Below are 72,089 nucleotides of genomic sequence, written 5' to 3' on the forward strand. Positions count from 1 at the left end.
AGACGAGGTGCTTGCAGCTCATCTTTCTGTCATGTGCTGAAAATTCAAAGGCCAACATTAACAAGCAAAAGCTAGAGTAAGGGAGTGACACTAATCCCTTTGATGAACTGAGTGTGAAATAAAACTTCAGATAAACTGCTCTGTTTAAGCGGTAAGGTCATTGCCCCGTCTTAACAGAGTGCCGATTTCTTCTAGAATGTGGGCCAAACTGTTAGGCTAAGTAACTAATGGATGAATATGTAAGAGATGAATGCGTTCTGTTCCTGGGGCCTTTTTCCCTTTGTTTGCTTTTATTTTGTCTAAAGCTTTGACTCTACTTCCTATAACACTTCAAACAGAAGAGGATGGGCAGACCTTCCTCCATGGGGGGCTACCTGAGGACAACCCACTCTCCCACCTCCACGAACAGGAGCAAGAGAAAGAAACCCAGTGATTTAGGAATAAGAGCTTCCTCTCGGGCAGATTTAATTAAATACTGAAATGTTAATACGACACTTGTCGGTGCACTCTTTAATTACCTCGAAAGCAATACACTCCCCCATGTTCATTTTCCAGATGACAAAATTGAAAAAAAAAATCAAGATTTATGAAATAATCCCCAGGACAATTAGGACAAGGTCCTCTACAATCTCTAGTCTGGAAAAAAGAAAATCATTTCCTCATCCCCTAGATCTTCTCAGGCCAATGCTCATCATGTGACATTTCCTGTGGTCCATCCTGGACTCAATGACCTCCCCAAGCTCCTGGAATAAAATCATTGTTTTTCTAAAACTTCCTGTAAAAAATGGACTCTAAATAAAACAACCACACATTGCTTCTCCACATTTGATTCCTGTGCATTTACATCAGAAGTGAATTTTAAATTAAGAAACACAGCAACTTACATTTTAAGAACAACTTGGCCTCAGCAGCTGACACAAAAGGCGGCTCCTCCAGCTGCCGTTCTGAGGTTTCTCTTTAAATTGCATTGATCCTGTCTGTGCCGCCGGAAGCTAGTCTTCCAGTTGAAGGGTAGCCATCCACAGGGATACTTTTGCAGATTTCAAGAGTACCAAAAGTAAGGAAGAGCTCAGCTATCTGAGGAAACCCGCTTGGCGGGGAAACATTAAAAGCACGCTTCAAAGGACACCTCTGTGAGGAACTGTGTAGAGAAGCCAGGCTCCTGGAGGACTTCTGGGGTTTCGAGAGATGAGCAATTTCATTTCACTATTCAGTGACGAAGGGTCACGGCCAACGCCAATCGCCAATCGAAAGACTTTGGTATGAAAAGCATGAGACAGTGCATCCTTAGTTTACAGCCACTGAGCCTCCTTTCACGCCCTAAGAAGACTCTTTAGTCAGGTGCATATCACCGTCCCAATCTCAGGAAGGGTTCCTTCTGGTCAATTTTAGTCTTCCGTTTTTATGAAAGTTACACTTAAATCATAAATACTCATAATTTTTATGGGAGGGTTTGGAGTGTTGTGTTATATTTTAGGTGTTTAAATTTATCATCACATGGTGATTGCATATAATAATGGGTTTTGTGGCCATTTCCTTACCTGAATCCAACGAATTCTGATCATATTACCTCCATCTTCCTCCTTTATCTCCAGCTCCATCATCAAAGGAAGTCAGGACAGGAACTCAAGCAAGGCAGGAACCGAGAGGCAGGAGCTGATGCAGAGGCACGGAGGGGTGCTGCTTACTGGCTTGCTCCCCATGGCTTCCTAGGACTGCTTTCTTATAGAAGGCAGAACCACCAGCCCACAGGTGTCCCTGCCCACAATAGACTGAGCCCTCCCCATCCGTCACTAATTAAGAAAATGCCCCACAGGTTTGCCTACACGTCAATCTTATGGAAGTGTTTTCTCAGTTAAGGCTCTCTCCCCTCTGATGACTCCAGCTTGTGACCAGTTGACATAAAACTAGCCAGCGCATCAGTGTTACCTATAGAAGCACAGGGATTATTTACAGGAGTATGGGAACTTTACCAGAAAATGTCTCTCCTTCCCCCAGCGTGGACTGCTTATGGATCATAAGAGGTAAGCAGGCCCTCAAGAGTCCCATGCCCTGCGAAGGAGACAACATTCTACCCTTTCCGCTGGCTCTTCCATTCTGTCTTACTCCCTCTTCTGCGATGTTCCCTGAGCCAAAGAGGGGGTGATACAGATGTTGCATTGAGCCTAAGTATGCAGCAGTCAGTTAGTCACAGTATTTCAACCAGTTGTGAGCCTCTGTGGTAACCACCGCCCACTTCCGAGAAGCTTTCCTGACAAAAGCCGACACCATTATTTATGAGCATAAACGTGCATATTCAGAAGGCATATTCAACATACAGGTCTCATCCATTTGGCCTAACAGCAACAGTTGCCTGCCCAGTAGGGGCCACTGACCTTCCCAGACACAAGTTTTTGACCGGGTTTATAGTGCCAGACATGAATTTCCTCCTAAGAGAGAACCTCAGAACTAACCAGAAAGTGGTTACCTCATAACAGTCACGCCACTATAGCACGGGGAACATCGTGCCTGGCAAGTCAGTACTGTAGCACCAAGGGTCCACAATTGAGTAAGATTGCCAATGACAATTCTCCAGACGTGGCCTGCATGGCACCTTCTGGCACTGTGGAATCTAGCCAGCGGGGAAGGGTTTCCAGAGGAGTGCCAGATTTATTTCCCCGTGGCCTGCAACCAAAGCACGTGCTGTCTTCAGCACTAGGGTCTTACCATCTAGTTTTGGTTGGCAACCAACAGCAGTGCAAATAGTTTGTACTGTTTTAGCAGCCATCAACTCATAAAGGGGGTAGCCCGCCTCTGGCACGTGGACTTTCAGTTATAACCTTATGACTCCTGGGAGCAGCTTTAGCCAATAATACAAGGCACCCCCAAATCTGGCTCTCTCTTACTTTTTAAGTTTTCATACATGTATGTGAAGCATATTCCGCCTCACACCCCCTGCCCTCTTTTTTCTCCCCCTTTCCTCTTCCCATATGAGTCTCCTTGATCTCCTTAAACAGTTTTACCTGTACTTTCAGGCCAAGTATGTATACACACACACACACACACACACACACACACACACACACACACACAGAGTGATGAATATATGACTTTATGTATCTATATAAAATCAAGGTACCACAAATGAGAGAAACATGATATTTGTCTTTTTTATTTGCTTAATTCGCTTAATATATTTATTTTCAGTCACAGCCATTTTCCTGCAAATGATATTACTTCTTGATGGCTAAAAAGAATATATATATATATATATATATATATATATATTACACACATATGTATGTGTATATGCGACATTATTTATCCTCCTTAGATGGCCATCTATACTGGTTTCATAATTCAGCTATTATGAGTAATCCTTTAAAAAAAAAAGCTGATGTGCAAGCATGTCTGTGACACGTCGATTCAGAGTCCTTTGGAATACTCTTAAATATAAGTGCACCATTCTTGTGCCTCCTTCAAGCCGAGGGGTGTAGCCCTTTCTCCTCACAGCCACTCTCCTCCAGCCATCGCATGTTGAGCCCGTGTGCCGCCCTGTGCCGCCCTGTGCTGCCCTGTGCTGCCTTGTGCTCATGTTACTCACTTCTTTCATAGCTACCTGATTCTCAGACCTGAGCACAGTATTCCAAGGATGTCTCCCTCATGACGTGATGTCTCTACGAGTACAGCCCCACATTACGTTAGCATATTGCAAACATGTCTACCTTGTTATCTTCTACCCCACTGCTCTCTCGGTTTTCTGGACCTCTTTTCTTTTCTTTTTTTTTTTTCTTGATGCTTACTTTTGTAGTCCCCCTATCCCCACCCCCAAAGCACCGGGTTATACTGTCTGATTTCCTTCTCATTTCACTTGATCCTTCCCTTATTTTTTAACCTCAGAAACCCCACATAACACTTCTCTTTATTCACTGGTGTGTTTCCAATCCTTTCTGATTTAATTTCATCTGCAAATCTAAATAACATGCTCTTTACTACATCCCCCCCACGTCCCCAGGTTACAAACAGAAATGCTCAGGAAAAAAAAAACCCCAAAAATAAAAAAACCCAACTAGCATTAACAGGGATTCTCGGAGCCCTTCCCAGCGCCTCGCCTCCTGGGATAGCCTGAGAAAATGCAATTAACTTTCTCCAGCTCAGGGGATGGCTGTTTCAGCCACTTTACACCATTTTGATGGACAGCTGTGTCTCTTCCCTAATCAGCCAATTTGGAGATAGAACAATTACAAAAGACGGCAATTATTGAATGCAGTCTGTCATTGCAAAGATGGAGGCTGAGAAAGGAAAGAGGAAAGAAGAAACGGCCTGAATTCTAGACAGATGATAAAAAGATCTCAGCTCTCCTGAGGGAGTGGAGGACACAGGGGGTGTGATGCTAAAAAGAAAGACAGAGTCGTGAAACCATGCAAGCTGGTTTTCCAGCCCCTCTCCCAGGCTCCTCCCAATCACAGGCCAGTGGGTGCTTTCTGTCTGTTTTGTTTTGATTAAAGACTCTCAGAGTTGGTTTCCGCTTTGTTTTAATCACACCCTGGTATTTAAATAATTGCTTGCAAGGTGTTTCCTTTTTATCTCTTTCTGATTTTTCGTTGTTGTGATGATTTAGATATATTTCACTTTTTTAAAAAGTAAATGAAATAAGGGGAGAGATTCTTTTTTTTACAATAACCACAAGCCACAGAACTTTGAAGACGGAGACGCCTGTCCCTTTTCTTCATCAGCCGCAGCAATCCCAAGTTCTTTCTCTGAATTCACTCAACCAATTGTCTCAAAACATCATACATTCTCTCTGTATCTAATATGGAAGGCTGATAAATGAAAATGCATCATTTCCCAATTTTAATAAGCATAATTTTTGTGATAAAGTTAAGAAAACCTCACAAAAAAAGTGTATCCCCATTTCAATATATATAATTAGAGTGATTTCTAAGTGGCTTTAAAAAAAGGAGCAAGAGAACAAGTCAATAAAATAACTCACGTTAAAATTGTGGAGATTATTTTTTTTAAAAAAAACTTTCCCATCACGAAGGAGAAAAGCACAGACCACAGTTAAAAAAAAGAAAAAGAAAACCAAAAACGGGGGCCAGGAAAAACCTTTTCATATTTTAGAGGAGAGACGCACATTAGAAGATCTTAAGAACACTTTACAAAAGCCTTTGCCACTTTCCAACATTTTTTTTCTGTTCTCAGTAGGAAGGCAGAAGAGAAAAGAAAACCCACATGAGGTTCCACCTTTCCACTGAGGGACAGAAAAGGCAGAAGAAAAAAAAGGTGTAGGTAGAGATGCCCGAGGGAGATGAGAGCTACTGAAGTCAGCCGAGCGTGTCCACCATCAAGGAAACTGAAAATAGATCACGGAAGCTTGTAGCACCCAGGCAGGTGGAATTGGCTCGGACTGGAAGCTTCCATGTGTCCACAGCTCCAGCATGTCTGTAGGTGAAAGGAAGGAAGAACAAACTGAGGTAAGCCCAAACAGGGCTGTGCAGTGGGCATGATGACTGAGCTGTGCTCCCTTGGTTGTGCAACCTTGTGCGTGCTCTCCGGTCCCCTCACTCAGCTTTCTCATTGTCACATGCCTCCTCCAGCCAGGTTGCAATAATGACCAAATGGGATGCTAGAAACACTCTTCATATGGATATTAGATATCCCATAATTAAGATTTCACGAAACCTCACATATTTTATCGTCATCAAAGGCACCTAAAATTACTAACTGGAAAACATCCAGTTTTGTATTCATTTATCATCAAATGATGATATTTATGCTTTAATTTTCAAACAAATATACTAATAAGAACATAAAGTATGGAAATGTTTGATGACATGGGAGCATAACTTGATAGTAGAGTGTGTGCTTAGCATTTATGAGGATCTAGGTTTAACCTTCAAGACCAAAACAACCACCACCACTACCACCACCACCACCACTACCACCACCACTACCACCACCACCACTACCACCACCACCACCACTACCACCACCATCAGCACCACCACCACTACCACCACCACCACCACCACCATCACCACCACCATCACCACCACTACCACCACCACTACCACCACCACTACCACCACCACCACCACCACCACCACCACCACTACCACCACCGTCACCACCACCACCACCACCACCATCATCACCACCACCATCACCACCACTACCACCACCACTACCACCACCACTACCACCACCACTACCACCACCACCACCACTACTACCACCACCATCACCACCACCACCATCACCACCACCACTAGCACCACCATCACCACCACCACCATCACTACCACCACCACCATCACCACCACCACCATCACCACCACCATCACCACCACCACTAGCACCACCATCACCACCACCACCATCACTACCACCACCACCACTACCACCACCACCACCACTAGCACCACCATCACCACCACCACCACTACCACCACCATCACCACCACCACCATCACCACCACCATTACCACCACCATCACCACCATCACCACCATCATCACCACCACCACCATCACCACCATCACCACCACCACCATCACCACCATCATTACCACCACCACCATCACCACCACCACCACCACCACCATCACCACCACCATCATCACCACCACCACCACCACCATCACCACCACCATCACCACCACCACCACCATCATCACCACCACCACCATCACCACCATCACCACCATCATCACCACCACCACCACCACCACCATCACCACCATCATCACCACCACCACCATCACTACCACCACCACCACCACCACCACCACCACCATCACTACCACCACCACCATCACCACCACCACCACCATCACCACCACCACCACAACCACCACCATCATCATAAGTTTAAAAATTAAAATTACTAGTAAATACTTAATTGCACATATTTTTAAAATTTATTTAGCAACTATCTATTTCAAGCAATCAAATTTAATAGGCATTTCCCCACCAGATTTCAATCTTGAAATTGAAGTTTACATTTTGGAATTGGTCTGCCAGTTCAATTCTTAACATTTAGCTTTCATTTCCATTTTGTTACCAATGATATGAAGTTTTTTAAAAAAGGGTAATTTAATACCTAATTGAAAATTTAAAATATCTATTGAAATTTTAAAAATATTTAATAATCAAATGTTGAATAACTAAGTAATAAATAACGCAGTGGAAGGTTAATCAGTTCACTTAGGCACAAGGATTCCACAAACACCACCACCAACTATCTGGAAAGAGGCTACATATCAACTCACCTTGCTTTCAGTATAACTGACATTAACCAGACTACAAATATTCACCCTGAACCCTGCAATTGCTAAGTGCTCCTTCCGTAAACTAACTTATTACTCTCATTGGACAATCTGCAAATGGCCTGAGCATTTGAATATGGGAAAGGTACTATTATTTATATTTAGCCTCCAGTAACACGTAAGTGACAAAAACCACATACAAAACATGCTATGGGGAAAGAGAGCTGTGTGGGGTGTGTGTGTGTGTGTGTGTGTGTGTGTGTGTGTGTGTGTGTGTGTGTGTGTGTGTGAAGCTGGCACTTCCCCTTGGTCATAACACATCAATTACTTTTCTTGTTGCTATGACAGAATACATGACAACAGTAACATAAAGGGAGAAGAATTTGTTTGGGCTTATAGTGTAAGGAGGGGAGCAGTTCTTTGTAGCGGGGAAGACACGGCAGCAGGAGCTCAGAAAGCAGAGGGAAAGGAATGTTTGTGCTCCACTGGCCTCCTCCTTTTCCCCTTTTATTTAGCCTCTCACACTCAGGGCGGGTCTTGTTTTTCTCATTTAAACCTCCCTGGAAACTGCCGCAAGGACACACCCAGCGGTGTGTCTCCTAGTTGGCTTCAAATCCAGTCAAGGTGACAATGGAGATGAACTATCAGGCAGTTTGCTAATAAGATGAATATCAAAGAATTATTTGTCTACAGCTGAATGGCTCCTTGGTGATCACACAAAGATACTGAGACAAGGGTGGCATGTGTGGGAAGAAGCTGAAAGATGGCGCCTTCACGCCATCTGGACTCACCGGGGAATCTCAGCGCCACTGAGAATGAAAGGATGAAGTGATGAGGAAATAGAAGGCCAGGCATAGTGGCGCACACCTTTAATCCCAGCACTCAGGAGGCAGAGGCAGAAGGATCTCTGTGAGTTCAAGGCCAGCCTGGTCTACAAACTGAGTTCCAGGGCAGCCAGGGATGCACAGAAAAACCACATCTCAGAAAAAAGAAAAAAAAAAAAAGTAAGAAAGAAATAGATACTCAGCACCAACCAAGAGGTGTTCTTATCTAAAAATTAGTCCTGAACCTAGTCAGCCTCAGGATCGGAACACCAGTTTACAGGAAGTACCTGCAGAAACGTCCCCATAGACGATGTGTGAGACAGGGAGACCAGGCTGTAACAGTTATTTTTCTCACAGCCGTTGACAAAAGCAACTTATGGGAAGGTACAGTCCATCATCCCGGGAAAAGCACGACAGGGGGAATGCGTAGCTAGACTCTAAAATCTCAGCGGGCTGGAAAGAAGAGAGCGCTCTAATGGACTGTATACATGATAAGCTCCACGCCATGACCCTCTGTCTCTCAGTGGCGGGACCCTCTTGTCTGAGAGCTTCCACTGCCTGAGAACCAGCCAGTGCTACCAGCAGGAAACAGTTCAAACACAGGAGCCCACGCGCGCATTTCACATGTAAACCAAAACAGTCTAAAAGCCCGGGGACAAAAGATGTGGATCACCCAGTGCACCAATGAGAAGAAAATAACAGCAGCAAAGGAATAAACACAAGAAGCATTACCCCTTGGTGGGTCCTGCACAAACCACTTGGCCAGTCACACCCTTGAGATAAGCAGGGGAAACTAGATGGTGTTGGAAAAACAACAACAACAACAACAACAACAACATGCTATCTTGTTATCATTTGACTGTTGGAATTTTTATTTTTTAATATTTATTTATTTATTTATTCATTTTTGTTTTTCAAGACAGGGTTTCTCTGAATAGCTTTGGCTGTTTCGGTCTCACTTTGCCACCCACGCCTGACAATTGTTGGAATTTTTTTAAAGCTGCCTCTGCTGGTTAGCAATGGACACTGTAGTCTTTCCGAGTGAAATGACATTTAGAGTTTGGTTTAAAATACTCCAGGGAAGGAGGAGAGAGGAGTGTGTGTGTTGGGGGAGGGGAAGTGGCAGGAGGAGAGATGAAAGAAAATTCCAAATCATAAGTACTCACCCACGTGATGAGTATGGGAACCGTAAAGCACAGCCTACTCCTTTTGTCCATTTAATTTTTTTTTTCACACTGAAACATTTTTTTTTTTTAAGTCAGTGTGTCTGCACTCCATTTAAGCTGTTTGTTCTCATCATGCCCCATGGACACTTGCACAGGAGTTTCAGAGAATAGTCTGATAAACCATTATTAACAACATCAATTTAAGCTGGAATGAAGCAGCAGCCCAATCTCAGTTCTGAACTATTCTGGTCTGCATTTAAAAAAAAAAACAAACGAGACATCATGGTTTCATTTGGAATGACCTCCATAGATTCATAGATTTGAGGGCTTGGTTGCTAGGGTATAACACGATTTAGGGGGTGTGGCCTTGTCACGGAGAACTCTCAGCTACATCTCTGGCACCATGTCTGTCCTCGTGCTGCCATGCTTCCCGCCATGACAACAGTGGACTAAACCTCTGAGTGTAAGCAGGTCCCAATGAAATGTTTTCTTTTATAAGAGTTCCTGTGGTCATGGTGTCTCTTCACAGCAATGGAAAAGTGACTAAGACACAAGATGACAGGAGCTCACCTTCTGCTCTCTAAGCTTGAGGAAAGGTGGTGACATCTCTGCTGAGCCTGGCCTCCATACCACAAAGGATGACATTTTTGCCTAATTTAAGTGAAAGATGCAGAGAGTATAAAGGAAGGAGAAAGCGCTGGCTGCCAAGAGGATGGTGCACTCTCTTCTTCCTCTGGTCCCATAAGCAGAAGGCTCAGCCTTGCTCCTGCATGGCTATGACCGTAGCCCAGAAACCCAGGCTCTGGGATGTCCCGGATAAAGGAGCCATCAAATTATGAATAACACAATACACACCAGCTGTCTATGACCCACCTGGAGCTGGGCCTTGGGCCCACCACTTGGAAGCTAGAGGCGGGAGGATCAAGAGTTCAGTGTGTCCAAGGCCAGCATGGACTACATGAGACCTCAGCTCATGTCCCTAAGTTTTATCTGGGACTCCTTCCCTACTTCCAAGGAGAACAAACTGCTTTGTAGCTGTGTCATTGCATCTTTCCATGTGTATGTAGCACTAGAAAGTGAATCCTGGGCTTCAAGTCGGCTAGGCAAGATCCCTACCACAGAGTGACATCCCAACCGCAATCTGAGCATCTTAGTCAAGATACAGCCTTCCGTGGTAGATGAAGGGAGGGAAAGCATCACTTTCTGGGGAAGGACCTGTAACCCCCATGCGTGAGCTCTTGACTTAGAAGAGCTGCGGCTGGCTGGGATTAGGGGTTTGTGAGTGATGCACATGGAGAAAACAGGGAACATAGAAAATATTAAATTATATATATAATATATATATTTATAATTATAAATTATACAATTTATATATTTAATTACATAATAATACTATATATTTATATAGTACACAATACATAAATTATATAAATATATTTATACGCCTGCTTATATAAATAAATTATATATTATATTTATACAATGCATATATTGTATAGCATATAAATATATACAAATTACATTATATATATATATACATATATATATATATAATCCTCCCTTGAGTCTTTGTTTTGTTGTGCTAATGGTTTTATTTTAAGTGGCTATGCAGTCTTAATTTTATTCACTAGCTCCCTGATACAACAGATTTCTTTTTATGCCCAGGAAAACATGTATCTCATGTTACCCTGTGCAGAGGAGTAAGCTATTGCACATGAAAGGACCCCTACTCACACCTCACCCTGCAAATCCAAGTGCACACCGCTCCCCAAACCCTCCAGGGAGGGCAGAGAGGCAGAACACGAGCGACCCGTTTTGAAGGGCGGAACAAAAGCACATCCCCATGTCTTGGAACTAACAGAAGGAAAGGGCCATTTACATAAGATGAGACGCCAATAAATTGGAAAGTTCAATGTGCTTAGGCATAGACAGTGGCGGGGACAATGACAGAGGGACCAAGTCTCTGCGGCAGATTGCATCTTTCATGTTTCATTTGCGTTTAATTCCTAAAGAAGGCAGCGGTTCAAAGGAATGGCTCACCCTCAGACTCCTCCTCCTAAAGAACTCCCGCCCACCCCTCAAATGCCAAAGCCTAGGGACACCCCTGTTTGTTACACTTGAACTGATCATTTTTCATAAGATACTTATTGATTAGAAGCTATGTTCATCTGAGTCTCCGCCACAAAGTAATGCTTCAATCAAGCGAGGATGGACATTTCCAGCCTGTTCCTGTGCGGTGACCCATCTGTCACCATGTTCGTGCCCAGAGGGAACAGCAAGCCCTCTGGCCTCCTCTTCCATCTCTTCACTGCTCTTTGTCATACGCAAAAATATACAAGCAACACATGAATGTATTTTATATGTTCTAAGCAGAAACTTTTTTTGTCAGCTCAGTCAAAAGATTTAAAAAAAAAAAAGAAAGAAAGAAAGATGCGTAGAATTAAATCTCTGAGTAGCCAAGAACAGTTTCACTGGGTTGAACAGTTCCACTGGGTTCAACACAAGGTTACAACAAAGTAGAAACAATGGGGAAATTTGAAATCAGATATGTTGGAATGACTTTTTAGACAGTGTTTTTTATTAGTATAGGTAACAGTATGCGGGGCCATCTGGAAACCAAAGCCACATGTTTTTGATGGCCAGGAACGTGGCTCCCAGTGAGAGAGTATTAACCCTTATTCTAATGTTCTCTCTCCTAAAAAGTCTTAGGACTGTTGTGCTGCGCTGGTGATGGGCAGAAACTGATTTTAGTTCTGGGTAAACTGGAAGACTTAAAGGACTCAGGGTTTACCTGGGGACATAGAGGAGGTGACGTCAGCTAGTGTCCCCATCTGTGGTTGCCCTTCAGGCAATGAGCAGAGCTCAGCACAAGATGTAACGGGCCTTGTAAAATCTGAGGCCTCAAGCAAGACTGCCAGCTCATCTGCCTCGTTTTCTTCTAACAGAATGCTACTCAATCCTGAGGGTGGAGAAACAACTCTGCAAGGTTGCCTTTGACCTCTGCCACACTCTAGGGCACTAGTTTGTGCACATGCATGCACACACTAAAATAAATGTAAGAAAAAAAAGAAAAGAAAAAAGAAATATGCCATCCTAGCTACTAACAAGTTGCTTTGTTTTTTTTTTAATTTTTCATCTGATATAAAATATCATTGCTCAAAAGATTATGCTATATTGTGTTCTTAATTCAATCCCCAAATTATAGCATTTAAAAATGAAAGCAGAGCCAAGTCCCACTGGTATTTGAGAGTGTCAAATCATCATTTCTCCATATTTTGTATTCCAGCGTTTTTGCTTTTTTTAATTTTATTTTTTTCCAACCTGTTCTGTAGACAGGTTTCCAATTTCATACCCCATCTTCAAGTGTGATTCTACAGGAAATTGCATAAAAATGGGAAATATTCATTCTGCTTCAGAAACAAATAACCCTCTAATTTGATAACAAATACATTTCGCTTAAACGCAAAGCTCACTTTCATTTCCAAAAATCTGACCTTTATTTCCCACAAAACTCCTATGAAGAAATTCCATTCATGAATTTCATCAGTACCAGAACAAAAAAAAAAAAACCATATCTAATTGCCTCTTCTATGAAATCTGTATTTATCAATTATGGCTTTCTCGGGGAAATTCTAATTTGCAGAAATGCTCTGCATTCCAAGCTTTAACAGTTGGAGGTGGACGTCCTTAAGGATGGAGGGGAGAAAAGTTCTTTTTTAAATGGCACATTTACTAATTATAAAATGCTCTTATCTCGCTGTAGCCCAAGCCAACATGAACATGTGCCTTGCACTCAGAAATCCCAGGATTGTCACAACTTGTGCCAGCTGTTGAGGTTATGACACCTGTGCCAGCATCGCCAGCTCTGCCCACTGTCATCTGTTCCAACTGTTCCATCTGCACTGTTTGTACCAATTCTCCCATTTCTGCATCTGTACCTTCTGCAGAACCGTTTCCAACAATGCCAGCTGTGTCATTGGTGCCAAATATGCCAGATGTTCCATTTGTCCACCCTGGGCCAAATCAATGCAGTTTTGTGCTCATTAGTTTTAGCTGGTAGATTCTATTTTACAATTTTTTGAGATGTATTTAGATTGAATCCAGGCAAATATCCCCCTTATGGTAATAGCACATTTCTCTGTCTGTCGTTTTTGCAACCCTAACTTTATATCTGACAACATGAACTTGGTCAATGTTATCTGGATCCTGTTAAAACAGCTCACCAGAACTGGCTCAGTATTAAGTACGGCAGAGAATCTCCTACAATGTAAAAATTATACGCTTAAAAGGGCCGTGGAAGGCAGAATCAGATTTCCAAAGTAATTAAGAGAGAATAAACTTCGTTCTGATAAACAAATCGAAAATGCTCAGAAATCAATATGGTGAGCCGATTAGAGGAACCCACCCCGTAATGTCCCATTAGGCTGCCGGTTTATTGGTCTTTTCGTGGACAGAGTTTCGCGTGCGAGTTGGTGGTTATGTCACAGCCTCCCATCCTGCCCGTTTCTGAGTTCTGCTCGGGAGAATATTAGCCAAGGATGCGCCCGGATGGCAGGGTGAAGGCCACCACCCTCGCTGCTTCACGGTCGAACGAAGCAAACTCAGGGCCTAGTCCTCCGGCTAGAATCTAGCTTCTCTGCTCTCCCAAATGTCATTTCCACTGGTGCCAACACAAGCCATTCTTATTCATACGCTCTTCCAGTTTTAAAATTGGAAGGGAAAAGGAAAAAGTATTTTCATGCCTGCAGTCTCAATGTTCCGCCTTTCCACAAACCAAACCCTGATTTTGTTTTCTTTTTCTTTTCTTTTTTTCTTTTTTCTTTTTTTCTCTCTCATCTAGGAAGCTCTTTTTAAGGAACCTCGGTGCTTAATCTAGTGGATTTGCCCCCTGCCCGCCCCTCCCCCCCCCCCCCCCCCCAGTTTTTTCTTTTTCCATCATTCTCGGGTGGAGAAGATGAGCGTGTTAACAGCTGAAAACGGATGGCCTGCTACGAATATAGGAACAGATGAATGTCTGGGGAACACGGAACCACCTCTCATGGGCTGACCGTGGATAATCTAACCAGACCTTTCAGGTAAAGCAGCTCGCCCCTGAACTATTGGCTAGGAAACCCTTGACAATAGGCAGAGCGGCAGCTCACAGTCAGAATCATCGCTCTGCAACCCATTGCATGATGGTGTACACTCAGAACAGGCCTCAACAGCTTTATTGGGTTTTCAAATTCCATATGGGAAACTCTAAGGGCAAAAGTACATCCATCGCTGATGAGCCCATCTAGACGTAGTGGTGAATTTCCAGTTACACCTTCCCAGACTGGGGCCTGTGTATACTGAGGTCCTAAAACGCAGAGGGCAACGGGCCCTGTTTATCCCAGGCTGGGAACAACACCCTCCACCGTTCAACATACTGTTGCTTTGGAAGGCCGGTGGCTATTTCTCAGTATAGTCCTCCGTCTCTCCCACCTGAGTTTGACCTGTTTCTGAACTTTCTCTCTCTCTCTCTCTCTCTCTCTCTCTCTCTCTCTCTCTCTCTCTCTCTCTCTCTCAACATATATATATATTTAATTTTAATTTATGTGCATGTGTTAGTGTAGGGGTGTCAAGTCTTGGAATTACAGACAGTTGTGAGCTGCCATGTGGGTGCTGGGACTTGAACCCAGGTCCTTTGGAAGAACAGGCAGTGCTCTTAACCACTGAGCCATCACTCCAGCCCCCTGAACTTTCAAACTCTAACCTTTTCTGCACACAGGGAGGAGACTGGATAAATATCAATTTCTTAAAATTTTCTTAACAAAATATGCCCAGTTCTGAGCTAGAGGGATCCAATCCGAGTCTGCTGACCCTACTTCTAGAAATGTCACCAACTTTTTAATTCGAATTTTCTGTCTTGTGAGATGCCAGGAAGGAACATCTTAATTAGGATTAAAATAGTTTTGTGACTCGTCGGGGGGTGCACCCTGTACCTTCTTGGTACATTTTAATTAATACAACTTCTGCTCCCTGCTGACAAAGATGTTTCCGATGGTGTTTTGGCCCAACATATGTACCGCCTTCATTGATGTGACTCACTTGAACACTTGGAGGAATCCACACACTTTCATGGCTTCATGTAAAACAGATTTTTTAGAACTGTCAGGTGGACATATACTGCCGAGAACACTTCCAAACATCTCCCTGGCCTCTTTGATGTAGTTTCTTAATGCAAACACCCGAGGCCCCCAAGGATTTGCGCATTCGGGATAGGAAACCACACATTTCAAGGTCTGAGCGCTTTAGAAATCTGCCACCGTTACCCGTAGCATCTCCACTGGGCGGTGCCTTTTCTGGGCTTAGTAAGTCACCATGGAACAGAATCCTGTCCAGTGGTCCCCAGCTGTTTGGAGTCAACAGAGACCCACAGGCCTCATCAGGTTCTTGACTGTTTGTCTTCCTGCTGCTCCAACCTCAAAGTCCACACTTGCAAATCTGGAAGCGGAATGGGAGCTCTATCCTTTTCCTTGCTTCATTGCTGTGTTCGTCCCTACGTTAGAACGGGACAGCAGTTTTATGATCAATGGCCATTAAGGCAATGGTTCTCAGCCTGTGGGTTGCGACCCCACAGGGGTTGCATATCAGATATCCTGCATGTGAGATATTTACATTAGAATTCATAAAAGCAAAATTACAGGTACAACGTGGGAACAAAGAATAATTTTATGGTTGAGAGGGGTCACCGCAGTGAGGAACTGTCCTAGAGGGTCACAGTGTTAGAAAGGTTGAGAAGCACTGCATTAAGACAGCATGGGGGCCAGAAGGCTGAAGAAGATGCTCCAGCGTTATAGAGAGTTTTGGGTGACTACTCAGGTAGCAGACTGTCTCTGTCAATCTTCTCATTTGGAAAGTCACTAACCTGCACTCCCGGCACACTCAGGTAATTAAGTTTATTCTCTCTCAAATCTCTGATGGGGTAGAAGACCAGGTAGCTTAGTTTTAACACGAAACTTGGTTGTTTAGGGGTTAAGATGTTTTTTAGGTCCATAGAGATGTTTTAAGTTGATAGTGACAAGATGTGATGGAGATTGATTTACATTCAGAATGTTAGACGCACCAAGATAGGAAAGATGCTTTTTTTTTCAAGGCTATCAAATACAAATAGCCAAAACACTAAGAACGTAACCTTTATATAATTCCTGATTGTTTCATGATTCTTCTTGCTATAGGTAGTTTATTGTATGTATGTGTAATAATATACATGTATATGTAAAAAATAAAAATGTTTAATTTAAAAAAATATGGAAGGGGCTTGAAAAGTAGCTCAGTGCTTAAGAACACTTGTTCTTGCAGAGGACCTGGGTTTCCATGCACCATGCACCACGCACCACGCACCACGCACCATGCACCACGCACCATGCACCACGCACCATGCACCATGCACCATGCACATGGTGGCTCAAAATTATCTGTAACTCCAGTTTCTCTTCTGACTTCTAAGAGCACCAGCCATACACGCAGTACACACGCATACACACAGGCAGAACAACCACTCACACAAAAACAGAACAAATCAATCTTTAAAAAATGACATTTTTAACCGACAGCGTGGAAGGAGACAATGACTCTCCTTGGGGTACCATGGTCCAGCAGGTACTTGGAACAGGTAGTTGGGTTGCTATTGCTGTCATTTTCATTATTTTCTCACTTATTTCTATATGGTGGTATTTTCAGGAAATGTCATGCCTTCACCCACTAATGTTCTAAAGCTTGTCCTTGACTCCTGAGTGGCAGGCCTCGGTTCTGGGATGCATTCATGCAGACAAGCCAGCTACATGTAGAAGAGAAGTCTTCCCACATGTAGAAACGTTTAGAGGCGCAGGACCAAGGTTGAAAGGAGACAAAAGGGGGGCGGTGTAAATAGGGAAATAACAGGCCACTGCAGCCCATTGGTGCAATCAACAGGCAGGAGTATCCATGTTTTGGTTTAAATGAAACAAGAAGATGAGACAGCATTAGGGATTAATGACTCACAAATTGACCATCACGCTGAAGGCAGCCAAGAAGATTCACTAATCTAACCATAAGACTGTGAACCTGAGAGAGTTTTGTCCATTTAGTTAACAGCAACAACAACAAAAAAAAAATGTCCAAAACCAGCCTGCCAGCCTGTGTGGTGGTTCATGTCTGCAAGGCCAGCACTGGGAGGCCGAGGGAGGAAGCTGTTGTGAGTTCAAGACCAGCTAGAGATTCACCTGCTGGCCTGAGAAGCAGTTTGGAACCCTGAAAAACAAATGAATTGATTTAAAAAAAAAAACAGTATCTCTGAGCCAGGTGTGGTGGTGCATATTTGTAATCCAAGTATTTGGGAGGCTGAGGCAGGAGGATCACAAAATCAAGGCCAGCCTGGCTATGTATCAAGATTCTGCCTCAGAAACCAAACAACGAATATGGCTAACTGAGCCTTAGGCTCCTCATCTGTAAAAGGGGGATGAGACTCCCCTCACCTAGCCGACCAAAAGCTCTCAAAGTGGGATCTGACAGGCAGTGGATGTTGCATTCATTATCGCGGTCATCTTTATTAGTCATCATCATTGTTGTTGTTAGGACTCTTTAAAAAAAAGTGTGTGTGTGTGTGTGTGTGTGTGTGTGTGTGTGTGTGTGTGTGTGTGTGTGTGTGTGTGTCTGAGACATATATGAGCCACATGCAGACAGCTTTGGAAGCCAGAAAGGAAAGTCAGATCCTCTGGAACCACCAGGTGGGTGCCGGGAACTGAGCCCAGGTCCTCTGCAAGAGCAGTAAAAGTTACTTTAACCTTTGAACAGTCTCCCCAGCCCTGTTATTAGTGTTCTGGAATGAACCATGTGATTTTTAACTCTTTCTCGGTCATGATCACACCAACTAAATTTCACGAGTTATAACATGAAATTAAAGCGACGCCGTCGTCCTGAATCTCATTTCCGTATTTCATTTTGATGATCGGATCTGTGAGGAAAGAAGTTGGATGTGCCTGGAGTTAAGCATGGGCCCAACAGCTTGCCTTTCTGACTGTTAATACATGGCGCAGATTTAATCCGTGTACGGAACAAACAGCAAAGGACCCAAGCTAACAGAAGGGAAACAAGGCGTGGTTAACTCAGAACAGCAAATGGCACCAAACAGTATCATTTAGCGTTGGAAAAAGAGTGCATCGTCCATCAACAGCAGCCTCACCTAGTCTTATAAGGCCATCTGCCATGAAATTAATGTCTCATTTTTAATGTCTTAAGGTATTGCTTATGTGTGTGGTGCTGAGAAGGCGGCCCAGGGCCTCTAGCCAAGTGTGAGTTCTACAGCGGGGCTATACCCTCTCTCTTGTACTTTATACTAAAGAATGTTTGTTTTATTTAATCCCCCATCATCTGAAATGTTAGTATTTGGTGGCTCACTAGAGTCAGCAGAGCGTAAGGGCTTTTCTGAAATAAAACTTCCGGACGGGCGTGTGGCTCCATAGCGAAGAGCGTGCTTAGCATGCGTGAAGTGCTGGGTGCAACTCCTAGTACCAAAGCCTCCTGGTAAAAAGTAGAAGAGCAGGTCAGTTGAATGAAAATCTAGGAGAAAAAGTCAGGTATTGGGGTGGGTTGTTGCTGGGGTTTGTTGTTGTTTGGTTTGGTTTTTCAGTCTATGTGTGTGTTCTGGGAAATAACTGAAGGTCTCACATGTGCTCAGAGACATAACATCCCCGAGCTCCCCCCGACAGCCTTCAGGTATCTGGGTTGACAGGCTGATCTGATGCACTGAGAAAGCCACCTTGCATTTAAAATAGATACATTTTTTATAAGATTTACTTATTTATTCACTTACAGTACGTGTGTGTGTGCCTGTGTGTTTCTGCGCACCATATGCATGCGGGATCCTGAGGCGGAGAAAGAGGGTGTTGAGGTCCCTGAGACTGGAGTTAGAGAAGTTATGAGTCGTTATGAGGGTGCTGAGAACCAAATCTGGGTCCCCTGCAGGAGCAGTAAGCTCTTAGCCCCCTCCCCAGTCATCTTCTAAACCCTGAAAAAGCCACTTTTCTAAGGCCACGCTGTCCTGTTCTCTCCTCACTAAGGCAATCCCCTTGCTGGGGGTGAAGCTCAGCAGTCACAGCATTTGCATGTGTGTGCTCCAAAACCAAAAGAAAAATATAGTGGCTTCTAACTGTTGAATTTTGAGGTTTAAACAGGAAGGGATTTTTGTTGTTGCTTGCTTGGTTTTTTTTTGTTTGTCTGTTTGTTTGTTTTTCATAGAATGTTAAATGCTTAAAAGGTTCAGGAGAAACTGGGTTAACTTTTTCCTGCCTGGGCTTCTGTTTCCAGACTCTTCATTTCTTGCCTCATCTCAATCCATTCAGGCTGGCCTGAGTCACAAAAGCCAGAGACAGAGATAGAACATTAGCTCCTGAAGTCTGTGCCATATGCTCCTGTAGGAGTTTGCCTCACTGTTAACCTTGCTATCACTCCAGATCCATCAGAACAAGCGAGGAACAATGACACAGACGGAAGCGTGTGGAGAAGATAGGTCACCGTGCTGGTATTTAGTGTGCTCACAAATACACAGCGGCTTCCAAACTCCTCTTAGCGTGCTAACTCAGGATCCTCGGGGATTGGATGAACAACAAATAAGCTTCCCCACCCCCCACCCCCCACAAATGTTCCAAATCGTGTTAAAAAGAAACACATAGCACTTTTGTTGTCGATCCTGTGGCCCAGATGGCTCATGAAGGTGGACAAAACGGGAATCCTTTTTGTCCTGAGGCAGCAGTGGGTTAGTCACATTCAGATATTAGCAACCTCACCCATTGGTCATATAAATGTTACCATTTGTGTACACGCAAAGAAGTGTTAACCAAGGTTCCCAGAAGGAAAATCCACAGCTACACAGAATATTCTAATAGACTGGTAGCTGATCATAAAGGCAGTGATTGTTAAGATGCTGGCATGTTGCAGGCCCAGAGCCTAATTCTCTGCCCTATCTTTGGTCCCTAGATGGCCTTTATTATTCATCTCTGGGTATGTGCTAACATGACTGTGACTCTTTTGGGTAAATTTTTTCTGAATGTACAAACAGATCTTTATTATCCACCAACCCCACCGCTATGAGCATCATCAGGCAGCACTGGGGGACTCTAAGTAACCTTTCTTCCCTTGGCTATGACCCACCCACATGATACTTACACCAATGTGGTTTTAAAACATTTTTGATTTATGCCTTTCTTTGTTCTATTACTGTGAAAGCTTCATGAAACTGTCACCACACTTGAACACAGTATTTGGGGGGTAGCTTAAATCTATGCTCTTAGGCATTGGTCACTCATATTTGGCTCCAAAATAAATTGTCTCTTATTTTCTTTGAAGTAAAGGCTGTGGGTTTTTTTTTTATGTTGGCTGAATGCTAAAGAGCACTGAACAGCATAAGCCAGATACTTAAACTGTCACTCTCCCTCCGTCCATCTTTCTCTCTCCGCCTTCCTCCGTCCCTCCTCTCTCATTTACAACCACTTTACTTCCGATGTACAGAATGCACTTTAACAAGTGCTTTAGGGAGTCATGTTGAGCAATATTACAAAAGTACCATCAAAGTGTGTGACAAAAGGACTGACTGTCCAGTTTGCAGGACTCTGGATACAGCTTGAGAGAAAGGGTGGTTTTACATTCTCCAAAGCCCTGCTAGCACCCGGTCCCATCCTCTTCTCTAGCCGAATCTCTTTCGGCATTCAAAGTATAGTGAAGGATGTGCCCTCTCTCTAGTCGGGCTGCCAAATGATTGTTCAGAGTCTGAGGGCTCCGCTCTGAGAGCTGGAGAGAAAATCCAAAAGTCCATCTTCTGACTACAGTCGATGTTCTGAGTTCTAGAGGCACGCTTCCTTTCCAGCCTATAGGCTCCAATTTCATTGTGGGTGAAACAGCTCAAAACATAAGACACAACCAAGACTTAAACACACAATTTTCTGCTGGAGAGATTGTTATAAATTAAAAAAAAAATCAAATGGTATATACAGCAGTGGTTCTCAATTTGTGGGTTGCAACCCATCTGGAAGTCATGTATCAGACACTTACGTTATTATTCATAACAGTAGCAAAAATAAAGTTCTGAAATAACAATGAAATAATTTTATGACTTGGCGGGGGGGGGGGGGGAGTCACCACAACATGAAGAACTATATTAAAGGGTTGCCACCTTAAGAAGGTTGAGAACCATTGGTGTAGATGCTATTTCCTTCTTTGTTTTCAGTAACATTACTCAGTCGGCTATTTAACGGCCGGTATGTTTATCTGTTTTTATAGTGGGTAATTTCTGGCTGTACCGTTGCCATCAAGCTTGACAACCAGAGTTCAATTTTCTGGGATTCACACTGTGAAAGGAAATAAACGACTCCCACAAGTTGTCTTCTGACCTTCTCCATACAGTGTGCAGATGCCTGTGCGTGTGTGTGTGTGTGTGTGTGAGAGAGAGAAAGAGAGAGAGAGAGAGAGAGAGAGAGAGAGAGAGAGAGAGAGAGAGAGAGAGAGAAAGGGGGTTCAAGAGGGAGGGAGAGAAAGAGAGGTGAGAGGAGAGAGGTGGAGAGAGAGGAAATGTGGGGGTAATAACTTTTAAAGAGAAATTTTGCAAAATAGAATACAATATAATTGTCACCCAGGTTTTAGATGGGACACATGGATTATTAGCATTTTAGTGGTGATAACAGATCCCTCTAACCACTGAATGGTATCCTATCCTACCTGAGAGGCAGGTTAAAGGTAGGTAGTTGGTAGACACCCACCTGACAAGTGAACCTTTCAAGCCACACGTTATCAGGCAAACAAGCAAGCGAACAAACAAAACCCCAAATGTCACCATGTCCTTTAGAGAGGTGTTCAAATGGTGTTGTTTGTTGAAGATAACCCAGGCAACTGTTTGTATTATCATTTAATTGAACTCAGACCTTTTGCTGGAATCTTGGAATGACCAGATGCCTTCTATTGGCTGTCTCTAAGCTGTCAACAACATGGCCGCCATGCAATGTTGGCTTCCCAAGTTCCCAGGTGGGTAACAAACAACAGTATCATCTTCCTAGACATGTTCCTTAGGCCTTCCCCACTTAGGACCAAAGCTATAGCTTTTAGTGTCTAGTATCCCTGTGGGATTCTGTGTATCCTAAGACCAGGAACCATTAGTATCATCCAACCTGCCTGACTGAAAATGAGAATGTATATTCATAAGCCTTCCAAAGACAAACGCTGTGCTCGTTGGGACTATCCACCTAAGGAGGAGACACAAAGAGTCTCCAAGGATTAATGAGCTTACTCAGACATATCAGAGTGTCACAACGGGAACACAACTAGCTACTGTCACAGATGAGGAGGAAGAGGAGGAGGAGGAGGCAAGCTATGAATGATAGTATGAGGAAGGCTGCAAAGGCTCAACAACTCTTGGATATGAGGAGCAGTAAAGAGGATAACATTAGGCCAAGGCTGGTATCTTCGGATGCGTTTTCTGTGTGGTGGATGCTGCAATTCTACCAGAGTCTTCCATGATAGTTCTCTCTGACAGACACAAGTGCGTGAGATCCCCTCTTTACAACCTGCTGTAGTTTGGTTTTGCAGCTAGGATTTAACACGAGCCACTCCATTTTGACTCTGACAATCTTAAAGAGGAAAAAAAAAGTCTTAAATGTATATGAAAATACATGCACGTATCATTTTCGGACATCTTTAAACATTAAAAGCTCTGCACACATGAAGCTGTTGGCCACATCACTTAATTCTATTTTGAGCTCTTTCAGTGCTTAATGACAGAACTACTGTGTTCCACTGAGCCACAACTCAAGCCCCATGTGAGCCGTTTAACAAGCAAACCAAGTATGTTGGCTGGGTGAAGACGAACAGAGCTAGAAACAGCACGCATGCGATGGCACTGGGTTAGAGAGCTATGCAGATACCAAGGAGGAAACTGAAACAATTCTCTGCTCTTCAAAGAGTGGCAGTGATGCTTCAAGCACAGACTGCATTTTCAGATGTTTAGCACCCTCAATGCATAGAGTCTGAGCTAAGGTCACACGGATGTTTGCAGCCTCCCAACTGTCCTTGTGCTGAGCAGTGGCCACGCAGTAGGTGCTTATATAACCAAACAGAAGGGACTCTGGCTTGGATTTTGAGTTTCTCTGCCAGACCCAGGTGTTAAAGGCTTGGACTTCCGCAAGCCTTTGCGGAAGGTAGGTAGGAAAGCCCTTAAGAGTGGGGACTAGTGGCAGATCCCAGACTCTTCCTCCTCATCTCTTCTGTATCCCAGTCATAATATGTACTATAGTGAGAATTTTGGTTTCTTAAGAAAACGAGTTGTGTTACGTGAATATGTTTTTGTTTTAATCCCAGGTGTGGGGCATGGGGCTGCTTCAGATTGTCCATACCCACTGACTGTGATTGTCTCATGCTTTAGGAGGGATGTGATTTTTGCCAGCTGCAGATAGTTTAACTCTGGGGACTCAGGAGAGGGTATAAATGGGAGAGCCTAGAGAAGGCCTGCGCTGGCTACTGCTGCCCCCAACTGCTGCCCCCAGTGCTGCCCCCAACTGCTGCCCCCCCAATGCTGCCCCCAACTGCTGCCCCCCACTGCTGCTGCGTCTGCTATTGCTGGCCTCCTAGTTTGCTGGGTTGCTGGATATTCTGACGATTAGACTTGTCCCTAGAAACCTGATGTCCCTGATCAGCAAGAAGTAGTCTAAAGAAATCTATGCCCCCTCCCATTTTTCTCTACCATCTTTCTCTCCTACCTAGTGTTGGGGTGTGGGAAGAGATTACAGTGGAATAAGGTTTGGAAGGGTGGTAGATACAAGAACCCAACGAAGTAGCCAAAACAATACCTCTACCATGTGCTGTCTTGCCACAGATCCAAAAGCAATGAACCCATATAGCCATAAATCCTCTAAATCTGCGATTCATAATAACCTTCCTTCTTTATAATCTGACTACCTTTTTTATTACAGTGATAGAAAGCTGACTGCTACACCTTCAGCTTCCACAATGCCAGCCCCACTCAATTAGGACTCAGGAGTAAATTGGAGTCACTTTTTCTACCACTCAGTTACGCTTCCATGATATAATTCCAACCTAGGTACCTCTCAATTAAGAGCAAAAAGACAGGTCCTATTGACTAGCATCAGAATAGAGCATGTGTAATAAAATATGCCTCAGCGAAGGCCAAGGTAGCTGGGAGTTTTGCATATGCTCCTGTAGAGGGCAATTAAGCTAATGATTTGCTATTCCTTGTTTTGTTTTTACTAACTTAAAATTAAATTATTATTATTATTATTATTATTATTATTATTATTATTGTGTGTTTGTGTGCACATACATGGCATGCACACACACATTTGTGATGTATATATGCAAGTTCAGGCACACACAACCACTTCATACATGTGGAAATCAAAGGGCAACTTTGTGGGGTCTGCCCATCCACTTTTACATGAGTTCCAAAGATCAAACTCAGCTCAGCAGGGTGTGAAGCAGGTACCTTTACTCACTGAGCCATCTCACTGGTCCTGTCTGATTTTAGAGACAGGGTCCCACTGGCCTGAAACTCACTAGGCAGCCCAGGCTGACCTCAAACTCACAGGCATCCTCCTGTCTCAGCTTCCAAAGCACTGGGCTTCTATAAGTATTGGTCGCCATACCCAGCGCTAAGTCAAGCAGGCTGTGGCAGAGGGGGCATCACTCACTATCTTTTCCCCGTGGCACAATCCAGTTCTGACCCGGTGGCCCCTCTGGTGCTCAGCTCTGGCCTATGTGATTCTTCTCTTCAGTGTCCCCCTCCCCTTGTCACCATAGCAGGGGCTCACCACGGAACACAACTTTTACCTTTTTGTCCCTGTTGTATGGCCTTGAATAAGGGATCTTGCCCACACAGAGAGACTCAGGGTCTCTTCCCTGCCCAGCAATCTTGTAAGACTCTAGAGAGATCCTTGGCAATTTTTCATTTGGTCACTGTATGATGTTAATATATTTGTATATATAAATATATACACACACTTATATATATATATATATATATAAATATACATATATCATGCATATATGCACACACACATATATATATGTAAATACATACATACATACATACATACATACATACATACATACTTTCTGGTCTTGAATAACAAGATGTTTTCAGAATAACAACATGGACCCTCCAAGTCTGGTCCCATGAGCTCTTCCCTGTCCCCACCACCACCCCCCAACCCCCAACAGTGGTCCTGTCTGCCTTCTGCCTGCTTATCTCACATTAAGACCAGTCTCTGATCTCGCTGGGTTTTCTTGACCAGAAGCTGGGATTGTGCCTCTGCCTGGACTCTCCACTTTGTTTTCTGGGCCAGCCTCTTGCTAGTCTTTCTGTCCCACTGAGAATGCAGCTCTCTCCCAGTGTTTAAAGGCACGTGTCATGACACAGAATAGAATTTCATTTGGCAGTGAAGAAAAAAAAAAGGGCACAGCACTGCTAGAAGCCTTAATGGGAAAGGTGGCAGCAGAATTTAAGGTCATCCTGTTTACAGAAACTCTCGGTGAGCTGCACCTACATTTGATAAAATAGGTTTCGACTAAGCTCATGAGTACTAGTTAAAGTCAGTTACTCAATTAACCTGTCTTCACGTGAGCAATTCTCCGCCCCCCACCCCCATCCCCCCACTGACTAACATCAGGAAGAGGTAACTCCCTCCCAACGACCTCTAAGAGTTAGTAAAGTTCTCACGGAAGAAAGAGCTTTGCTACCCCAGGACATTTGAACTCAGTTTTCCCTCAGACCAAATCACTGTCACCCAACACTCAGGCATAGGTTGGTGTCATCTTATCTGTTACAACTAAATATTAAATACCACTTCCTTGTAAACAGTCTCTCCATGCTCTCTAAAAGGACTCCTCTACCTTTCCCTGTACACTTTGCATTTCCTTCTCAGAATATGTAATTACATGTGTATTTATTTACTGCTCCCCTCCCCCTTCCTTTCTCCCTCCCCCCCCCCACCTCTGTACTTTCCTTCAAACCACAGGCTGCACAGGGGTGCGCCATGACTATCTTTGCTGTATTGGGAATCCATAGCACGAGACACGGGAAAGTTGCTATTGTCATGACAACAACTGGCATCATTTCTGGATGTTCCCACAGTACACAAGAAGGGTACAGAGTGCTGGTCTTGGGCTGTGGTCAAGTGCTTCTAGCAGGCGGGAGGAGCAGGGGACCTGGTTATGATAGCAATCTCTGAGCCCAGAAGTTTTCTCTTCAAGCACACGGGGATCTGTGCCACCTCCCCCCCACCCCCCAACCAAGGTTCCTATGTTGTCGCTGTCCATGACTTCCCCTAAAAGGCTAGCTCTCATGCGTGTGCTTTGGGAGCCAACATGGGCAGCCAAGGGCAACTCACCAGTGCCAGTGAAATGGGCTTCCCAAGTCCTCTGTGGCCCATCATGCCCATGCGGTGTTAGGTTCTCAGACACAGGCTCCGTCTATATAAATCTCCCCCGCCTCCACTGAGGAGATGGGGCAGGCAGGCAGTCGACTTCAACAGCTTCTCAGGGCCTGAAGAAAGAAAGCAGAGAGACTTCCAGGATTCTGGAACCAAAGGAAGTTTCTGAACTTCTGGCCTTTTCTCAGAAGGTTATGTTGAGTTCAGGGCCAAGTGTCACTCTGCTCCAAAGCTAGGGATCTCCCCCCATGAGACCTGGGGCCACAGACACTGCACACATCGGAAATGCAACATAAGTGAGAGAGGAAAAGAGGCGGGTGATGGAGGGGAATCCCAGTTTCCAACAAGACTTTACACTCTTTTCCAATCTGGGTTGATCTTGGCAAAGTCTTAGCTTGAAATGTATTTGCTCCAGCTATATTTTCCTTCTCTTCACCGCCCCCACGGTGGGATATTTAGGTGGATGCTCACTCAGGACACCTTAGCGCTCGAGTGTGCATCTAAGATTGACTAAACCAAGGCAGATCTCTCGTGTGTGATACACATCTTTAGAATCCCTGCCGTCCATCATCCTTATGTTAGGCATCCATATGTTAGGCAGACTTTTGGTCACTGTGAGAAAATACATGAGAGGGTTAACTAGCTAAAAAGAAGAAATGGATTGTTGTAGAGCATGCTTTGAGGCTTCGATCCATCGTCACTTAGGCCTGTTGCTTTGGGCCTGGGGTGGCACGGGACATCATGATAAGACGTTTGTCCACCTCGTAGTACTACTCAGGGGGCAAAACTCGAGGGAGGAAGATGCTAGGATCTCAGTGCCCAGCCATGGCCATGCCAGTGACGTATTACCTTGTTACCTTCAAAGGTTCCACTCCACAGCACCACAGGCCAGAGGCCAGCATCCACGCAGGGGCCTTTGGCGGGATAAGAACTGCTCAAGGAAGGGACTTCTGTCCCTCTCTGGAAATCTCACCAGGAGGCAGCTGTGACAGGACAGGACATTTTCTGTAGGTACCTGTCGCAATTGTTCTGCAGGAGTTCAAGTCACCCCTGACAGCCCTGCTGACTGTAGCTGGCAGGAAATTTTCCAGCAAGACTTGCATTTAATGTACGGGTGTGTGTGTGTGTGTGTCTGTGTGTCTGTGTGTGTGTGTGTGTGTGTGTGTGTGTGTGTGTGTGTGCATGGGTGTGCCCCCATGGCATGCATGTGGAAGTCAGAGCCAATCGTCTCCTTCTGTTGTGAGATCTGGAGATTGAATCAGGTTGTCAGGCTTGGCGGACAGCACTTTCCCCCACTGAGCCACCCCTCCAGTCCTGAATAAATGGTTTCTTGGGAGCACTGCACTGCAGGCAAAGCACTGCAACCCAAAGGAGTCAGCAGCGAGGGTGGCCAGTGAGGAAAATTACTACAAGCACAGCCGGGCTTAGGCTTCCACATCGTCTATGTTATGCGTGTATTTTTGGCACTCATTGATCAATGGAGAAGACTCGCAGTGACACAAAGCTGTCATGAATTCAGTCATGCTTTTAAATAGAGCCTTCTCTAATTAAATTAGATACAGAAGCATCTACATGCATTTTCGAAACATAACGAGACTACTTATATAAAGCATTCTACATTGCGTCCCCAGACAAGGCTTGGTGGGATGTCTGGATGCCTTGCAGCACGCCATTCCTGGCAAGGTGCCGACAGCTCTCATATTTTAACCCTTGGCTTGACTGTACCAAAGGGCCTAGCCTATCGGGAAGGATGCAGAAAGTATGATGACAAACCCAGATGTACCCTCAGGGACCAAAAACCAGCAGACTCCAGGGCCTTGACTGGATAGGAGGAGAAACATGAGTGATGCAGGCCCGCAGAGGTCATCACAGTGGTGTGAAGAAACCCACCACACAGGCTGAGGCTCAGGGCGGGATGTGGCTTAGTCAGGGCAGAAAGAGGTAACAGAATAGGCCAGTGGGCATGGATGGATGGAGAGGCACTGGGTATACAGCCCAGGATAGAATGACTAGAAGCATGCAGGAAATCAGGGGTCCTCGTGGATCTACAGGACAACAAAGAACACTGGGTGCAGAAAGGTTAGCAGATGGCGCCGTGTGGAATCGTGAATCTATAGAGGCTTTTGGCTTCACTCATTCAATACTGCTGAGTCTTCAAACATCTTTTCATCATCAGGACTGATTCTAGGACCTAGGGTTAGATGGGGGAGCTTAGAAAACAGAACATCAGCCAGCTGTTGACAGGGGCAAAGGAAGTAAGCAAGTTCTCTCAGAGAGCCCAAGAAGATGGCAGAAGAGTCCGGTTCCCAAAACAATATCATGGGAATGGAGCAGGGGAGAGATGGAGAGAGATGGACCAGTGCTGGAGATCACTCACTGGTATTCCAGAGGACCAGAGTTCTGTCCTCAGCATCCGTGCTGGGCAGCTCACACGGCCTTTAACTCTAGCCTCAGAAGTATCTGAGGCCTCTGGGGGCCTTGTGTACCGGCACCGTGCATGCACTCATACGTGTGCACACACGTGTGTTTAAATATTTTTAAAAATTAAAAAGAAAACGGTATAACAGGGACTCAGCACACACTCCCCAACCTCCTGAGAACTTAAGTAAGTTTTGTGTTGGGGGGTTGGGGGTGGCAGGAGAGAACTTTCCAAGTCTCCTCCTCTCTTTGTGTACTCCACTTGCAAAATGCATTCTGTGGGGCGGGGTGGGGGGGGGAAACATTAATACTTGGGACCTCACTTCCCAAAAAAGAAACTGAGAGTGGAACAGCTTTATGGGCAGAATCTTTGTGGGCTTCTCTTGATTCAAATCCTTTTTGTAATTCAGGAGCCAAAAGCTTTTCCACACCGCCCCCACAACTCAGCCTGAAGCTGCCTCTCCAGACTGGAGGCGCACTCCTAGAAACAGCCCCTCCCCGGACTCAGCAGAAAAGCTGTGAAGCTTTTGTCTGTGCCTCAGAAACAGGATGATTAATGTGAAGATGGCAATGCTTTAAAAAAAAAAAAAAAAAAAGATCCCTGAGAGCCGGGATGTTATCTAACTACACGTTTCTCCAAAATGCTTCCCACAAACTCAAAAATCCCCCACCAAACGTACCCAGTGGCACAGCGGAGGGACAGAACAATGCAGTGCAACCACACAACAGTAGTGTTTAGAATAGTAAAAAGTTCCAGTAATGGCCTAACGTCGAAACAATGCCCCGGAGCAGAAAGGGAACTCTGCCCGGAGACGAGCCTTCATGTGAGGTAATAAATAAGACTTTCAGAATGAGCAGGGAAGGCACAACCCAAGAAACCAGCAAGCACACGGTAGACTGAGAGTCCTGTCATAACTCTAATGGGCGGCACATCTTGCCAACGGCCCCCCTGAGAAAGACAGACTCTTGGCAGCAGCAGAGTTTGGTTAATTCAGGGGGGAGAATTACCAGGTGAAGTCCTTCATCTCCCTTCAGATCTATGCTTGCCCCAAAAATAGTCCTTCCAGGTAGCAATGGTTTCTACTCAAGCTAAAGTTTCCACTCAGCTCGTGTCTCAGACATACAAGCTGGGTCTGGGATCTTCCCTCATCTTTCTGCTGTCCTGGCCACTCTCAGCATGAAGTGGAATTTCCACAGGCTGGAAAGGCTGGACTGGTTCTCTCCCCTCACTTCACCCCTTCCTTCCACAACATGGGCCAAGTTCAACACATGCTGTTGATCCCGCAGGTCACCAGGCCCTGATAAGCAGAAATAACAACATGTCATCTACTTTCTACTGCACGTGGCTTTGTGCCAATGGACCATGAGATTGCGTGACCCACTCCTCCTTCCTTCTTCCCAATGGGATCCTGACCAACACCTCTCCCCACCCCGATAAACTCAGGTGACACACAGGGAATTGACCCTATCCTCCTCTATAGGTAGTGCCAGCTCTCTAAGAATCGCTCGGTTTGCTGGGGATTGGCTTAGGACCACAGGCCTATTCTAGCCGCTGTTACTAGTTTGGGGTATGCATTGGATCTATGTTGACCAAATCAACTCAGGGAGGAGTTCCTTCTCTGCTCTCTAGCCATGTAGTCAAAGAAGCATGTTTCATCTGCTGCTGTGGGTGGCCGTCTCAGAACCATGAGCAGAGAGCTGACATGTGCAGGTGGGTTGAGTGAGGAGCCCTGGAGAAGTGGAGCCAGAACCCTAATCATATTATATCAGGAGGCTGCTTGACTCAGGACTTCCTGGTGTGTGCAATAATAGATGCAATTATTTTTTAAAGCCACTTTGGATTGAATTTTGTTACTTACAGCCAAAAGCATCCCGATAGAGTGTTTTTCTGTTCTCTTCCCTCTTGTCACCATTTTCCCCTCTCCTCCTTTTCCCTTCTCTTCTCTCCCCTTCTTTTTTTTTTCATCTCCTGCCTCTCTTCCCTTCCTTCCTTCTTGTCTGTCTCTGCTCTTTATTCTAGCTGTGTGATGTGACCTTAGACTAACTAATTCTTTAGCCTCACGAGGCTTTGGGGTCTATGTGTCTAATGGAGAAGCTAGGCTAGAATAATCTGTAAGATTCTTTCAAATTTCACACACAGAGCAGAAGGCTATAGTCTTTTCAGCACATCTAGTGGTCTTCTGAAAAGGCAAGTGTCATGTTAAGGAGGTATGCCACTGAAAATGAGCTTGAACTAGCTCAAGCTGAAAGCAGAGAGTTGCCAAGGCAGTGAAAAAGATGCCTGGAGAGGACGCGAGGCAGGCTCCTGTGAACAGCAGCCTTCAAGTCAATGAGCACAGAAAATCAATGAGGCGAAAGCTGTGGACCCCTGAGAATGGACGAGGTGAAAACAAACTGACCACAAAATTGCATGATCCCTTTTACACTCAGCCAAATAGACACTGAATTGCCCATCACTCTGTGTGCCTGCTGGACCTCTCTACCTGGAGAGGATCAGGTGAAGAGGCTCCAATAGCCTCACTCATGGGAAAAGGATAGTAGAAAGTGCTGGAACCGTCAGAGAGATGGAATCCTGCTGTACAAGTCCAGGGCGACTGTCCATCTTAGAGATGTTTTTATTGGTGCATATCCACTGTGCATTGTTCTGGGTTTCATGAGAACATCTTCACATGTCTACAACATACTTTGAGCACATTTCTCCAACACTAATCCATCATTTTTTCCGTTCCATATTTATGCAGATGTTTTGCTTATTTGTAGTCTCTAGTTACTGTGTGCTATAGTCACCAAACTCTGGTTCATTTCAGAGCAGTTTTGATGCAGTAAAACAAATAAAAGCCCTCTCGTTTGCAGGCATGGAAGTGTAGCTCAGTTGGAAGGGACATGCATAGCACATCCAAGGCCCTGCATTCAATCCCTGGAATAACAAGGGGGGAAAAAAGAACTGTTTGTAGAAGCTTTCTGTCTCTACACATCTACTGCCACCAAGAAGACAGAGATGCAGCCTAAGTTGTGTGTGTGTATGTGTATGTGTGTGTGTGTGTGTGTGTGTGTGTAGGTCAGAGGACACCTAGCAGGAGTCAGCTTCTTCTGCTATGTGACCATCAAACTCATGTTGATGTAGTGGTGTCTATACTCACTAAGTCATCTTGCCAGCCCCAGATTGATTGATCGATTGATTGACTGGCTGATTGATTACTCACACCTCAGCCTCCAGAGAAGCGGGGACTGTAGCTGTGCACCGCCATTCTTTGCTGAAGCACATGAGCACAGGCAATGGAGTGGCTGTCAATTCAGGGATGAGAACAGTGGGGGCGTGGTCTTGAGATCCTAGAAAAAGCGTAATCTTCTCTCCCTTAAGTAGCAATAGTCATGAGAGCTTCGGAAGAAGCTCATTTTAGGAAAGGAAAGAATGCTTCTTAACACTGACCCTACAGAGCCTCGTGTCATATAGCAAGGCCCTACCATAAAAACCAAGTCAATGTTGCATCGATATATTTGGAAAATACATTTTAAAGATGATTTGTACAAACAAAGATTGGGAAACCTAACAAAGGTCGGGACAGGAGGAAATTGTTCCTGGAAATAATAATGGGCTGGGGACCAGAGTAGCAGCAAAATTTATATGCTAGTAGTTGTCAACTCTGGGTGACCTCCAAAGCATGTAAATGTCAACTAGGATGCTTGAACCCCACCCCAATGCATTTTTTATTCAGCTGCTCTGTGGTGGAGCTAAAGTTGTGAGGCTGTGGGAGGGGAAAGAACAACACAACCCAGCACTCACTGCTGGTCTTCAAGTGTCACGTGTTCCCCGAAGGCCCACGTGTTAAAGGGTTAGTTTTCTCCTTGGAAGTATTGGGTCTTCTGTCCATGGGATGTGCCCTTGAAAGACAGAGTGGCTCCGAGGTTAAGAGAAAGTGCTGTTCTTTTAGAGGACCTAGGTTTAGTTCCCAGCACCCAGAGCAGGCAGCTCACACCTACCTGTAACACCAGCCCTAAGGGAACCTGACCTCCTCTAGGTCTGAGAATGCCAGTACACACATGAAACTGTACAAGCAAGCACATTGTCTATATAAGTAAAATATTTAGGGATGTTTTATGTCCCTAATTTGTTAAAAAGTGGAATCCCACAAGTTAAGGCCAGTGACTCTGCTCATGTCTGCATGCTGTGGGCTCTGGAAACCAGTCAAGACCATGTAGGACACTGAGAGAACCCGGGAGCTTTCTTCAAGACTATATGCCAAGTAGGACACTGGTAGCCTGAAGTCATGGGAAAGGTTCTCAGTTCTTGAAATTGTACTTTTTAATTCCTTCACTTAATGGGACACAATAGTGTAGTAGTAGTAGTAGTAGTTGTTGTTGTTGTTGTTGTTATTGTTTGAAACTGGGTTTCCCTGTGTATCCCAGGCTTTCTTTAAACTCACAGCTCTCTTGCCTCAGCTTCCATAGTGCTGGGATTGTAGTCATACACCATCACACCCAGGTCAGTAGTATGTGTGTTCAAAGTCAGCTCATTGAATAGATGCTGCATACTGAGCCCCCCCAGCAGTGCAAGCACGGTGCTGTGCACTCAGCCTATACATCGGTTCAACTGCTTCCAGTGGTTTTATCTCTCAGAGCATCATAGGAGCCTATGGTGGACACGTAGCTTATTCTCACTACTGTACAGAAGTGGGAACTCAGGGCTGGCAGAGTAAACTTAACTCTATAAAACCACGATTGGAAAGTGGCTCTTCGAAGCACCAATTTTGAAAGAAAAAAAAAAGCACACAGAAAAGTGATTAAAGGCCCACTTATCTGATGGCCTAGAAGAGCTGCCAATGAGCCCCAAATGTATGTGCCCCACTGCAAGGCTCCAGCCATGAGTGTGCAGCCCTCACAGAATCTGATTTTCATCAGTAGTTCATCACACACCATGTGCCAGGCACCACGCCAGTGAGTTGCATGTGCATTTTTCATTTAAGTTAATAATCTGTAAACCTGTGTAGCAGGCTTTTCTTCCCCTTACACAAGCCCCTCCCCCACCGTTAACCCTTTATTTTCTCATCTTCTTTCCTGGAAATTCTTCCTTTGGCCCTCAACACAGACATTGTCTCCTCAGAAAGAGACACTGGTAGAGAAGAACTTATTTCAGGGTTCTCAAGTATTTTTGAAGACCCTTTCGGACCTTTATACTTAAAAAGAGAGTTTTTATTTTATATACATCATAGTCACTAAGGTTTCTATATAAGGAATGCAAATGACAAATCAATATTACTTCATTTAAAATAACAATAAACATCTCATTGCAAGGAAACATAAATCCTATATTCCAATGAAAAAAGACTACATTTACCTAAAAGATTATTTAAGTGGTATTGGTTTATGGTTTTGCACTTTCATAATGTCTGGTCTAAGAAGAATCTGAAGCCCAAAGCTCCTTCGCTGTGCAGCTTGCTGGGATACATTGTTTTCGTTGATGTAACTGAGGAAAATCTGGCCTTGCAGAATTGTGTGGTTAGACAAGTGAGAAATAAGTTGGCCCTTTCAGATAGTTACATATTCTTGGCTATAGACATTTCTGAAGACATTGGTGACAGTGTGAACTCTGAAAGCAACCCTGTCTAGGACTTTTTAACTATACTGCCAGACCTACACTTGGAGCAGATCTTGCACCCATTCCTGATTTTGTAACATTTTTATGCACTGGCCTTTTAGAAAACAGTGGTTCTCTGAGTTACGTTGATCTCTCAGATGTTGGCACACCTCATTACACGCAGTCAAAATCAAGCGCATTAATCTCACTACTGACCTCATCAACAAAAGCAGTAGGACTCCAGCAAGTTCATAGTGAAAGAGAAAAGTTTTCCAAAGGTTAAATTTTTACTTGGAAGATTGAATTTCATTATTGGTAACAGATATTTTCAGTTATGGCCCTCAGAATGGCAGGTTCAGTGCTTTTACTGAGAATTAAAAAGAAAGAAAGAAAGAAAGAAAGAAAGAAGAAAGAAACTTTCCAAGTCTTCCTAACAGTAATTTTTCCATCAATCATCTTTTAAGTAAAAGTAGAGTTATATGAGGAAAAACAAACAAACAAACAGCTGCTTTATCTAGTAGCTCAAATCATTCTCCAGGTGCATTTCCTAAAGATGAACTATAACATTCTGGTTTGCAACAGAAGTGCTTTCTGAATCCTTCATGCTAAAATTTAGATCTGGAATATTCTCAACAGGCCACATGGTGGAGAGTTGCTTTACAGCCCAAGGAGCTATTGGGTGGACCCTTAAGAGCAGGGGCTAGACGGAGCTTTAGGAGACTATACAAGATCTTAAATCCTTAAAGTTATGCCCTGAAAAGAGATACTGGGGCACACAGTCCTTTCCACTTGCTCTCTTTTTCATATCCGGACTACGAGGTGAGTGTATGACCCACTCCCAAAGGCCCACTGACACACCAGAAGTCCAGAAGCATCACATCTCAAATCTCTGAAACTGGAAGCCCAAATCAATCTCTTTGTAAGTTGATTACTTCCATTTTTGCTACAATACAGAACCCACTTCTGATTTGTATTCAGATTATTGTTAAATGTGTGGCAACAAATGTCAAAGTAGAACAATTATAATAACATTCTGTAATAAAAGCTGTATCTTAGCATACTTTACTTAGCCTTCCTCCTCCATAGTTGATCTGCTTATCAGTATGGATACTATGTAACAGGAGGGTAGCACTAACCAATATGGATACTAAGTAACAGGAGGGTAGCACTAACCAATATGGATACTAAGTAACAGGAGTGTGACATATAGAGTACAGGTGCGCTTGAGAATGGTTGCTCTCTTCGCGTCGCTCCACCTGGTAACTCCTAGCATGAGACTTCCATTACATGGAATTCTCTCTTTCTCACTTTAGTACCTATTTCCCACATTTGACGTAAGCTTCTTCGGATTCTAAATCTCTGGCGCTTGGCTTAGTAACTGCCACATATCTTTATATTTGAAGGTTTTGTTTTGGAAATAGGATCTCAGTATGTAGCCCAGGCTGGCCTCAAGCTCACCATGATCCCCCTGCTTCTGCCTCCTGACTATTGGCGACTACAGGCACATGGTGTCACACCTGATGGGTTAATCAGTTTTGGTTGATCAATGAATTTCCCCCTCCTTCCAAGCTCACACTAGAGGGATCGGCACTCATTCAAGTTCATGCTGAGGTCTGAAACTGAGTTTTCTGCTGACTTCTCACTAGTCACTAACAGGGGAAGATGAGTTAGATAGAAGGGTCTACAAAATAATGTTTTATGCTTAGCTACACTAAAAAAATTAAATTAAAAATAAAAATAAAGGTTTCATGTCTGTCAGACCTAAAGGATGGCTTCCTGGCTTTTTTATTTTGCTTTTGTTCAGGTCATCTGATTTTACTGTAGCAAATAACATAATTGCTCCCAGTTGGAACCCTAACCTAAGGTAGGAGTACTCTAGCCTTGGCCAGGCATGTGGATGAAGAGCAGGATCTATCCACAGCCTTCAGCAAGTTTGCCTTAATCCTTCCCTCCCTCCTCCTTGTCTCAGCCCTTGCTGCCCACAGCCTGTCACCTCTGCCCTGCTCTCAGAGCCTCCTGGGATGTAGCGGTGAATAGGTACTTAAAACTTCCCTACCCCATTTAGACACTGAAAATGTCAAGCAAAATCCTGCTCACACAAGAGCTCTCTCTCTCTCTCTCTCTCTCTCTCTCTCTCTCTCTCTCTCTCTCTCTCTCTCTCTCTCTCTCTCACCTCCCCACACCCAGAGACAGCATCTCTCAACAACTGAATGGCCTAATGGCCTAAGGTGATACTGACAGGGCCACAAAAGGACCTAATGCTTTGGCTGTGCCTCCTGCCTGGGGTCTCAGCTAATGAGGCCGCTGAGGCAGGAGGATCAGTTGAGCTCAGGAGTTGCCGATGACCTTAGAAACAGCAAGACCTAAGGAGAAAAGTAGAGAGGAGCTGAATTTAAGCAGTTCTAGTGACCAGCCCTCGAATCCGCTCACTTTCGTGGGTGCAACAGAAAGCTAGAGACCCAGATTACAATCCCAGCACTATTTACAATTATTTTTCTCAACTCAGCCCTGTAAAATGACAGAGCATGTGCCTACTCGGCCCAGCCTAGCATCAAACGATTTCTTTTTCAGAAAGGTCACCTTCAAAGGTCACAGAAGAGTGAAATCATTATCCCACCTGACTAACAGGACCTGCGTCCAGTCTCTATTCTTTACAGAAACAGACTCTAAAACAGTGGTTCTTAACCTGCCTAAAGCCATATTAAAACCCAGATATTTCCATTACAATTCATAACAGTAGAAAAATTAGTTACAACGTAGCAACTATATATATATATATATATATATATATATATATATATATATATATATATATATATATATATTTGGTTGGGCGTCACCACAACGTAAGGGACTGGATTAAAGGATCGCAGCCCTAGGAAAGTTGAGACCCACTGAATGGTTCTTTCAGCGGAGTAGCTGCCAGTCAACCCAGGCGGTCAACAACAACAGCAACAACAAAAACAAAAACAAAGAACCATAGGTTGGACCCAGCATCCTCTCCTTGGATCGGAGTTTGGGGGTGGCCTGAGTACTGGGGTGCAGAGTATCCGCAGCTCCCCGCAGGGCGACGGAGTGGGAGGGGTGAGCTGCTCCACGCGGGTTCCCTGATCCCGGTGGTTTTCCTGCGCTGGCTTCGCAGAAATCTTCAAAGGCACGAGAGGAATGAACGAGGTTACAGGGGCGCATTATCAGCCACTAGCCCCTTTCACCAACAGGACCATAATCCTCTCTTTGTGTTCACTGCGAGCGCAGCCACTTGTAATTCCTCTCCCTTTTCCAGGTCCGCCGTGGAGACCGGCCTGGCTCTTAAGTCTCTCGGTCCTGCACGGGGCAGCACCGGGCGTCTGTCGGATTCCAGTGAGGCCCTCCGCCCACACAGCCGCAGGCAGCGATTCCCACACTCTCTGCCGGAGGCTGGCGGTGCATTCAGATGAGGGAAGGAAGTGGTTCCGCCAGGGCCTAGGGCAGGCAGAGGCGAAGAAATGCCGCGCATCTGAGTCCTTCAAGGCAAACACTTTCAGGATCCTTTAAAAGTGAAAGTGGCGCTGCTCAAACAAACAAAAGCCCCTATGAATCCACACTTAGGGCGCCCAAGAGGGAAAGAACTGAGGTGAGCTCACTTTCAGATCTGCTTAGGGCTCAGGGTGCTAGAAATTGGTCCAAAATTCCCTAAGAGGAGCGGGGGGGTGGGGGGGTGGGGGGGTGGGGGGGTGGAGGATGGGAATTTCCTACTCTAGGGTGGACTCTTGGTCAGTAATGTTCCATGGGATGCTATGAGGTAAAACCGAGCAGAGGAAAAAAAACTGGTAAGGGACTTTTCTCTAGGTGCCAGGCCTGGCTGTACACTAACTGCAGATTTTAGTCTCATGCAGTTTCGAGTGTGAGATGTATGTTATTATTCATCTTTTGCAGATGACACTGGAATATGCATACATACACGTATGCACACACACACACACACACACACATATGTATGTCTACACAGAGACATCTTAGTAAGTATCTGTCATGTTCAGGACTGCACAGACACCAGCTGGGAATCCAGAACTGCACATTTCCCACATTTCCAGACCAAGTGCCCAGCCCGTAGGTTTTCAGCCAACTCAACTGAAAGGAGAAAGTCCCCAGAGCCTTCCTCCTTTTGTTCTGCAAAACAAGGCTGCTGGGCAGGCCCTTGGGAATTCACCTGATTTCAGGTGAATTCTAGCCCCACCTGACTCCCTAGGTCTTTCACCTCTCTGCGCCCCAGTTTCTTTAACAAGGCTGTTTGTGATCACTGTTGCCTTTGCAGGAATGTTGTGGAAACCGGTGTTTGTAAGCATTTTGCCAAGTAGAAAGCACTACTTTCAATTGTAACGTCAGGCTGTCGTCCTACGAGAGCAAAGGCCCTAAGCATGTCCTCTGAGAAGGCCACCTGTGTGCCTCATCACATCTCTGAGACCACAGACTGTGGAAAGTCCCCTGTCCAAGCACACTCCAGCCCCACCCCGAGGCTGTCTTCTATTACAATTTTTTTTCCCTTCAACATCTTGCTTCCCACAGGCACTTTCTTGTAACTTAGAAAGAAATTGCTAGGCATTATGTTGGGTCTCTGGTTAATAGCCTAGCTTAGGAGAGGAGAGGAATGTCTTTGTTAGGCCTGGGCACAGCTGGGGAGGCACCAGCTCTCTTCATTAGCTGCTTACCCAGGTCATGGCTATGCAGCAGTGGTTCCGAACCTTCCTAATGCTGTGATCCTTTTAATACAGTTCCTCGTGCTGTGGTGACCGCCCCCCCCACCTTACAATCATAAAATTACTTCATTTCTACGTCACAGCGGTAACTTGGCTACTGTTACAAATCATGGTGTGAATATCTGAACAGCAATGCCAGGGGGTGAGAACCACAGCGAGGCCTTTCTCAGGTTCAAAGTGCTTTTTAAAAATCCTCCATGAGGGTGTATTTCTGGACACTCTTAGGCAAAAGAAGAGGAAATGTGCACAACTCTGCACACAGCTGGCTTGGGCATCTTTGTGCGTCCTCTGCACACAGTCGAGAGCGAGCACGTCTCTGGATTCTAGAACCAGTACAGGAAGATGTAACCTAAGTTGTGGAGGTCTATGGCAGTGATTCTCAGCCTGGAGGTCACCACCCCCTCAGGAAACCCCTGTCTCCAAAAAATACTTACATTACAATTCATAACAGTAGCAACATTACAGTTACGAAACAGTAATTTGTGGTTGGTTCCACAACATGAGGAACCGTTTTAAAGTGTTGTAGCATTAGGAAGCTTGAGAGCCACCGCCATAAGGCATATTCTTGCCATGATACTGTGATGCCACAGAGCCAAGACAACGGGGAAAACGACATTGGACAGAACCTCTGGACCCATGCGTCAAAGCAAACCACTTTTTTCTGACTAGTTGTTTATCTCTGTTACTTGGTCACAGTGATGAAATGCAACTATCAGGAATGCTGCCTGAGGTGAGAATATCTACCACCTATGAACTCTGATTAAGGCCTGTTGGGAGGCTCTTTTGGAAAAATAGAATCCTCTATTTACTGTAAAAATGTAAATTCTCAAAGAAAGAATAGTTCCTTTGATTTCGCAATTCACCACATTTCCCATTTTACTTTACTAACCAGAAAACATTGGCATAAGCTTGTTTTCAGTGAAAGCATGAGATTTCATGATATATACCTCCATTCTATTTTGCAATGTGATACTGTGCAGTCCTGGCTCAATAATTTTTCTTTTATTGTACTATATATTCTAGGTGTTGTATTTGTGTCATAGAACATCAGAGGAAAATAAATAAATAAATAAATAAATAAATAAATAAATAAATAAAAATAAAGCTTTCTGAAATCTTCTCGCTAGGAACTGAGCCTTAACCAGCTACCCAAGGAGCACCTGCCTTATGTAAAGAATTCTGAACATATTTGTACAGAATTACATATCATTATGTATTAATTAATTAACTAATATCAATTACATACTTTGCTACAGAGAACTTGAGCTGCTTCAGAAGCAGAGTTTGTTGATGAAGCTGCAGCAACCAAGGGAGTTGGCTCTCTTTCTGAGCCAAGCCACGCTCCATCGACTGGTGGACACCCTGTCCTGGAGCCTCCCTGCCCTGCTCAGCGGCTTCCACTCACTCCATCCACCCCAGCCTTGGGCGTCCCATTGCTTTGTGCTCATGTCTATTTGCTTTTGCTCTCAACAGCTTCTGAAAATTTTAATGTAATTGAACGTCACTTCACTGTGACTCTGAACCCATGGTTATCTACTAAAGTGTACACACGAGAACCAAATCTATTACTTTTTGTTAACATATTTTTGTGCCAATACTTAATGTGTTATGCAAAGCGTGCTGCTATTTCTCTATTGCTGCTTATACCTTTGCATGTTTTCCCACGTCAGTACTTACCTTATATTTTCCTTAAATGGAGGTCCAATGCTGAGAAGACTAACTTAGCTAATCCTATTTATAAGTAATATAAAACAGTGTATATAAAGAATTTTGTTTCAGCCAGCTTACAAAATTTTCTCTTGGGGTTCTCAATCCAGGATACCTTCTTGGCGGAGCAGGGTCGCAATAGTCAGAGATGCGGCCGTATTTGCGGCTATCTTGGTTGTTATGTGCTAAAAAGCCTGCTTTGTTTCACAGTGCAAGACAGGAAAGTAAGTGCCGCTGTCCAAATATTTCCCATTATGATAGCAGGAGACCAGACAGACAGCACCAGGGTTGGTGCCACCTGAAGCTAAATTATCACTTAATATACATAGTGAGCAGCTGATGGCCAGAAGTGAGCATCAAGCTTCTCGCTAACATGATGAGCAATGGCCATCTGTCCCCACAAAGCCAGGCAGTGTGACCTTCAGTCCCAGGTGTTGCTAGCATCACTCTTTCCTCATGATGAAGGGCAGGAGAGAGGGAAAAATGGCCTGAAGAATTTTCTGTTATTGTCAACAACAAAGCCCTTGTCCCTATTTCATTACTAAATGTCTCAGAACAAAACAGCAGCAACAGAAACAGAAAGAATCAACAGGAATCTGGGCAAAAAAGTTAAGAGCCCAGAGCTGAGTGATTCTATTTTCTTCAGAGGAAGATAACGCACATAATTAGTATGCACCCAAAGAGCAAAACAGAACATGTGCACTATGCTAGAAATTTCCTTCATGTTTCCTTCCTCTAAACTACATGAAAATATGGAGCTGGGACAAAAGACACAGGTTGAAACCTCTGATTGCCAAGCCTCTAAACAGCAACTGACACTCTGAGGTGACACTCACAGAAATAGGTGAGGGTAGATCACACTGCAAAGATACAACCTTATGGGTGAGGGGTTTGTATTTCAGAGCCACAGGAAGTGAGTGTATGCCTCCATTTGTCCGTCAGCTGAAAGCATTCTTTGCTGTGCCTGTCGTATAGGGATCATTGGCACCATCAGAAAAAAAAAAAAAAAAGAGTGGGAGCAGGAGGCTGTCTCTTAGTGGGAATCTACCACTGGACAGAGAGTGAGATAACCACATCCAAGATCAACACCACCAGACATCACAAAATGTTTCTCAAAGCCAGTGCCTCATAATATCTAACAAATATGGATGCAACCTGTTATTTTTGTAAAGAACTCCATTTTTCCATAAGCTTTTGCTCAGCTCTTGGGGTTTTTCGGGTTTTTTTTTAACTGTATGTCATTTCTTTAGAATTTGGTTTAATACATCATTTAAAGAAACAGGGAACATTCTAGAAGGCAGTTGAATTGCCATGGTTGGTTGACAATTAATGGATAGTTTTTAAAAAATTATTAGAGAAGAGTCACAATGCTTCTAGTACTGAATGTCCACAGTAACAGATATGCTAATTACTCTGCTCTGATCATGTCACACTGTACCCACACATAAGTAGAACTACTATGTGCCAACTGAAAACAAAAATATACTTTAGCCGTGCGTGGTGGTACAAGCCTTTAATCCCAGCACTCAGGAGGTAGAGGCAGGTGGATTGCTGTGAGTTCGAGGCCAGTCTGGTTTACAAAGCGAGTCCAGGACAGCCAAGGCTAATACAGAGCGATGCTATCTCAAAAACCCAAAAAAAAAAAACCTATATATACATATATATATGTGTGTGTGTGTGTGTGTGTGTGTGTATACACATGTATATATATGTATATATATACACTTTTAATAAATAGGAACACAAAAGACAGGAGCCCTTTGGTTCTTTTAGCTTGTGTTAAATCACGACAGAAAAAAACACTTCACCAAGGTGGAAGTCATAAAGATTAGTCACTGTTGCACTGGACATGTAGCTCAGTGGCACAGCAAGTCTCTAGGCTTGACACCCCCCTCTCCAATATCATAAAAGAACAAGAGTGTTCAGTATTTCCCCTAGAGAGTCTGCAGGGGGGCGTGGCTTCAGGGAAAGTCTGTGCTCTAGAACACTCTCCCACTTTTCTGTTCTCTTATGTTCTGTGTATTGGTTTCATATGCAAATATTCATCATCTCAAACTCCAGAGTTGGCTAACAATTCTTCATATATCCTTAAGTTTTCAGTGGCATCCTAGCAAGTGAGAAAAGACAGAGGCAAAGGTTGTGTTCTCTCTCTCTCTCTCTCTCTCTCTCTCTCTCTCTCTCTCTCTCTCTCTCTCTCTGTTAGACAGGGCCACCTAGCTAACCCAGGCTGCCTTCAAATCAAGTCTCCTGTTTCTGTCTTCTGAGTGTGAGGATTAGAAGTCATAGGTCACTATGGTACTGTACTGGGTTCGCTTCTGATTCAGGAGGGGAAGCTCTCTGTATGTTTCCCCTGTGTAGCAGTCTTCTCTGACCAAATACCCAACAGAAGCAACTCACAGAAGGAAAGATGGGCTTTGGGTCCTGGGTTCATTCATGATGGAGAGGGCCTGGCAGAGGAAGCCCAGCAGGGAGAATTGGGCCTACAGGGCAAGGACACACCCACTGACCAACTTCCTTCAAAGGCCCTGCCTCCTAACAATGCTGCCATCTTATTTGTCACTTGAAGGATTAGGGCTTGGGTTAGGTCAGAGCCCTCAACATATAAAGATCTCTGGAAACAAACTCATAGAAACACCCAGAGGCATGCTTCACTAACCTCTTAGTCCAACTGAAGTGACAACTAACAGTAACCAACACACCTTCCAGTCTGTTGGCAATGGAGTCTGAGGTCCACCCCCAGACCAATCATGAACAAGGTGAAAATAACCTTCTGCCAGTCACAACTGATTTCTGGGATGACCCCTTTGCCCAACAGGAGTAAAGCTATGGGCAAAGGCTTCTGGGTGACAGAGAACACTACCTCAATGTCTAACCCAATAGGCCAGGTCGCACTTCCTCCCCCACACTTCAACACACCCTCTATCACATAGGACCGCCTGGGACTTTAAAAAAGAAAAAAAGTCCCGGGGAAATTAGCCATGTGTGAAATACAATGGGATTTTATATTTAAAGTCTGTTTTCTGTTTCTATGTCTTTTCAGGCATTTCCTTGTGGTTTTTCATTGTTTGAATGTTCACCCTCCATGGTTTTTCTGTTGACCGTCAGCACCCCTCTGTTAACTCTTACGTCTGCCCCTGAGCTGTCTTTCGCTTTACACCCTAAGTCTGAATGCCTTTGCATGAATGAATCTTATTCTCTGAATTCTTTATCACTAAACAGGTTGGAAATGCAAGTGAATCTACTTTGGATATTAAATTCAAGGTAATATTGTTGAAACTGTGGCTTCAGTTTCTGGGAGCTGAACTGCCCATAACAACTGGGCAACTGCCCTCAGTCATAAACAGAGAGCACCACGGGACAGCAGAGGCATTTAACTGAGGCTGGGAAGACTCTGAAAGAAGGAGAGTCTTTGAAAGAAGGCTTCTTGTCTGACCACCTGGGGACTGACAGCTACTTTCTGCCTCCTGAGACAGGCTCAGCTCTACACTAGGAGTCAGTTTCAAACCTGATCTATGTCCAGAACACGCTCAAGCAACTGCACTCCCAAGCTCCGGCACATTCTGTTTGCTCCCTCCCTATAGAACATGATAAAGAAACCGTTGAACCCATTCCCTATGCGCCTTCCCCCCAAATGAAATAAAACCAAATGTGTGTCACTTGACAAAGAAAGCAGAGTTTGAAACTTGTATTTTTCTCTTCTGTGCCGTGAAGACCTGTCTCCATACCCAAGGTCGACCTTACCTGGCAGGTCAATGAAGAGAGAGAGAGAGAGAACAGAGTGTGTCAGAGTGTGGCCGTCTCTACCACGCTCTTTACCTTTTGGGGTGCAGGTGAGGCCATATTGCGCAATCACTACACCTTTCTAAAGACACAATAAGAAGGAGTCAACTTAGCTTAGTCTAGTGTTCTACCCCAGCCTGGCTTCAGCCCACCTTCCTATGTCACAGGCTATCTGTAAGAGCAAAGAAGGCTCTGTGGGGGACCAAGGGCTGATCCCTACTGAAGATTCTAAAGCCCAGGTTCTCAGCCTTCATGATGCTGTGACCCTACAACTACCTTGTATTGTGGTGACCCCAACCATAAAATTATCTTTGTCGCTACTTCATAGCTATAATTTCACTGCTGTTATGAATTGTCATGTGAATGTGTTTTGCAATGACTCCTGTGAAAGAGTCACTGGACCCCCCCCCCCCCCCCCGCAAAGGGTCCATGTCCCACAGGTTGAAAACCACTGTTTTAAAGCAATCTACCTTAAGCAGGGGTGATGTGCCTCCCCACACCTTGCTCCTGCTTGCACCCCTATCCCCACCCCAATTCTAGGGAACACGTGGCAGTGCCTAGATATGTCTCAGACCTCACAGTTAGGGGAGCTGGTAAGGCTGGAATGAAGGAGGGAGAAGCTGAGGTGTTGCTGAATATTCAGCAGTGCAGACGTCAGGCAAGGAACTCACTGACCACTCCCCAGGTGTCCCTTATGTTGTAGCTAAGAAACCCTGCCCTAGATGAGGACAGTGGCCCAGACTGGAGGGAAAACATGGCCAGGAGGCATTGTGGGAAGAGGACAGGGGTGCGCAGCTCTGCAGCGATCTCTGCAGCTCTAGGGAAGAGAGCACAGCATGGCTTTGTGGTAGGGCAGGATGACTTGCCTCACAGCTGAAAAGCTAAAGGTATCCCCTTGCAGTGGCCAGAGGGCCTCTCATGAGACCTCAGCGGTTAAATCTTCTACCTTACCTCCCAGCAGGAAGCTCCGCACTGGGAACTTACATCTTCAGCACATGGGCCTGGGAGAAGGGGACACACTTGGAAGCGGGGAGGGCGGGGAACACATTTAAAATACAAACTACACTGCCTCCTCTTCTGTGTACGCCCACACTGGGCACCACAGCACAGGTAAGGTAGGCCCAGGATGGATATAATTCTTTCTACCATTTTCCCTCCTCCACCAGAAAGTCAACACACAGGCTTGAAACTTCATGAGTGACTTTGCACGGACAGAGCCTGGCATCTATCTTCATGAATTTTCTTAAAGCATCAGTACTCTGCTATTTGCTCCTACGTTGCTATCTATGGGCACACAGAGCGAGGACAACCGGGAACCATTACTAGCTAGTGGAGAGACCACTGACCTGGCTTCACTTCCTAGCTATTGGACTCGCTAGCAAAGCCTCACCCTTGGGATCCTCCTGTGGTTTCCATAAATGTCAGCCTTCTGTGCCTGGAAAGGTGGCCTGGAATACGACGCATGGAACTGGAACAAATGTGACTTTTCGGTAATTGTACCTGTACTTTTGCTTACATGCATGAGTGTGTGTGTGTGTGTGTGTGTGTGTGTGTGTGTGTGTGTGTGTGTGTGTTCTTATTGACCTGTGAACATTTCTGTTCTCACAGTCAGACTGATGAACATGTCACCATCCTTGCTTTCTGCCCCGTGCCCCCCCCCCCGTTAGGGTCCTTTCTACTGCAAGCAAGCTTTAGGCTTTCCAGCATGTATTTTCCCATCCCTGTGACTAAACCAAGGTCACGTCATCAGGAGCCCCAACTCTCTCCTTCTTCCTGTTCTCTTGTGAGCAGTATGGTTGCTTTTGGTTTCAGGAATATTGTTTTATAGTCACAAGATGCCTGTAATATTTCTGAGTCTTGTATCATTAGACAGTGACATTAGAGAGGTAGAAAAATGGAGAGTTTCTTTGCTATTTCCTTTTGGAAAGTCTAAAATCCTTTCATAGATGGTCACTACTGGGGCATCTTCCTTTCATATTTAGCTGGTCCAAACTGTTCATGGTTAGCCAATCACTGGCCAGAGTAATGACGTGAGCAGGAAGGGCTTAGACCAATCAGGATTCACACTACTAGTAAGGCGGAGTATGAGGACACCAGAGAATGAGAAGCCAAGCAACGGTCAACTCCAACATCCAAAAAATTATACCTAGACTAATATAGACCTCCAATTTGACTGGACTTAGAAGCATCTAGGACCGTGTTTCTCAACCTGTGGGCTGTGACCTCCATGGGGTTGAATGACTATTTCACAGGGTAGCCTAAGGGTATCGGAAAACACAGATATTTGCATTATGATTCTTAATGATAGCAAGATTACGGGAAACAGCAGCAAGCATTTTATGGTTGGGGGTCACCACAGCGTGAGGAACTGTATTAAAGGGTCACGGCATTAGGACGGTTGAGAACCACTGATCTAGGAGCTTGATGAGGCGTGCTCTGGGCTGGTCTGCCAAAGCGCTTCCAGAGAGGATTAAAAAGGTCCTCCTCAGATAAAGGCAGGGCCATCTCACACTGGCGAGGGCTGAGGAGATAGTAGAGCTCACATCTCCTTCTCTCCACTTCCTGCTGGCTACGGGCACAGGAAGCCAAGTAGTCATGGACAGAAGCCTCTGAACCAGGAGCCCAAATAAATCTCTACTTTTAATAAATTGTTCTTCCTTTCCTCCCTCCCTCCTTCCCTCCCTTCCTCCCTCCCTCTCCCCGCCCCCACAGCAATGGGAAAAGTAATTAACATCAGCATTGTGAGCACACACACACACACACACACACACACACACACACACACACACACACACACCCCTGACATCCTTGTCGCTCCGTAAGCAGCACATGTACTGTGGTGGCTGTATACAGCGATGACCGAAGCTGTAAGCTTAGGGTTGATTTTCATCCGCTCATCAAAACGTTCATTTCCTTGGTCTCATGAATATTCCTTCTCCCATGTTCCTGTCATGTTTCTGACAGATTCCATTTAAAATTTTATCAAAATAATTATATTCATTTTTTTTTACTTATTTTTAAACTGAAGGATTTAAAAAGAAACAAGGAAAAACTCAAAACACCTCTACAAATCCCACTGCTCCAAACTAATCGATATTAATGTTTGATCAGCATGATTGAAGACAGCTCTGTCCATGTGAAAGGAATACCAAACTAGACATACATTGAATTCAATTGTATTTGAAAGAAAAGTTCTTGTCTGACCACCCAGGGACCAACAGTCACTTTCTGCCTTTCCTTTCCCCTCCCCACCCCCTCCCTCCCTCCCTCCTTCCCTCCCTCCCTCCCTCCGTGCCTCCCTCCCTCCTTTCCCTCCTTTCTTTAGTGTAAGTTGCTTTTATCAGGTATTTTGTCATAGCAACAAGAAAAGTAATTAATTCAGTGACAGAAAGCAGTGTCTCGCAGCCTCACTGCCTTCTTCCGGGATTCTCCCATCAGGCAAATGGTGACCAGAGTTGACGCCTAGCCACAAGCTGTCATTCCTTATTCTGTGCTTTGCTGAGATATTCCTTTCCCAAAGCCTAGGCAGGCTCAATCTATTCCCCAAAGGCTATGTCCAATATCTTTAAATCTCATCTTTGTCTATTCTCTTTCCCTTTACAGTATCTTCCTTTCCTCTGGAGTCCTCCTAGAGTTGCTTACTGTCGATAACACTGATTTTACTATTTGATCTTCTAGAGCATCTTGTGCATAACTGTGCATTGTTTCCTCAAGTAAGTCCTGGGAATCTGGAGGACAGGGGCAAAATACAAAGCTACAGTTTTGCCCAGCAGCAAGCTGAGCCAGTAGAAAAATTGCCCAGTTACAATGACCAGGCATGGAGCTATACAAAAGCCAGAGACTTCTGCTTAGAAGACTTCAAAGGTGGCGGATACATACCTACACCTACTCCCCACAGTGGCTAATATTCATTATCCACTTGGCTTCATTTAGAATCTCATAAGAGGCTCAGCTCTGGGTCTATCTTTGAGGGTCTTTCAAGAGACGTTTAATTGATGAGGGAAGTCTCACCTCTCCTTGACTGTGGGCAGCATAGTTTTTGTTAGTTTTGTATTACTGTGATTAAAAAAAAACCTGTTCAAAACCAACTTAGGAAGGAAAGGGTTTGTCTGGCTTACAGTTCCATCTCACGGTCCATTATTGAGGAAAGGCGGGGCAGGAAATCAGGCGTGGATCAGGAGGCAGGACCTGAAGCTAAAACCATGGAGGGACACTGCTTAACGTGCTTTCTTATGGAGCCCAGGACCGAGTGCTCAGGAACAGAAATACCCACCATGCGCCAGGCCGTCCCACATCAAACAGCAATTAAGACTATGCTCCCCAACTTGCTCACAATCTGATGAAGGCAATTGCTCGGCTGAGGTCCCTCCTTCCCAGATGACTCTGAGTTGTGTCAAGTTGACAATAACTAAGCAGCACAGTGTCAGACTGAATATAAAAGGGGGGAGGGGATGGTGAGAGGGGAGGCAAACTAAGGACTTGCATTTAGCTCACCCTGCTTCCTGACTGAGGACACAACCTGACCAGCTGCCTCAGATTGCTGCTACCATGACCTCTGCACCATGATGACCCCACCAAACCGTGAGCCAACATACCTCCTTCCTTCTTTAAACTGCTTCTTTGTTTGTTTTGGGTTTTGTTGTTGTCGTTTTGAGCCAGAGCCTCACTATGTAGTCTTGACTAGTCTGAAGCTTGCCTGGAGGAGAGACTGACTTCAATCTCATACAAACCCGCCTGCTTCTGTCTCTGCCTCCTGAGTGCTGGGACTAAAGTCGTGCACTGCCATGCCTACCCTTAAACGGCTTCTTGCAAGGCATTTGGTCACTGTAATAAGAAAGTAACTGTCACCTGTTTGCTAATCACAGGTAGCTGGTGGCCTCCAAGCTCCTCATGCCCTTTAGTAGAAAATATGTCTTTGAACACAACACAAGGGATCCTCCTAAAATCCCAGCACAGGAGGCAGAGGCAGGTGGATCTCTGGGAGTCTGAGGCCAATTGGTCTACTGTGAGAGTTCTGGAACAGCCAGGGCAAAACAGAGAAACCCTGTCTCAAATAGCAAAACAGTAGCGACAAAAAAGTGGATCATTTTCTATGTAACTATGTAAAAAAATTAGATTTGGTGTGTTTGGTGTCCTAATGCTGGAACTCAGTGCCTTGTACGTGCTGGGCACGTTCTCTGTCTCTGAACCTCACCCCTAATCCCAAGAAAAAATTTTAATGTTATTTGGAAGGATGATATTCTCAGTTCATAAAAAGTCTGAGTTTATTCACTACTTGAACAATTGCTATTGACCAAAGGTTATGTGCTAGGTACTGGGGGTACATTATTGGCTTAATTTAACAGTCTCTCCTCGGGAGCTTCAGAAGCAAAGAGGGCAGGCATTAAATAAACAAGCACTGTTTCAGTGGGCAACCCAACAGAAAAACGACAGGTGCTAATGGGGTCAGCGTCAGAGGGAGCCTCTCTGATTCAGGGTTCGGTATGGCTGTACTGAGAGAGGCCTGCTTCCTGTGAGAGCAGAGGGAACATCTGTTTTTCTATCCTTTAACTTAAAGACGGTCCACTGGAAGGTTAGCTGAGGAATTTTAAGCTTCACAGCACATGGTGAGGATCAGAAACCAGGGCCTCAGGCATGCTAAGCACATGTACCACCAGGAATGACATCCCAGCCCACAGTTGAGTAAACCTTTGCATGTAGGTGTGGCATTGAATGTCTGTGCCCACAAGAGGGGTGGCTTTGTAGGCGGGACGCCTTCTTGAAAACATTTGGCAGTGAGTTACAAATAAAGACAAGGAAAATAACCAGAACCTGTAGCTTTAATTATGAAACAGAATGAAAATGAGGAATATCTCCTTTGATAGAAAATTCATAAAACCATTTGCTGCTCAAGTTACTCTTATTGTTGGCTTGTCTCACATTCGAGATGGAAAGGCCGGGCGCTTACACTTGTGCTTTGCACAGTTGCTTTTCCCCAAATGCACCTTGAGCACTTGATTTTTGTCATTCAGTTTATATGAAAAGCTAGATATTTTTTAATATAACTGCAAAAGTGATTACCAAATAAACATTGACATTTGAGTCTAGTTTTTAAGGTGCTATTTTTATTTTGTTTGTTGAACGTTTATTTTGTTTTTTGTCTTTTGGTTTTTGGTTTTGTTTTGTTTTGTGTGTTTTTTGTTTGTTTGTTTTTGCCTCCCTGTGTATCTACACATGTACTACATACATGCCTGGTGCCTAAGGAGCCCAGAAGAGGGCGCTGGATTCTACAGAACTAGAATCTTAGAGTTGTAAGCAACCATGTGGGTGCTAGGAACTAAACTCAAGTCCTCTCCACGAGCAGCAAACACTCTTAACTTCTCCAGCCACAAGAAATTACCTTTCTATCTGAGACTTTGCATGTGGTAGCTCATAGTTCCTAGAGACTGACACTGCTCAAACTAACTGTATTTAACATTTCCCAGAAAGAGAGGGTATTGAGGTCTGTCTGTCTGTCTGTATGTATGTATGTATGTATGTATGTTTCTATTGATTTTCTTCTCAGGTGACACAGCTTTCCAGCTAAGGGAAAGCATAAATGTTGAACATAATGCTTGCTACATACTTTTTACAGACATATGAAGCACATGTCACGGGGACAAAGGGCTCTGCTGGTCACCATCATCCCGACTGCCTCTGCTCTGTTTGCTAATTCTGCCCCTTTGACCATCTCCTCCCAACCACCACTGTTTCTGGTACTTTAAACGACACCAAAGCTTAGCTGTGTACCATAGAATAGGCAAGGTGCTGGGGCAGGCGATCTCAGAGAAGTTTGCCTAGTGAGAGCTAGGCTGCAGGAATGGGGAAACTGGGCAGAGAAACAAGAAGACTCAGGAGTTGGGGTGGGGCTCCCTGACCTTCCGCAGAGAGTCTAACTGCAGAGTGGGGAGACAGAGAATAAAGATTTTTGTCAGGGACATTCTCTAAGTCCTCCCAAACTGGGGCCTATGGCAGACAGTCTCTTCAAAGGGGCCCCATCCTGTGCGGTGGGGGTGGGGGGTTTCAGTTTCCCTAAGTGTTATTCTACCCTTACTCCCCTCACCCCCGTTCCTCAAGCCCCCCACCAACCATAAGTAGAACATCATTACTTTTCCTAATCCAACATGAGGCTCACACCTTTTTGTTTGTTTGTTTTGTTGTTGTTGTTGTTTGGTTTGTTTGTTTTTTTTTTTTTTGAGACAGGGTCTCTCTGTGTTAGCCTTGGCTGTCCTGGACTCACTTTGTAGACCAGGCTGGCCTCGAACTCACAGCGATCCGCCCGCCTCTGCCTCCCGAGTGCTGGGATTAAAGGCATGTGCCACCACGCCCGGCTGAGGCTTACACTCATTTTAGTCACTTTTACATGGTTGTAGAATGAAGCAATAAATGAACAAATCAGGGAAAATGTCTCCTTTTTTTTTTTTAGAACAAGTTGAGACGGGGCCTGGTCCTTTGGCCCCCCCATAGGTCTTTGAGAATCTTTTGTGCCTTTTGGGGGGTGAGAAGGCATGAGGAGGTCACTCTTCATGAGCTCTGGCTCCAGGCTCAACTGCAGCATGTTGGTGTATTTTGTGGCTTCAACTAGGAGTGGGGTTACCTCAGACTTCAGCATCCACAAATACATAATTGCACAGACTCACAGGCCTGGGATTGTGGGTAACGGAAGATATCAAATTTCCGGTGAAAGAGAATTGTGTTGTTTGGGAATCTTAACAAGGCCCTACAATATGTTTATCTCTTGGCTTCTACAAACACTAGGAGGAAGCTCGGTTTTTTGTTTTTGTTTTTTCTCCTCTAAGAACTAGGTGTTAAATTAGCCGTGCCTGGATAGTTTTATATTACAATCTTCTGAAATGCTCAGTCATGGGAGGACTAAAGAAGAAATAAACCAGGCAAGCAACTGTGTAAGCAAGAGAAATCTACAAGGGCTAAATGCCACTTCTGTGTTCAGAAAGGCAGCCTAGATGCGCTTCTGTCGCAGCCACTCAGCCGCACTGGGTTGCGACCGAATAAATGGGAGGCAACAGTGCCCCGTCCCCAAACTACAAATAAAAAGCAAGCCGAGGACGTAGCTGTTTAGGAATGCCTGCATTGCGATGCGTATTTACCACGGCCCTGCTTAAGCCTCGCTGCCGAGGCGTTCACAGTATAAACAGGAAGGATTAGAGTGACCCGCGTCCCCAAAGACTGCGGCAGCCCGGGAAAAGCTCTGGTTACCTTGCATCCTGCGCAGCCTGCCCCTTGATGACAAATGCCCCAGATTCGAGCATTCTTTTGTAGTTCATGGGAAAGCAGGCTAATCCGTGCGAGCCCGCCCGCATACAGCCCAGCTCCATTCAGCGCTCCCGCACAATGCGCTCGCTCGCTCTGTGCGCGCCGGCTTGCCTGCAGCCGCAGCTCCTCCACCGCGACCTGGTCCGACCCTCGCAGCCTGTTTTGCTGCTTCCCCCCCACGTGCGGGTCTGCCGCTGCCGGGAGGGTGGGAGTACGGCGTGGGAAAGTCTGCCTCGGGAAAAAAAAAGCTGGCCTTCTCCATCCAAGAATTGAGGCTGGCCTCTGTGTTCCACCTAGGGGTGTAAGCCCCCCCTTACACCTTTCCATCCATCCTCATCCTTTGCTTCAGTTAGTTGATGCCCCCCCCCCTTTGAACTTGGGGCCCTGAGGTCTACCATCAAGCTACACTTCCACCCTTTCATTTGTGAGAGGGCCATCACAAAATCCCCGTGAAGGAAGTACGTTTCACAGATGAGGGACCTGAGGCACAGAAGAGCCCAGTGGGTACTGCAGATGGAAGCAGGGCCCCAAGCTTCACCCTTAAGCTACAGGTGGCCTTCCCTGTCAATAATGCAGATCACCCCTAGCCTGCAGCGGGAGTCACTCTGCACAAGTACAACTTTGTTTCCTTCCCAACTGCCTCATTCAGAGAAAGTCATATGCCAATCAAAGAGCGTGAAGGCCCTGGTTGAGTCACAGCTCCCTGAAGCATTTTCCGCCAGAAGAGGACTGTTTGCCTAGCATGGGCACCCTCTTTAACAAGAGCCTCCACTTCCACCTGCTCCGGGTTCCCCTAAGGGAGTTTCCTCCATAAAGAAGCTGGGCGTGGTGGTGCACACCTTTAATCCCAGCACTCAGGAGGCAGAGGCAGGCGGATAGCTGTGAGTTCAAGGCCAGCCTGGTCTACAAAGTGCGTCCAGGACAGCCAAGGCTACACAGAGAAACCCTGTCTCGAAAACCAAAACCAAAAGAAAACAAAAAAGAAGTTCCAACTTGCAACTGTGAGCAACCTACAGTCTCAGCTGCAAGGGAGGCTGAGGCAGGAGGATCACTTGGACCCAGCAGTTCTAGGCAGGCATGGGCAACACAGCATAATACTCACAAGCTGAGCTTTAAAAACATAAATGGAGCTCGGCATGATGGTGGCACAAGTCTAAATCTCAGTCAGCAACAGGGAGGTTGAGGTAGGAGAATTGGGAGTTCTAGGCCAGCTGGGGAGAGAGACCCTTCTCATCATCAGCAAAGCCATGAGCTGTCTACCTCAGCCATTTTTCAGTTTCATGGCTGAGAGGAGGTTGTTCCACAGGGGCCTGCTGATTGGCCTCGGTGCCCTGGAAAATGCCAGAAGTAGTGTGCCATGTACCTGGGAATAAGTGAAGAGCACAGAACACAACAAAGCAGTGTTCAGAATCTGGAAAGCCAGATAGACCGTGGAAGGGGTTTGGGGCACGATAGCAAACTATGCTGAGTGTGTTGAGAATCAGGGCAACTTCATACATGATTACAGACATGAAATTAGGAGCTGGGAATGTAGCTCACTAGTAGACTGGTGTGGTTAACATACCCCAAGGTTCAGCAACAGACAGACAATACACACACACACACACGCACACACACACACACACACACTGAAATGAAACAGCAAAAACATTCTAAAATTTACCCTGGCAATAGTGAGGGAAGAAATAATAGCTAATAATATCGAGCCTAGCTTTAAAGTTTTTTATTTGATTTTTTATTTGATTATTATCGTGCAAATATGTGATGTGTGTTGGGGAGTCACAGTGTACATGTGGAGATCGAAGGACAGCTTTGTGGTCTTGGTTCTTGACTTTTTCTTTTCTTTTTCTGTTTGGTGGTAGTGGTGGTGGTTTTTTGTTTTTTGTTTTTTGAGACAGGGTTTCTCTGTGTAGCCTTGGCTGTCCTTGACTTGCATTGTAGACCAGGCTGGCCTCCAACTGACAGAGATCCATCTACCTTGAGCCACCACCACCTAGTTGTGGACTTGGGTCTTTCTTGTTCCCTTATATGGACGCCTAGTACACCTCAGCTCAGACTTGAGATTGTCATGTTCTGAACTCTGTCCACAGAGTTTTCTGCTCTTATAGTAACATAATGATGTAATAATGGAGAAAATGCTTTTGGTATTTCCCTCAGCATGTATCACATTAGTATATCTTTGAATTGTTAGCATTAGATAGAATTTTCAACTTTAAAAATTGCCCTTTGAGGGATGAGAACGTTGCTCATCAATAAAGCGCCTGCCTTATAAGCAGACGAATATGAGTTCCAACGTACTTATTAAAGGGCTGGGTGTGGTGGTACTTGCTTGTAATCCCAGCACAGGGAGGGGGAGCCAGGAAGATACCTGGAGCTCACTAGCCAGCCAGCCTTGCTTAATTTGATGAGTTCCAGGCCACAGAGAGGCTTAATAGGCAAACAAAAAAGATGGGCCATGCTTCATGATGACACCCATACCTTTGACCTCTCGAGGCACACACACGTTCACACACAGTGAACACAGACAGACAGACAGACAGACAGACAGACAGACAGACACATACACACACAGCTGTTTTAGTTGCCGATTTGAATTCATAACAAATCATTAAATGAATTTTGGCTTGGGATTAGGACAGCATGTCTAGCAGTTCCTGAAATGGCTCTAAGCATACTTGTGCATTTCTGTACAATGTATTCACGGGAAGTGGTATTCTTAGTATTGACAATTATAAAATCAAAATATTGATCAGCTCTGAAAATGTTGCAAAGAGGCTAGGGAGACGCCTGGTTGTTAAAGTACTCACCACACAAGTGTGGGGACCAGAGTCAGAGGCACTGAAATGCCAGACTGTGAAGCAGCCTCCATAATTCCAGCCCTGGAAGGTGGACCCCTGGACCAATGGGCTGCAAGAGGAGCCAGAGCTCTGAGCTGTGGGCTTGATTGACAGACCCCACCCCAAGAAATACAGTGGAAGAGCCATGGAGGATGATTGTTGCCATCAACCTAGGGCTTCCCCATGCACACGCATGTGTGCACGCACAATTGCAGGCACACATGAATATATAACCATACAAGTGTGTGCCCCTACAAATGCAAAGGCTTTCATACACATTTATATATACCACACTCATTAGCAGAAAAAAGAAAAGTAGAACTAAAAACATTGATGATTTTCTATGTCCCACAGTATTCAGCCAAAAATTAATTCTTTATGTAAAAATAAATAAGCACTAGTACAAGCAAATTTTCTTTCATCTTTAATAAACATTAACATTATATTTATACCAGAGAATTGCTTTAAAATAAAATTCTTTAGGAGTTATTGTCAGTAAATTTTTTATTTGTATACCCATTTTATACACTCACTTTCCTAGGGGGTTTCTAAAAATTTCTCAGGCAAAGGAGTTGTGAAAAGAAAGAGTTTAAGATATTGTGATCCAGCCAGACATGGCAGCACATACTTTAATCCCAGTACTTGGGAGGCAGAGGCAGGCAGATCACTTCCTTTTGAGTTAGAGTCTTGCAATGTTGTCTGTGCTGACCCTGAACTCCTGGGCTCAAGTCATCCACCTGCCTCAGTCTCCCAGAGTAGCTGCCCCATCCCTGTGCCTGACTAAAGCATTTATTTTTTTTTTTTAAATAGATGTTTCTGTTCCCTATTTGATGGTAAATGGGAATGGTTTCTGATTTGACAAGGGAACAGTGAGTGCAAATGCCCACCAGGCCTCAGAACATTCATAACAGAATGTGAGCTTTGCTACCTCAGTGTCTGGACACTCAGCATCAATATGTCCGCAGAGTACATGGCCCTAGGTCCGCACCAGAGACTCTCACTGGAAAATGTTGCTACTAATGCTTGGCACACGCCCATCCAAGAGAAGCGATGTTTGAAGCACACAGTCTGATTGGCTTGCAGCTCTCCTAGTTCAGTTTAATGTAACTGACACCAGCTGGACCATCAGTTCTACACACAGACAGAGCTAAAGTAGTGTTCCTCAGAGGCAGCTTCTATCTGAGCTTAAAGTGAGATGGTCACGAGAAGAATCCCTTTTTAAACATCTGCTGTGATGTCCACTTTTTTTTTTTATACTGTGTAATATCCTTGTGTTGACTTCCTCCATGAAATCCCTCCCGCTCCCAGGAGCTATTGAGGCACCTGAGGGACCAAGCCCCTCTCCTTTTTGTACTGCAGAAGGCAAATCTATGGTGGTGTTAACTGCATCCAACATGTGCCCTCAGAGTGGAAATGGTTCCTCTATATTTATTCTTTTAACACCTCTCTCATATCACAAGGTACTGAACTAATTACCATTCTTAACTATGTTGTTCAAGAAATACCTCCTCCACCCCCATCTGTGTGTGTGTGTGTGTGTGTGTGAGAGAGAGAGAGGGAGAGAGAGAGAGAGAGAGAGAGAGAGAGAGAGAGAGAGAGAGAGAGAGAGAGAAGATCTGAATATTGAAATAATTAAGGGCCTGCACATGGTAAGCAAGTACTATACCACTGAGCTATATTCCCAACCCCCGGGATTTTCAAGATAGGGACCCACTGTGATGTCTAGATTGATTCTGAATTCACAATTCTCCTCCTTTCACTTTCACCCCCTAGTCCCAGAGTGCCGAGATTGCACACATGCTCTACTACCCACAAATAGCAAAACAACAAGAAAATAACGACACAAAAATCCCCAAAACTAGTTGAAGCTAGTATCACTTAAAAAGAAGGCAGAGAAAGTTAGCCTAGACTTAAGTTGCTTTTTCCTAGAGGTATGTCCCCACAATTGGAGGTTTCTGGGTGCCTCTGGAACATGCCTTTAAAGGGGTGTTTGTTTTAAAAGAAGCAATTTAAAAAAATGTTGTCAAAAGACCAAAGGCATGTGTTATATTTGTTTCCAGGCCTGTAGTAAGAAAGTACGGATTGGCTTAAAACAACATGAACTTATTGTCTCCCAACTCCAGAGTCTAAAAATCTGACTAGAGCGTCAGGCTTGCTCCCCTGAAGCCTGTGGGGAGAATTGCTCTTCACCCCTGTAGCTTCTGCTGCCCACTGGCCATCCATAGTATCACTCTGGTTCCCGCTGCTAAAACCACATGGTGGTCTTGGTCTTGTGTGTGTCTCTGCTTGACCTTTGAGGACACCAGTCACGTTAGATCAAGGCTCCATCCTACCACAGGATCATGTCCTTGTAACTTAACTGCATCAGCAGTGACATAATTTGCAAACGACGACCTAATTTACAGTCCAAGGTACAGTTGATTAGGATTTTAACATATCTTTTAGCATATGACATTTGTGTCCTGAGGCAGAATTATAATGACCATACCATATGTAGATTCAAAAACTACTATGTTGTAAATAGTTTAGATAACAAGAAAAACACAGATGACTCAAAAAGAAACTCCAAGCTGGGCGTAGTGGCACATGCCTTTAATCCCAGCACTCCAGAGGCAGAGGCAAGTGGATCACTGTGAGTTCAAGGCCAGCCTGGTCTACTAAGCTGTCCAGGACAGCTAAGGCTACACAGAGAACCCCTGCCTTGAAAAACAAAAAAGAAAAAAAAATAGAAGGAAAGAAAGAAAGATTATAATCCCCTTTGACAGCATACCCCAAATAATTAGACAGCCTCTCACTAGACCCTATCTCCTCTCAGTACCAGTACACTGGGAGTAAGCCGGGGGCCTTTGGAGGATGTGCCAGGTTCAAAGGATAGCAACAGTGAGTGATGTTTAAGCTTCCTTCAAGCTGGAAGCAGTGACACATGCATGTGGTCCTGGTGGTGATCACCAGCTCCATCGGTTCTGGACTGTAACAGGCAGAGCATCAGGTGCGAGACAAGAACACAACAGATAGGAAGCAGCAAGAGAGGGACAGACAGACGCTAAGAGCAAGGTTTCTCTTTCCAAGTCAGGCTCCGCCTCCTAAAGGTTCAGGCATTTCCCAAAATGACACCACCTGCTAAGGACCTAGCCTTTAAACATACAGGCCTACAAGAAATGTTTTGTGTTCAAACCATGATACTCCCTATTTTAACTACGCCAACAAAACACGGCGACAATGTGCGTGCACTTACCAGCAACAGAAGCCACTGGGATTTGGGGATTACATTAATTTTGTCCGTATCACCAAACAGTACTTAAACTTGGTCCCAACTTCCAAACTACGGTAGTCACCAACGCATATTGATAAACTCCTCTTGCTCTGTCTCCCTTTCACCTCGTCTTTTAATATCAACTCCCCTTTCAAGCTCCAGAATCTTAGAGTGAATGGCCCCCTAACGTCACTAACTGGTTAATAAATGTCTCAGTGATAGAATGTACAGAAGAGGGATCCAGATCTTTCTCCCCGAACATGTCCTCCCACCATTTACACAGTTGCTTACAGCAGCTTAGTAGTCGGTTTTCATCCTTCTTCCTTTTTTTTCATTCTTGTTACCAAATTCTGTAAGCGAAGCCTGGCCCACCCTTCATCTGAACACAAATCTCTGACCGCTGCAGGCTTACTCTCCTCTAGGGGGCGCTGCACTCACTACGGCTTCCATCTGCCTCTTCCGGTCCTCATAAGACTTCCACTTCCTTACCCTTCCGTCTCAATTCCAACACCATCCACAACATGTCTTCTTACATCCATGTTTCATGCCTCGTTTCATGTCTCTCTCCCTCACCAAAACATGTTGTCTCCGTCATTCTTTGACCATGTAATGAAAGAAGAAAAAGGCATGGAGGAGGCTGGGAAGATGGGTAAAGAGGGGGCGGTGTTTGCTGCGCAAGGGTAAGGACCTGAGTTCGGAGCCCCAGAACCTATGTAAAACTAGGTGTCATGGTACACGCATGTAATCCCAGGGCCCCTATGAGCGTGATGGGAGAGAGAAACAAGAAACCTATGAATCTGTGGGTCAGCTAGTCTGGCGTGTGTAGCAGGAAAAAAACAAAGGGACTCCATCTCAAATAAAGTGGGAAGTGATGACAAACACCTGCAGTTGTCTTCAGACACTCCCGTGTGTGCCATGGCACACAGCTGCAAGCACACCTGCACACACGTATGCACACACTGAAGACGGTGGGGAGATGGCCCAGTAGGTAAAGTGCTTGCTGCACATGCATGTGGGTGTGGTGGTGTGCCCTTGTAAACCTGCTTTGTATGTAGTTCTCTTAAAGCGTAATAACAACCCTGCAAGTTCACCCCTCAGAGTCACCCATGTGGAGGTGACAACCAGCCTCCCTCCACACAGTCCTCACTCCGCAGCAACTGTCACCTTGGTGATGATCAGTGACGACACAAACAGAAGAGGAAGTTCAGTTTAGGTCACGGGTAGAAGACACTGTGCGCACCGTCAGAAAGAAGGGAAGTAGCCTGCCTGGCTCCAACCCTTACTGCTTTCCTTTCTAGCATCACATGTTGGCAATGTATCCCATGCCTCTGGGCTGTACACAGAGACAGCAATACCTGCCTTACAGGTTGTAAAATCTAGGTGGTAGACACGCGCTGTACGCTACCACTTTCACAGGCCACTCTACCAATGCCCCCACGAAAAGAGATACCCCTAGAGTTGCAGAGTTTCTTACAGAGCTCCTACTGTGTCTTAGGACAGTGTTAGAAATAGTGATTTTTGTTGTTGTTGTTGTTGTTGTTGTTGTTGTTGTTGTTGTTATCTTGCTTTGCTTTTTAATCTACTCGCCCTTTGCAAGATAGAATGCTTCACACAAGGGGAATTTACACCGGATTCTTTATGGCATATTCTTTTTTTTTCTCTCTCTCTCCTTGTCAGCATTACATTTGAAAGGATTCTTTCCCAGGCAATCATGCTGACAGAGAATCATATCTGTATTCAGCTGGGACACTCATTGCTGTTTAGGGGTAATTTTCAAGTCTTTCTACACAGGCTGAAGTGTAGTTCCCATTGATAAATAACAGCTTCAAGCTTTTACCTCCACACACTATTTTGACAGATCACCACCCCAAGGAAGGCTTTGTGTTTGAGAAAACTAATTCATCTTATAAAATAAAAAAAAAAAAAAAAAGAGAGAGTATTTTCAAGTCACACTTTGAAAAAAAATCACGTCAACGAACAGGAATAAAGGAACAAATGAGCTTTGGAGTTAAGGTATAAAACAGGGACAGGGAAACTCTCCAATATAAAAAAAGGATCAAAGGGGAAGGTATGAATCCAAGCCTTTCTCAGATGTGTAAAATAAAGGGACAACAGCATTTCATGCAATTCTGAGAGTGCTCAATGACAAGAGTGTCAGGGAGACAGGGAAGGCCTCCATCCCGAGGCTCATGTGCTGAGGACATGGTGCCCAGCTGGTGGCACAGTCTGGGGAGGAGTAGGACACTCCTAGACATGAGGAAATAGAGCCCTAGAGAATCCTTAGGGCTCGTGCCCTGGCCCCTTGAACGTCATCTGTACTTCCTGGCTGCTAGGAAGTGAACGGCTCCATCACCCCATGCCCTTCTGCCATGATGCGCTGCTTCCCCATGGCCAGAAGCAATGGAGTCAGTGACCATGGAGCATCTGAGCCCACGAGACAAAGTAAATTCTTCCTCTGCCTAGTTTTCTCAGCTATTTGGTCACAGCAGCACAACGATCTACCTTAGGGGGGCAAAAAAATCTCCTCGGTGTGGCACGCCTCTGAGAGAAATTTATGGAAATTTGGAAGGCTGAGATCAGAATGATCATAAGTTCTAGGTCTTCCTAGCTGCATAGCAAAACCTGTCTCAGAGACAGATAGACAGACAGACAGTATGGGGAGGCAAGGTAGGGAGACAATTTCTCCATTGCAGCTAAATTTTCCTCCGTGCTTTAATGAACAAGTATTACAACTTCAAATAACTTGCAGTAAGTGGCTCATCTATAGCCTCATTCCCAGATGCATCAAAATATGGCTCATCCAGACACTGATCACTAAACTACTAGATCAGTTGTTGCTGGTGAAAACTGAAAGCAAGCCTAGTATGGAGACACGAACCTGAGGTCCCTGTTGCTTTGGAAACAAAGCCATGATCATTTCTGGCGCCCAGTCACTTAAGATGATCCAAGGTAGTTAAGGAGCCCTTGTCTAGAAGAAAAAAGTAAACTCTACAATAACTATTTCTACCGATTTTTTTCTGCAGCCTTCTTAATAATAGAATTTTCTTATAGAACTCCAAAGAGCTATTCACTTTAGAGAGGTGTTTCTCATTGACCAAAGCCCTTGCATCCGTTTTTTTCTAATTACACTTCATCCCAAATACCCTGTTCTCATCACTGTTTAAACCACCACATTCTGTAGTTGTTGACCTATTGTGGGCTTTTACTAATCAAGCCCTTTGGGTTTAGAGGCTGACTATAAGAAAGATTAATTTGAGAGAGACTATTAGGAACCCAATAAAAATGTTATCCCTAAAAATGTTTCCAAGTGAACAGATACCCTAGGGTTTTGTTTCTGATGTATTTAGTTGTTTTGATTTTGTCTAGAGTCAAGGCATGTTATAAGGTTTTCAAGCTGTTTTTTTCTTTTTTACAGAATTATTAGTCATGTACAACTTATATCTCCGACACAGACTGTAGGATGAAATAATCTGGTGGGGAGGGGGAAACCAACTATGTCAAACCATAAAGTAATAATCAGTATGACTGTATGGAATCTCCCTCCTCCCCCCTCCTCCTCCCCCTCCTCCTCCCCCTCCTTCTTCCCACTCCTCCCTTATCCAACATCTCATTCTTCTCCTCTTTCTCCTCCTCCTTTGAGACAGGGTCTCTCTCGCGCGCGCTCGCCTTGGCTGTCCTGGAACTCACTGGCTGACCTCTAACTCACAGATATCCACCTGTCTCTGGGCCACAAGTGCTGGGATATAAAGTGTGTACCATCACACCTGGCTTGGTATCTTTTGTTTTTTAATGTGTAAGATGCTGGTTTTAGGCAAATGCCTAGGGTATTAGTTCTACCTCTCTAGCTGTTGCAGTTCTTGTAAAGAAATAGTCAGTGACTAACACATACCAACAACACTGTCACTTCCTATGCCCCAGTGATGATCTGAGAAACACTTGCTGTGCATTTCCCACCTATGTCTCATACCCCATCATAGATGAAAGACATGCAGCTATCATGGAGAAAGCCAATTGCCTATGGTCACCAAGTGTGGCTCTTTGACACTATGGAGAGGCAGCACATATTTTTTAATCGATTTCATTTGGGTTTCTTATACCTCTACCTCCCTTCTCCACCCCTTATCAATTCCAACACCCCAACACCAGGTAGGAGAGAAAGGTGGTTAGTAGGGAGAAGGGGTGTAAGTCTCTTTACTACTTCTTGCTGGTTAGGGATGTATTTCCTTGGGGTAATAACGATCTCAGCCATCAGGATGTCCAGCAGTCCAGTTGACCAGCAAACAGCAAGCGCAGCAGCCAGACAAGCCAGCATCAGCCTTCTTCCTCCTCAGACTCCTTTTCCTCTCAGGGCTCTGGTATTTATACCCTCTCAGAGTCTTCAGAATTAAACTATTTGCACCCAGTAAAGAGATCACGCCTCTCTCTGAGCCCACATGAGGCAATCGTAGTTAGCAGCTGTGGACAAACTAAAAGAAGCCCCATATCCCCACTTGGGATTAAAACAAAAACATTTAAATAACATAACTGAGTTTTTAAGGAAACTGAAACTTCCACTACAGAGAGGCAGTCATAACTATTAGTAGAAAAAAATAGAATGCTAAGTTTATAACTTTCATGATGTGGAGCTTGGCTATCTACTCATAGACTACTTAGATCCATCTGCCTCCACCCATTTTCTTAGGGTACTAGGGATTGAACTCGTGTCTTTGTACACTTTAGACAAGCATTTGGTTACTATATCCTCAGGGTTATTTATTCTTTTAATTTTCTAGTGGTACACAGTAAAAACAGAGAAAGGAAGTAGCTTCTTAGAGTCTAAGTCATCTTTATGCACTAACAAGCAAATTGGAACTTAGTGCTGAACTAAAGTAAAAACTCAATTGGTTGAATGCTTGTCTAGCAGGCATGAAATCCTGAGTTCGAGCCCCAGCAGCAAATTGGAACTTAGTGCTGAACTAAAGTAAAAACTCAATTGGTTGAATGCTTGTCTAGCAGGCGTGAAATCCTGAGTTCGAGCCCTAGCACCAGGTAATCCAGGCATGGTGGCACAGCACTCCACAGAGGGAAAGGTAAAAGGATCCTAAGGTCAACATCATCTTCAACCACAGAGTGAGTTCAAGGACAGCCTGGGAATGTAACCCTGTCTCACAATAAACAAACAAATAAACAGATTTTGGAGGAAAAAGAATGACTAGTTATTTTCAGCAAAAACAAAAAATTAGAAAAATAATAGGATGTTGATAGATAGCCTGCCTATCACACACACACACACACACACACACACACACACACACACACACACACATTCACACACACACTCTATCTCTCACACACACACTCACACATTCACTCCCACACACATGCACAAGTGCACACACACACTTACTAGAAAGAAAAGCCAAGAGAAAACGAGCAGTTAGAAAGAAGGTTGTACACATAGTGGCATAGTGGCTACATACATAGTACCATAGTCAAAAGGATGCCATGGAGCCATTCTGCAGATCTTACAGTAGAACTACCCCAGACAGGAGCCCCAGCAGCCCCAGCAGCACCAGCATTGGGTACTGGACACCGATGCCAACACCTACACTGTTAGAACCAAGGAAATTGCCCTCTGCTGCTGCAGCTGAGCCATCAGGCAGACTCGGTGCTACCTGCTGTTTTGAACCATCAAAGCCTAATCAGAAGTCTGGGTCTGGGGACTCTTGTTCATGTTTCAGGGTCCCATGTGTCAAGAAGGACTAGGAAACGGTTGGCTAGCCTGTTAACTCAGGATCCCTGTGGTGAGAAACCTCCCTTTAGAAGGAAAAAGATAGTGGTGTTTATGTATCACCCACCTCACGCATTTAGCACTATGCCTCCCACCAAGTACACTTCCAACTAGTACATGTGTTCGGTTTTCATTGTTGTTTGTTTTGTTTGTTGTGGGTTTTTTGTTTTAGGTTTCTTGGAACTAGTTATATAGGCTAGGCTGGTACCCACCTACCTCTGTCTCCCAAGGGCTGGAATTAAAGACCCGAGCCACTCTGAATGGGTGAGGCAATGAGACACAGAACCCTAAGAAACACATTACTACTGGTTGACAACGCTATGGACACGGGCAAATGAGAAACCTTTAAGGAAACGCTTGAGATAGAATGTGGATCAAGCCGTACCCCAGAGCACAAAGCTTCAAGGCTGAGGCTGGGCCACTTTCCTCCCAACGTGTATGATCATTCTTGGGGTTCTATTACCCCAGCGAGAGAACGAATCTAAAGAGGCCCAAATCATCTGTTCTAGTTACTGTAGCTATTGTCAGCCAGAGAAAACAACCCTACTTGGAAGCAGTGGGCAGCTGCCAGCTGCTCAGGGTTCCATGGACTTTACATCAGTAGTTACTTTTCTCATATGACAAAGTATCTGGCAAAAGCAACAGAAGGAGAAAAGACTTATTTGGGCTTGCCGTTTAAGACAGGATACTTTTTTAACACGACAGAAGACAAGGCGCAAGGGTATTGTGGTCCCAGATCAGTTTGCATCTGTAATTAGATGCAGAAACAATAAACACTGACGCTCAGCTCACTTTCTTCATTTTATTCAATTGGGATCCTAGCTCATAGGATGGTGCTGTCTGCATTCAGGCTCAGATTTCCTTCCTCAGTTAAACGTCTGGAATCAACCTCATAGACACATCCACGGGTATGTCTCCTATGTGATTCTACATTCCATCAAGTTGACAGTCAAGTTTGACCATTATAGTCATTATTTCAGAATTAGTTGCTCTTTTATTTAAGGGGCATTATATCAGGGGTGATTACTTAGGGTCAGACAGACCAGAGTTCAAATTCTGACATTCCCATCTCATCAGTTATGTGGTCTTGATTTGGACATTTGCCTCTCTGTGTCCATCTCCCGCTCTAGGAATGACAGAGGCAGATAGGTAATGCCCCTGGACTTGGAGTTATCACGCATAATAGAGAAGGGAACAATTGTGGAGATCTACTTGTACCCACGTGTAGGAAGGGCTCAACATCTGCCATCTGTAAGCCATATTCTGTGGAAGATAGAGCCTTCTATGCCTTCATCCCTTGTGAGAAACAGACTCCTCTATGGACAACAGCTGTGCCATATTTCTCTTGGCCCTTCTCCTGAATACAAGTCATATACACAGAGATAAGAAAGCCTCCTGGACCACTGGCTGAGTGGGAAGATGGGTAATTTAAAGGCTAAATACGTATGTCATCTAAAAGAATACAAGAGAGGAAGAGGGGAAGGAGGGAGGGAGTAAGAGAGGTACTGTGGGCAACTCCATTTTACAGATGAAAAGAGCTAAGGCTTACAGAAGTTGGCTTGCCAAGGTCATGCTCCTAGGAGCTGGCAGAATCTAGCTTTGCACCCATGTTGACTCTACACCCACCTCCACAGGCACCGAACACAAAACAATACAGCATAGCTTAAATTATGAAAGTAGGTCGTTGCAGAAGGCATTTCTCTTGCAGAATTCTCAAGCCTTGCTGTCAACTTGTTATTTGTTATTTCCCTTTTTTTTTTTTTTTTAAATTGTTTCAGGAAAAATGAGCATACACTTGAGCTAGCTGGGGCGAGGGAAATGGAGGCGTGGGCTTGATGCTCTCCAAGGTTCTGAAAAGTAAGGTTTGAAATTCAAAGTTTAACTGCCAGAGGAAAGGTAGCATCATTTTATATTGGCTCTTCGGTTTTTACACTCGGGGCAAAACCATCTGCGAGCGGATGAAAATGAAATAATTATGAAATTTAGGCAGTTCTTAAAAGATGAAGTTTTCAACACACCCACACCCATTCACTAAAATTAAGGGATATGAACTCTGCAAACAGACTTCCTTCATGCAGTTTTGGCTTCCCTCCACAGCGATGAAAGTCAGTCCCTGCCAGCAAGTCTAAATTCACGATGGGGATTTTTTTTTCCTTTTTAGTACTGCAGTGAATGTATTCTCCTAGTGATGCATCATTGGTCCTGGAACATGGCTGAGGCCAGGGTAAGCATCTGGAAGCAGGTGCCTGGTGGCATAGGTAAGAGGCAGCCCGTAGGGCGAGGATCAAAGTCAGAATTGGCAGGCTAGAGTCTGGAAGAGGAAAGGAAATCAAAAGGAAAAGAGGGGAGCAAAGATCTGAAATAAAGAGGTTGGTGGGGTTTTTTTTTTAAATCCAAAACAAACAAACAAACAAAAAGCAAAGCCCAGAAAACGCGAATGGGGCCAGTCAGAAAGGACATGAGGCTGTGGCCAGTGGCGGAGTCAGGGCTTTCAGCTCCTGAGGAGAAAGGTAGCATTGCTGTCTCTTTCTCTTGATGCCAACCGCAGCAATGCTGTTTCTTTCCAAGTCTTTCTACAGCGCTCCGCGGGGGTTGACACTGGGCTGGACTGACATCTGCCGCTACTTCTTGCTGCATTCTGTGCTATTTGGAGATATTCTATTGATATCATCTTCTTTGACCTTGGTTCACTTCCCCCTCCCAACTCTCCTTCCGCTGCCCTATTTGTAGCGACGGCTCTTGTCCACTAACAAGGGCTCTTTTATCTATTGGTCTTGCTCTTGATTTTGTTTCCCTTGCCTATTTGGAGTTAGCTTCTTGATAGAAAGCCAGCACGGATTCACTCTTGTCCTTGAGAAACTGTTGAACGCAGCCGACTTGCTAGAACCAGCATGTGGAAGTATAAACGAATCCTATATTTCATAGCAGTATGCCTAGCAGCTTTAGGTTTGAGCTAAGCAAATGACTGTTTTCCTTGGCAGAAATTGTCATTGTGCCCTTATAATGGCAATCCCAGGCCACTGGGTTGCAAAGACCTCATGCATTTAGAATAAATAAATAAAAAGTACCAGCTCCTGTCATATGGATCCTGGCTTCGGCTGTTTGGATGATTCCATAGCAGCTGAAGATGTTTGCTGCTCACAGAATACTAATTATTCTGAAACTGAGCTTTCTTGTGAAAGGGAAGAAAAAAAGATATGAAAGGGAAGCTTATTTTGAGTTGGTCACTTAAAATCATAAGCTAAGTTGGGGAAAATTCCATGTGTCACCAATATATAGATATAGGCATAGACACATTCATACAGATACATAGACAGAGGTTTTTCTGCTATGCTTTTGGGTTTACACCAAGTCAGAAGCTATCATGACTCTTTTGTTATTTAAGTTTTGCGTGCTAACTTTGTCACAGCAGTCTGTCAGCAAGGCCTACTGATGCAGATCTACACAGAACAGTCAGAGGCTGCTCCTGTTTGTGTGACTCAACTAGGTAGAACAGATTGATGTACAGGTTCCTTTGCCAGAGGGTCGCCATTGCTCACGAACACTTTGATGCACTGTCCCTCTCTTTAGTGCTACCATGAGGTGTTAGGGAACTTGGGGATGAAGAGAATTAACCCTGGTATCTAGACAAAGGGCTTCCCGAATGGCCCTGGTCCTTACAAGTTGATGGAACATCATCATCATCATCATCATCATCATCATCATCATCATCATCATAATAATAATATAAAATAAAAAATGTTTGCAATTTCTCAGCTCTGGTTTAGTATGCCTAAAGTGAAGAAGAAAACAAACAAACAAAAAACCTGACCTGACTATATCACAAAATAATTAACCATAGAGACTAAGTGAGGGCAGGATGGGAACCAGTACAAGGAATTAGGAAATCTTGATGATCATTTAACACAACGAAACAGTGGCCACACTATGAAGCTAGCCACTTGAAATGATTGTCAACCTATTCTCCCAAGTGCAAGTTAATACGATTATAATAAATTCAAAATGTGCTCCAGTCACCTCCCATGGGGATTTCATGCCATCAGATGAATTATTCAGAACTGAAAAAAAAAATCATTTGTAGGAGCAGGAAGTAACTTGGTTCAACAAAGGTCTTTGCATTTTAACAGTATTTTTTTAATAATGCATATACTGTAATGAGTATCATTTAAATAATCTAGGAGCTGGAAGAAAATAGAGCAGTTCTTCGTATTTTCTAATTCGCATCTACCTCCCAGGCACCAAGTTCACAACAGGACCACTGGGAAGGGCTTGTTGAGAGACACATCCTCCATAAAGAGTTAGCCTCTGACCTTTCTGAGACACGCGAGGGAGCGTTCAGAGCATGCTCTCTCTGACACCTGCTCTCCAAATGGAGGGGCATTCCCTGCTTCTAGCGAAGGTTGAACAAGCTCACCATAGACCAGGAGGGAATGTTTCAAGTGCAGGTCAATTATCTCCAGCTAAGGATGGCCTATCTTTCCCCCAAAGTTAAAAGCAAAGAATAACAACATAACAAACAACAACAACAACAACCCCCCTCCAAAAAAAAAAAACCCCACAGCATGAACTATCACCATAATTTGATACCCAGGAAGAGTTACCTCAACACCAGCGAAATGTGGCTGCCTGGAGGGGGCGCTGTCCCTCACTGGAACAGTTCCTACTTAACAAGTGTGAAAGCTTTAGATTCAATTCCTCACCACAGTAAATAGATAAATAGACAAATAAACAGGGAGATATCTGCAACCCCTCATAACATGCAGCTCTGAAAAAAAAATCATTTACTAATCAGAAGACTGAAAATACTGTCATTTTCTTGCGTAGTGGAAAACCTTCCCCCAGCCTTCTGCTGTAGGTTGTTATGTTGACTTGACAGATTGAGGGCTGTCTAGACATCTTTTACCCTGAAGACACTATGGTCACCTAAGTGCATTCAAATAAAATGGCTTATTAGCCTTTAAGCTCAAAATAATGCTCCCCAGTTGGAATATGTGAGCAACTGTTTGCACGGTGATTGATAATTTTGCCCTTTCAGGGCCTCTAACTGTCATGTAAAGTTTTGATGAAATAATAGTTTGATGCTTTCGCCGATGAATTCTGGTCATTCATCGTCATCCAGTGATTTTGTTTCAGCAGGAAAAAAAATCTATTGATAAAACTGCACAGTTTCTTTTTCCAGATATTATCACAAGCATTTGACAGTTCCCCAAATGCAAGGAGGTGGCACGCTCCATTTCTGTCCAGAGGACCCAGTTGCTCTTCGTCAGGGCTGCAGGATTCATCTGCTGTTTGCCGTTAACCGAGAGTCTCCAAGTTCCCCCTGAGAAGCTGACTAAACCTAGCTCACTCCAGAAAGCACAGCTCCCACTGGGAAGGTGGTACTGGATTAAGTCTCATGACCTAACTGTCTGGGAAATACAACTTCTACAGCTTTTCTCAGCATGAAATGGGGGGAAAGATCTGGGTTATAATTTGTTCTTGTTTTTCCTAGTCACCACCAGAATCTCCCTAAGCTGAACCATTTTATATGCAAGCTGAAGATCAGAATACATGGTTTCTTAACAGAACAAAGAAGTTTTTTTTTTTCTTTTTTGAGGTATATTTCGTATAAATGGAACAAACAAGACTGTGGCTCTATGATAACATTTCAAACTTTATAAATGTGTTATACACAGCCTTTCCTTTAGCCTGCAGGGTGCCACTGCCCAGCAGAGTGGCTAAAAAGCATAATGATTGTTTCTGTCTAAATCAGCTTTCCTTTTTTTTTAAAGTTCCTAGAGGGACTAGTTGATTTCTTGTCCTTATTTTCTCCCTGTCTCACAGCGTATCCTGAACACCAACAAATGCAGGAGTCCAGGGAGAGATAAGCACACTGGCCAATGCTCACGCCCCATCCAGTCTCCATTGGGAGCATTTGTCACATGCCTACCCCTTGTAGGGCATTCTGCTGAATTTTGTGATTGCCAAGATGAAAAACCAATTTCACAGTGTAATGGGACCCGAGGCGGGACCTAAGTTAGCATATATCAACTCAGAAAGTGACACTATTTCTCAAAAAAATCAAAGCTTTTAAAACTGCAATCTACAATGAGGAATAGATATTCTCTGACACTTGACTCATAAATTACACATAAATGCCTGGTCACTCTACCAACACACAGATGAAAAACAAATCTTTGAAACTAAGCTGATACTTTCTGTATGTGTTATACTGAAATATTTCCTTTTTTACTTCATGTAATTTTACTAAAAGACTCACTTGACCAACTAAGCTGATAATGGGTCATGATTTGCAAAATAGCAGTCCAGGAGTATGTGTGGATAGCGCAGTATATAATAAAAATGACAATAAACTTGTGACAGACACTATATGAAAACTACAACAAAAGATAATGTTAAAACTATGCTACAATACCCAGGCTGATTTACATTAAGAAAGATATTTCCTACCAAAAACTACAGGACATTCTTTTACCTGGAGGTGTTAGATTAGAACTGATGAGGAACAATTTTATAAATGGTACTAACTGGTGGCCAAGTATATTTAAGGCCTGGTTGTGTGGCAAGAAGGGTAAATATTAAAAAAAAATAGAAAGATGAAAATTCTACTCTGTTTTACTTCCATCCACCACACTTGCATCCTATACACGTTCTAGTCTAAAGACAAGTAGAAGGAGACCCACGTATCTGATGGAGTGAGAAGTTTTCAGACAAGAGATTTAAATCTTGCAGAGAAAAAAATCTGAGAAAGAAGTATATGAACTCTTAAACACAGTCAGAGACTAATTGGTGAACTTCCCCATGAAGGTTTAAAGCCTTGGTGTTTTGCCTGCGTCATGTTTTCTCAGGGGTTTGTCTGCCTAGTGACCGCTATAGTCATCGCTGGCTTGCCGTGCCTGGCTCCTGTACAGAGAAGGAGGTCGTTTTTCTTTTGTTTCCTTTCCCTTTCTTTCTTTCTTTCTTTCTTTCTTTCTTTCTTTCTTTCTTTCTTTCTTTCTTTCTTCTTTCTTTCTCCCTCTTGGTTTTTCAAGCCTGGGTTTCTCTATACAGCC

At 44.4% G+C, this 72,089-nt stretch overlaps 1 long non-coding RNA gene across 1 annotated transcript; it reads right to left on the reverse strand.

Moving 5' to 3' along the window:
* Positions 1–3,124: 3,124 nt before the first annotated feature.
* On the reverse strand, positions 3,125–53,390 carry LOC311584516. Its single transcript, XR_014774920.1, has 3 exons — positions 53,121–53,390; positions 26,628–26,782; positions 3,125–5,424 (listed from the first exon to the last, which is right to left on the reverse strand). It is a non-coding gene; the product is annotated as an uncharacterized lncRNA (long non-coding RNA).
* Positions 53,391–72,089: the final 18,699 nt, after the last annotated feature.

This window comes from Acomys minous, assembly GCF_964271855.1.
Source record: "Acomys minous genome assembly, chromosome: 1".
Classification (NCBI taxonomy): Eukaryota; Metazoa; Chordata; class Mammalia; order Rodentia; family Muridae; genus Acomys; species Acomys minous.